Genomic DNA, 72,089 nt, shown 5'->3' on the forward strand with positions numbered 1-72,089 from the left:
CAATGTACATGTCATCCCACTCCCTGCTGAAGATTTGCAGTGGTCAGCAAGCAGTCGTTTTAAACAAGATCTACGAAATCTGGTATATCAGGTTTTCAGAATATCACCTTCTGCTTTGGCTCATTGACTTAATCTCTTTTTTCTTTTCTTTTTTTTTCTTTTTTTTAAAGATTTTATTTATTTATTCGACAGAGATAGAGATAGCCAGCGAGAGAGGGAACACAAGCAGGGGGAGTGGGAGAGGAAGAAACAGGCTCATATGAGGAAGAGCCTGATGTGGGGCTCGATCCCAGAACGCCGGGATCACACCCTGAGCCGAAGGCAGACGCTTAACCGCTGTGCCACACAGGCGCCCCTGATCTCTTTTTTCTTAAACCAAGCGACTCTCCAAGAGATGGCTACAGAGTCACACGACAACATGTGGCTTTTATGTCCTCTTTCCTGCCGAGTATCTGAAACGTCCCATGTTGGAAGTTAAAATAATCCAGGCAGTCGGAATCCTCAGCTGCTCAAGTCGTGGTGAAATGAGGGACGACGGGAAGTTTCTTGCACCTGCTGGTCCGCTACACGGGCTGAACTTGGTGAAGAACTGGAGAGGTTGGGGGCAAGATATGAACCTGGCAGCGTTTATAATAACCAGACACTGAAAACAGCCTGAATGCCCACAGCTAGGGGGGAGGTTATGCACAGGATGGTGTAGCCCTGTGGGGGAACAGAATGACGCTATTAGCCAAAGCTTGGGGAAATGCCTATGGCATAATGCTATGAAAATTGCTGAAGACCAGCTTATCTACATGGCATCGTCTCAACTATGTAAAAATGCATAGGAAAAAAAAAAACCTGAATATTTTCACTGGGAGGTAAGATCATGGACATTTCCCCCTTGACTTATTTTATATTTTTGTAGTTTCCGACTTTTCTATGAGGGAAATGCATTGCTTTAATACATAGAAAGGCATTTTCTATCTACCTATTTCTATCTATCTATCTTTGGTCTTCTTTAAGGCAAGAGAATTGATTTCCAGAAGACACCCTCCATTGATTTAGATCCTACAAGATTGAACATTAGCCCCAGGCTTAGCTTCCCCCTGCTCACCCCATCTCTCTGCAGACCTGGGTCCAAAAGACAGGTGTTCCGATCATTCTACCTCCTCTCCCGAAGGGGCCAAAGAATCGTCCTGAGAAAGCCAGCTTTTCTCCATCACCGGTGGCCACTATGCCTAGCGGGATCCAGGCCAGTTTAAACAGAACGAGAGAGATGATCAGACCTTCAGAAGAGCCAGAGAGCCATTTTGGAAGTGGACGTAAGAGGACAGAACACCGACACTTTCTCCCGGAGCATGTAGCCGGGGCCGCACGCCACCCCGCCTCGCGCCGCCTGGGAGCACATCCTCCAGCCAGCTCCGCGCTTCTTAACCGTGCTCCCGTTCACGCAACCAGATGGTTGCTCAGGGCCTTTCTGCTCCTGGTGCTGAAAGCCAGTGGGTAGATAATTATTCAAGGTCAGATTTTTAGAGCTGGATGCCAGGGGAAAAAAAAAATAAGGCAAACATTAAGGGTTAGCCAATACTTTGCCAACGCTTGTTTAAGGATTTCCTAATTACTCTAAGTGGTTCCTCCAGCTCTTACACTTAAAAGGCTGCTGTTTTGTGTGATGTCATCTTTTGCCCATTATCTCTCAGCAGTCAATTTGCAGTGTTCGGAAAGGCAGCAAGAAAATATTTGCAAACATCAACATTCTCAAGTCTTAAAAGATAATCCCCCTTTCAACTCCCTGTGAGCATATCAGCGGCACAGTTCGGTTTTCAGATTCCTCTAAATGGTAACACCACCAGCTGGATTGTACAGAAAACCTTTCTTCTGAAGAACTCAAAGAAATTTCTGAGTGGTATCACATCAATCACCGAGCAAGTCCTCAGAGGACTGGCCAGGCAGGTAGTTAGAGGGTAATTAGAAATGCAAATTGATAAGCCCCTTGAAAATAGCTCCCAGAGGCAGCTCCCACCTGAGGAAACCTGGTGTAAGATTTTGGTGTAAGGAGAGCTGGTGCCAAGGGGTTCCGACCTGCTGGACAGTGCACTGCTTCTTTAATTCTTCATAATTACAATGTTTTCGTGAGCATCTCCATGTTGCCCGGGGAAACTGAGGCAGACAGCCGTTCAGCGACTTATGCAAGGCCATGCAGCTTAAGGGACAGCCCCCAACCGAGCCAGGTGTGTCTGGCTTTTAAAGTTCCACCTCTGACCTAACACGTGGCTGCACAATCTGCTTTCCCTCCGAGGAACGGAGATTAGGGGGTTTTCACAAGCGCTGTGCAAAGAACCCTTCCTCTGCAGGTGGAACTCTTGCTAGAGTAGAATGCTTGCCAGACTGGTTTTAAATCTCAGGCGTTCCATATATTAGCTGGGTGACCCTGGCCAAGTTACTTACCTTCCCTGAGCTTCTGTTTCTTTGTTTGTATAATGGAAACCACAGCGGTTCTTATCTTGGTTTGTTGCGGACATTAAGCGAGATAATGCATGTTAGATACCTACCAGGGTGTGTGGACACAGTAAGTGCTCAATAAATGCTTGCATATTATTATTATTAGGATGTACAATCTATATATTAGTTAACTCATATATTAATTATTATATCTTATTTATATACAAGTATAAAGAAATAGGGTTATTATTACTATTTCTAGTAGTATATATCCTATACGGTCATATAATACAAATATTTAGTATTATATCTTATATGAGTATAATAAACAAACAGGATTATTACTATTACCATTATTATTAGTGTATGTATTCTATATATGAGTATAATACATACATTTATTGTTATTATTTACATATGAATCTAATAAATGAACAGGATTATTACTATTACTATGATTAGTATATGTATCCTATATATTAGTATAATGCACATATTGATTATTATCTTATTTATGCATGAATATCATGAACAGGATTATTAGCATTACTATTATGATGAGTATACCTATTCTATTTATTAGTATAATACATATATTTTTATTATATATTATTTACGTGAGTATAATAAATGAACAGGATTGTTATTATCACTATTCGTAGTAGTATATATGTCCCATATATTAGTTGACACATATATTTATTATATATTATTTACATACAAGTATAACAAACAAAATTATTATTACTATTCTTCTTTTTAGGATGATATTGTCCCTGAACTCCCATCATGCTCTCAGAGGGCTCCGCCTGATTCATCCCCAAACTGACAATTTGTGCAAAGTTTTGGGGGGGAAACTCCATCCTTGGGATCTGCTCACCTGAGCCTTCAGCTCCTCGAAGGTGGGAGAGAAACAGTCCCACACCGCTCTGCCTTGAGCCTGGCTCTCCCTCTACAGTCGCTGGGCAAGTATTTACGAAGCCGACCCTCGATCCCCTTCCAAAGCAAGGAACGGCAGTTAATTTCATACACCAGGAGAGAGCCCGCGGCTCAACATCAGTATCCTAATTTATGAAGAGTGAAATAAACTCTAGACGTGGCCAGCTGGTTCAGGTGGGGGGATAATAGAATAGCAAGCAACACCCCGCCAAAGAACTCAAATTGTATAAAATAAAATTCAGCCATATTTAAAAGTAATTTGGCTCATTTGAAGCTTCTAGACATTCCCAAACTCAGTAATAACTAAAGCACACAGCGTAATGAATAAAATGAAAATGTGACCTGGGATCTCACCATTTATTTAGAACCGAGAAACTGAAAATTGCTCTCTCTAACCGATAGGTCTAAAGTTATTACTTCATTCACTTAAGCATTTTACATAAGGCAATTCTCTGATGATAAATCACATTGAAATTGATTTCAGTTTAAAAATGAGAAAAAAAATCCGCATTAACATGTGGAAGCTTAAAGATCTGTAGATCTGAATTATTGGGGTGCTCATGCTAAGAATGGATGACAAATTGAAAAATAAGCATGTACTCACTTTTAGAAAATAAATCTGCTCCTCAGAACCACCCATTATGCAAGGAAAAATAAACTGCCTCTCATTTCATTAGGAAAACTCATTTGCATCAACATTTATACTTACATATGTAATAATGCATGGTCCCAGCCTGAATACAAGGTGGTAATTCAATCAAAAAGCTCCGTTGATATGCTATCATAAACAGCAAAAATGGAAACAGAGCCTTGGGAATAAATCACCCTCTTACTATTCAGCTGGGACCATACTGGGCTATTTTACACTACATGCATTGGTGCAGTATTTCACAAATATAAAAAACTGTATTCTCCTTTTATTTACTGACATGCGGCTGTTGAACTGGCAGCTTGTGAAACTCCAGCAGGTGCACGGAGGGATCCCAGTGGTGGAATCAGACGGCAAGCAATGACAATAAGGCAATTACGATTTTTTTAATTAAAATCATTTTCATCAAAATTTTGAAAAAAAATAAAAGACACTTGAAATTTTAATCCAGGGCATCAGGCGTGTACGCACGTCTCCACTTGGAGGGAAGGAACCCTAGTGAAAATTAGCAGCATTTTCAAAGCAGCAGTTATTTTCAGTTGCTAATTAGACATCTTCTCTTGGCTGATCATATAATTTAGAGAATGGCTAAGTGGCATTTTACAAGGCTTTACAAGGTTATTTCTTAGACAGTGTTGAGTAATCTCGGCGGCGCACTTCATGCTGTTGCTCTGCCTGGAATGTTCCTCGGCCTAATTCTCCTGCGGCTGGCGCCTTGTCATCCCGGTTTGACTGCATTTTCTCAGAGAGGCTTCCCTGATTTCCTCCCAGTCATTGACCGCGCTCGTCATTCTCTTACATCATCCTGGGAGTTTTCTACATTTGTTATAGAAATGTTTAAGCATAGTTAAAAGTAAAGAGAATAATAGAACGTGTCTCGGCGTCAGCATCACTGACACTTGGTCCACGCTTCCTTCTCCTCCTCTGCCCCCTGGCCACCCCCTCTTCCTGCCCCGTCACTTCAAAGCACACGCAGAGCATCATGTCCTTCCATTTGGAAGTATTTTGGTGTGTTTCCCCCCAATATAAGGACTTTTAAAAATATAATCATAACATCACTATCACATTGAAAAAATTAACACTCATTACTAGCAGTATCATCACATCACCAGGCAAGTGTTCACCTTTACCCGATTGGTTTGAATCGGGATCCAAATGGGGTCTGTTCCCCATCATTTTCTGCATCACGTCAGATTCTTTTAACCTTTAGGTTTTTCTTCCATCTCTCTCTTTTTCACTTGCAGTTTTTTGGGGGAGGATACGGTTGTGTCAAAGAAGCTAGGCCAGTGGCGTCTGGGCGGCTCAGTCCGTTAAGCACCTGCCTTCAGCTCAGGTCATGATCTCAGGGTCCTGGGACCGAGCCCCATGTCAGGCTCCACACTCATCAGGGAGTCCGCTTCTCCCTCTGCCCCTCCCTCTGCTAGTTCTCTGTCTCTAAAATAAATAAATGAAATCTGTTTTTTTTTTTTAAAGAAGCTAGGTCATTTGTTTTGTAGCGTCTTCCCTAATTTAGATTTGCTGATTGCATCCTATGGGTCACTTGATAAGTCCCACTGTCCCCTGTGTAGCCTGTAAATTGGTAGTTAGGTCTAGAAGCTTGATCAGATTCAAATTCAATGTGTTTTGGCAAGGTCATTTCATTGATAGTGTTGTGTTCTTTCGTTAGGAAGTACACAATATCCGTTGTTTCTCTTTCCATGACATTGCTAGTCATTGAGGTTCATTGCCTAGGTCCACTGATTCAGTAAGTCTTGCAAAATAGTGATGTTCCATTCCAACATTCCTTCTTCATTTATTAGCTAGACAATTTCTATAAGGAAAAACTTTTTTTCATCAACTATATGGATATAGGTCATATTGAAAAGGCAGGATAAATGTTTTTCAGGTTTTACAAAGATTTCAGTGGTTCCCTAGAATCCCCCAAAGGGACCAACGACTCAGTGATTAATCTATAACTATTAGCTAGCATCTATCTATTTAGGACCAAAGTGACCTTATTTATTAATAAATTTATTTAGGTGAACATAGGAGTTTAGTTAAAAAATGTATCAGTTAAATTATAGGGGAAGTGGTACAAAGATATGGCCCAAATTGGGACAGTTGAAAGTAAGTAATGGAAGTTTGGAAAATGTTGCCTTAGAATATTGCCCCCGTTCTCACCAGGGTTGGGTAGGGGATAGGAAGAGCTGGGTTTGACGCATATCAGTCCATCGTAAAAGCCTATCTAACAAAATAATGGGTCCATCAAAGGGGGGAGGTCAGCTTGGAACTTGGGAAGCATTGATATGAGGAGGCAGAATGGGTGAGTTTAGAGGAGGAGATGGCCTGGCCTATCAATTACAGAGTTCAGATGTCCTTACTGGTCCTGCCTGCAAAGGGGACAGAGGCACTGGACTGTTCTCACAGTTTCTTTATCCATTCATCTGGCAAAGGACACTTAGGTTGTTTTTACGTCTTGGCTGTAATGAATAATGCTGCAATGAGCATGGGGTGGAGATATTTCTGCAAGATAGTGATTTCATGTCCTTAGATAAATACCCAGAAGTGGAATTATTGGATCATACAATAATTCCATTTTTAATTTGGGGGGGGGGATGTCCATACTGTTTTCCATAGTGGTTGCATCAATTACAACATTTTCACTGAGAGCACACCAGGATCCCCTCTTCTCTACATTCTCCCCAACTCTTGTTATCTCTTGTCTTTTTGATAATGGCATTCTAACAAGTGTGAAGTGATGTCTCATTGTGATTTTGATTTGCATGTCCCTGACTATGAGTGGTATTGGACATCTTTTCGTGTACCTGTTGGCCATTTGTATGCCTTTTTGGGGAAAAAAAGTCCATTCAGTTCCTTTGTCCATTTTTTAATCAGATTTTTTTTTTTTTGCTATTGAGTTATATAGGTTCCTTTATTTTCTTAAAGATTTTATTTATTTATTTGAAAGAGAGCACTAGTGGGGGAGGGAGGGCAGAGGGAGAGGGAGAAGCTGACCCCCTCCCACCAACTGAGCAGGGAGCCCTGATGTGGGGCTCAATCCCAGGACCCTGAGATCATGACCCAAGCCCAAGGCAGACGCCCAACCTACTGAGCCACCCAGGCACCCCCGAGTTGTATGAATTTCTTACATAGTTTCGTTATTAACCTTTTATCAGAGATATGGTTGGCAAATATCTTCTAATATTCTGTGGGCTGCCTTTCCATTTTCTTGATGGTTTTCTTTGCTCTGCAGAAGCTTTTTAGTTGGATGTAGTCCCACTTGGTTATTTTTGCTTGTATTGCTTGTGCTTTTGAAATCATAGCCAAAAAATCATTGCCAAGACCAATGTCAAGGAGGTTTCTCCCTATGTTTTCTTCCCCTGCCCTCTTTGAGGTTAGGCATGGCCACGTGGTTTGCATTGGCCAATGAATGACCCCAGTGAGCCATTTGTCATGTGCTCTCCCCCTGCCATGCAATCTGCAACATTCCAAAGGTGCCTGTACCCTTAGCCCAGGTTCCAGAGTGAGGGTGCTATGGACTGGAGTCCCCTTCACCCTGCGGTGGACATGGAGCATTAGTAAGGAATGAACATGGTGGAGCTAAGCCATTAAGATATGGGAGTGTGTGTTATTGCACTATAACCGAGTCTCTCCTGACTGCTACATGTAGGCACAGGTGGGTGGAGGGCTGGAGGGAAGTATTCTCTGGAAAGATAGAATCTAGCGTAGAGTGTCTCGACCCTGGCACCATTGACATTGGCCGCCATGATTCTTTGCTTTGTAGGACGTTTAGCAGCACCTCTGGCCTCTACCCGTTAGGTGCCAGTGCCACTCCCTCCCCGAGCTGTGACAATCAAACATGTTTCTAGACATTTATTACATGTCCCCGGTTGGGGGGACCACACTCGCCCCCATTGGAGAAACACTGCTCCAGACAGAACATGGCGAATTAGGCAAATGAGGGTGGGTCAAGGTGGGGTTGGGAGAGCAGGGAATGAAGGAAAATGAGGCAGGAAAAGAAAAGGGAACAACTCATGACAAGCGATTAAGACTGGGGACAGACGTCATCAAATTTGTGCTTTGGAAAGATCATCCTGGCTGCCCTGGATCAGAAAGATTCCAGGCCTCTTGCCAGTGACCCCTAACCTTGTGATGTGACATGGGCGGATTGCTGCTTACTACACAATTCCTAGTTCGTGTGAGTTAGTGTCCTGGTTGCCAGGAGCCTGGCCCAAACATGGTCTGTCACCACTGGGGTCAAGATGAGCTTCCGGAAGATAAGCAGCACTGGGGTGAGTGCACCCATTTAATAGATGAGGAATCGTGAGGCTTGGGCAATAGAAGTAACTTCCCAAGGCAGCCTGTCTAGGAAATCCACCTCGATGATCATAGGCACAAGACTGAGGACTTTCCAGACACAGGGTCCTGCTTGACTCCAGTGAGCAGTGGATATCGACTTGAGATGAGTAGGAGAGAGAACTTTCTGACACCGAGTCGTCCTAAAAGTGGAATTTCTTCACGACCATCCTACATAGGGCTTCTATATGGCAGACACTCTTCAAGAAGCCTTATCAACATTCCCTCACTTAATCCGCATAAAACCCTGTATGAGAACACTATTGTTATCCCCCATTTTATGGATGGAGAAAACGAGGCAGAGAGAGAATTCACAGAATCCATCCAAGCTATAGAGCTGGGATTCAAACATGATTTGTCCCTATGCCGAGCCACGCCGAAGCACTACCTCTCAGTTGAGACCTTATGACACAGTGGGCCTCCAGCCACCAGAAATTTCAGCCAAGGCTGCTCATTTTACTAATTGAGATAGGACATGTGAAAACGCAAAGTATGGCGCTTACATGTACCGAGTGCCCGATCCCTGGAAACCAACCTTTCAAGGGGTGCCAGCATGGATGCTGGGAGCCCTGGAAGTCTCTTGAGGCCCCTTGCAACTAGTGTTGCTATCAGCATCCCCCCAAGAGGCATGAGCAGCCCCACGCCCTCTGGGGCTAGTCTCTCCAGGAGAAAGCCAACAGCTTGGACCAGCACCACCGCACAGAAACCCTAGCAGCTTCCTCGGTGGAGCACCTGCCAGGCGCCACGCCCTTCTGAGCCCCTGGCCGGGCATTAACTCATTGGCTCCTCCGACAACCTGGACTCAGGTACTGTTACCACTTGGGGTTTATAGACGAGGAGACAGAAGCTAAAGGAGATCAAGGGACTTGCCCACATGACTTTATTGGAGGAACTGAGATGAGACTCTGTCTTTTTTTTATACAATATGCTGAAGTTACAGACCCCAAGCCTGGTCCTGAAGCTACCACCTAGTTTAGAATTGAAATGACACGGGCCCAGACATTACAGGTTTGAAAAAGTGACTCCTGGGGGAGAAGGTCAGAGACAGTCAAGAAAGGGGTGCTCACCTGTCAAGGATAACCGCGAGGGGCCACCACGGGCCGGGCCCTGAGCCTGGGTTGTGAGGGCCTCGGCAACGAGGAGGCCCCGTGCTTGGTTTTTAAGGGGCTCAGAATCCAGGCGGGGAGAAAGAAGGCCCGACAAAGGCTCTTGGAAAGAAGAGAGGACGCGGTTGGTACCAACACGGAACGCTGCCCTTCCGCATTTCAGCGGCTTGCTGCACGCCCCATCTGCGTTCCTTTTAATTCTATCAGCAGCAAGGAACAAAGCCAACTTTACAAGTGGAGTTCCAAGTGGCCTCAATAATTCATAGAGGCCCTGATACCCTGGAGAACAAGGAACGCCCCATTTATTAACTCTCTCTCTTGTAAACGCAGGCCCACATGCCTGTGCTCCCATGTGCCTCGGGACAAGGCGTCAGTAAGCACTCTTGAATCCTGAGGGTCAGGCGGGAGGAGCACAGACCTGAGTCTGGACCCTTCCACTATGCCCCTGTTTGAGCACCTGCTGTGTGCCGTGCCCCGGGATTCGTTTTAAAGCCAGAAGTTTAAACTAAAGGTGTGTCCGAGGTGCCGTGGGAGCCCAGGGAGAAATGACAGAACGTGCCTCCAAGTGGCCTGGTCAGTGGAGGCAGGACTCTGTCCTCTTTACGTTTCGGATCCCGAAGGCCTAGCCGTGTCCTCTGCACAGCGTCGGCCAACAATGCTTGTCTCTTGCACAGATGAAGGAAGAGGTACGTGACCTTGGCCAAGGTCAGCTTCTTCCTTGCTAGCACGAGGATCCTGCCACCACGCAGAGGGATGCCTTGTGGAAGGATCTAGTGACTGAAATGCCCAGGAGAGGCTTCCAGGCATGCCAGGCAGGTGGCCCATTTCCTGGGGAAAGAATCTACTTTCTGAAAACATACATGTTCCCCAGCTCTCCTGCGGCCACGAGAGAGTGAGCTTCATGGTGCACTTCTGAGTTTTTATTTGTGCTTTCTGGCTTGCTCCCAGTGAGCGAGCTCCTGGAGCTTCGTCCTCCTCTGACGCCCAGCTAGTAGTCCCACAGAGCGTTTCAGGGTGTCCCCCTCTGCCCCCCCACGCAGCTCAGCCCGTGGGCAGCCCGCTTTCCCTTCCTCCCCTGGCCTCTCCAGCCTGTGCATTAAAAACCTTTCACAGGTCGACCACGAAAAGGCAGCCCTGCCTCAACTGCTGGGTGATTCAGGAAGCTTCTTTCTCATTTTAATTGGTTTCCTAATTGGGCTGTTTATGGGGTGTGCAATAGCCCGGGATGAAAAGGCTAGGCAAGCAATTATGGTCCCTGGCATTCCTATCTGGCAGGAGTTAATAGTTTAATAACAAGAAGGAGAAACCCCCGAAGTTCCCCAGCATGCCATGGTTTTGTTCTCAAGAAATACTTCGATTCGAAACAATCCCCCGAGTCAGAAATGATGTCAAGCTGTGCTGACCCAGTAGCAATTGGGCGCTTCGTGGGTCTTTGGGTTCCTTTTTGATTTAGTGGAACGCGCAGAACGGGGGGCTCTCTCTGGGGCCTGTCAGGTTTATAACAGCGCACTCCCTCCGTGGCTGCAGATAAGGGGGTAAGCAGGGCCCTTGATGGGCCTGATTGATTCTCTGGAACGAAGGTTTGTCTTCCTTGGCGGGATGGATGACTTCATTCTGGTAGATGAGGTCACCCGAGTCAAGGCAATAAAGCGTCTGATATTCACATGAAAGCCGGTTTTCAAAGCAGCCTCTGAAGGCAAGCCTCCCCGTGCCCCCATTTGCCTATATTCCATCAGCAAGCTGTGTCTGCACTAAGACCCTTCTTTCCTCGGTACAATTTATTCCAGAATGAAACTCCCCTCCCCACCACCAAACGGACTCTGAAGCCAAATTGGATGGTTCACATTTATAAAAATTCGGAGAGGGGCGCGTTGTGCAGAAAAATTATCCGGAGCAACTGGGACATTTGGCTGAAAGCAGCTGACTGACGTTTTCCCAAAGGAAAGCACAGTCTAATTGTTGCCACATCATTTCAACCGGGTCCTTCCTTGGTTGTTTTAAGCGAGCTCACTGGTCTTTTTTGGCTCTGCAAGGCCCTGGTATCAATTTTCTGGTCGAGAGACAGCAGACTGGGAACGTAGCTTTGGTCTAATCCTGTAGATTACAAGTAAATTTCATAATGCCGCCGCACTGACGTGGCGTTATCTGACATGGCAGCGCTGGGGGAAGGTTTGGATTTGGGGAAGGACAGAAAAGAATTTTTCAAGAAAGGAATAAGAAAAGGTGATCTCTGCCGATGCCTGCAAATTTGAAATTTTAGCCCAAAGAGCAAAGTCTGCTTATGAATTAGGTTTTGAACTGATCTTATTTGGCCCTGTGTTCTGCGCTTTCCACGCACTGGTTCAGCACTTGGTGCTTGGTGGTGGATCTGAGTCCTTAGCCAACAGCCCCAAGCATTGGTTTGTTAAATGTTAAATAGTACCCACCTGAATGCAAATAAAGAAATCCAGGATTTTGTAGAAATTGAGATGCTCTCAGTTCTGAGATGTAACATTGCTTTCCCTGACTCCGAGAAAGGAAGACGCCCTGGCATTTAAACCATATTCCAAAGCTTTCTTATCATTTGGAGTTTCTGTTGAAGAAGTTTTTGGAAGTTTTGTTTAGACATTGATTTTCATTATATATGGCCCACGGCATTCATAAAAAATGGAAGTGGGATGTATTGGTTAAGGCAGTGACAACCAGGTCATGACCACGGCTTGGCTGGAAGCAATTGTAAGAAGCCATCAGTTGAAAGATGCGTGATGACTTCAGAGTTGTTAAATGGGACAGGGTGTGAGTTACAGCAGGGGAAACATGGGAGCTTGGCACATAATAAATGCTCAATAAAATACAATCATTATAGTATCAATTATTATTCCCCGAGAGGACTTGTGATGTGTGTAATTGCAAATTTTCTCCTCCTCTTTTTATCACAAGGGAGGTTTCAGCAAGTTTAACGTCTGAGTTTCCCTGGACAAAGGCAGCGCTTCCCACCTGCCCCCCAGTGCTCTGGGGTCCGACCAACCAGGATCTCTTCCAGTAACCGCCCCCCACGGGGACCCTCATTGGCCCCGCGCAGGTCACATGTCCACGGGGAAGCCGGGGAACGGGATGTTCTGATTGGCCAGACTTGGGTCATGTGCCCACCACGTCCCCAGGAATTCAGGAAGCCCCTGACACCCTCATTTCCCCACAGGGACCTGGTGGGCTCACAAGTACCCGGGCAAGAAGTAAATAAGGCCCACAGTTTCTGGACACAGGAGCCCCGGCTCCCCATGCGAGACGGACATGGAGCTTGCATCTCTTCCCAAACACATATACAAGGGTGGCACGGGCCGGCGCGAGCATTCCTGAGAAGGGCATCCAACTGTACGGTCATAGCCACCCACTGTGCTTATGTGGCTTCTTTCATATTGCTGGCTATTGAAAAAAATGTAGTCAAACACATCTAGGTTAAAATTCCTAAAAAGACAGAAACCATCAGTTAAAGAGCTCGAATGAGAAAAATGTGTCAGCGGCTCATTCGTTGACCACGAATTCTACCTTCATCCCTTGAACAACCTTTCAAGAATTATGCTAGCTGTAAGTTTTTCTAGTTGTAAAGCGTCATATGACTTGCAGAGATGAATTTCCAAAATTATCAAATCTACTGCCGGACTTCCGAAAACGTGGGCGTAAATTAGTAAATGCAACATGAACAAAATAACTCCACTGTCAAGTAAGTTTGGGAAATACTGTGATCATTTGTTGCAGGACTTCTCAGAGCCTTTGATGATACTAATGTTACTCAATAGTTACCGTATTCCTATCGCATCTAAGTGCCTTTCATGAATGATTTTAATTTTCTCAACAACCATATCTTTACGAGGTAGAGAATAATAATATCATTCCCATTTTGTAGTCAAAGGAAACGAGGCATATGTGTTTAGTGACTCGCACAAGGATGTGGCCAGGATTCAAATCCGGACTGATCCGAGAACTCACATTTTGTAAGCTCTGAAACCACACTCAACACATTTGGGTGTTGATACGCTTTATGAGCTTCCAAGCGGAAAATGAGAAGAAGTTGATTTTTTCAAGTTCATTTGACACAAATCCCTTCTTTTATAGGATCACACCCCATATTGGAAAATGCTAGCCTCCATCGATTGCTCATTTTTCCTAAGCTCCTCTGAACCCACATTTATGAGCCATAAACACCTGGCGTGTTCCAGGTGCGATGTTTGTGGCTGGGAATGGGGCAAGATTCCCACCCTGGGGGAACCCACCGTCTAGGAGAAAAGAGGACAGACACTTTGGTGCCATGTTGGACATAAAAATAACCGATGTGGGCAAGCAGAGAGGCAAGGGAATCAACCCAACCGGGGGACACCGTGGACTACTTTAAAAAGGAGGTGGGCCTTAAAGGGTGAATAAAACCCGCCAAGCACAGAAAAGGGGGCAGGATCATTGAAGCAAGGAAGCAACCCAGCTCCCTCTACTTCTCCGTAGTCACGTTCCAGAAAGAATTAAATGACGTTTGGACAGCTAGAGGAAGCCTCAGACTTGCTCGTGAAGGGGTCTCTGGAAGCCCCTCTAAGCAAGAAGAGGGCACTGCGGGAGAGGCTGGGTCCCTGGCCATAGGGGAGGTGGTTGGCCAGACTCCAGCGCCCTTGGTTGCCTCCAAAAGGTGCCAGCTGAGATTTGTGTGGTCTTGGGGGCATCACCTAGAAGCAGATCTCACCCCCGATGGGGCAGGGCTGCTCCCCACAATGACCTTATGGGATGGTTTTAAAATAGGTCTGCACATTCTTTGACTTTCTCCCTTCAAAAGGTAGAGGCTTATTTCCCTCCCATTGAATGTGGGTCAGATTCAGTGACTTGATTTTAATGAATACAGTGGGACCAAAGGGCTTCTCTGTGGCTTCTGGGGCTAGGTCGTAAAAAGGATATAGCTTCTGCCTAGTTCTTGGTGTCGATCTCATCTCTGTGTCTCTGTCTTTCTCTGTCCCTCTTTGTCTCTCTCTCTCTCCATGTCTCCCTCTGTGTGTGTGTGTGTGTCTCTTTGTCTCTCTCTGTGTCTCTGTCTTTCTCTGTGTCTCTGTCTGTGTCCCTATTTCTGTCCCTCTCTCTCTGTCTCCCTATCTCTGTGTGTCTCTCTGTTTCTGTGTCTCTTTCTCTGTCCCTCTCTGTCACTGTCTCTCATTCTCTGTGTCTCCCTGTCTGTCTCTGTATGTGTGTCTCTCTGTCTCTTGCTATCTCTCTTCCCCCCTCGGGACACTCACATTTGGAATGCAGCCACCGTGTGGTGAAGAGGCACAGACCACCTGGAGAAGCCGCATGGAAGGATTCCCCGGCTGGTCCCAGCTCAGTTCCCAGCCAGTGCAGTCACATGCGGAATCACACAGTGAACGCACTTAAGCTAGCCAAATGTAGCTCTACAGCCCGGTAGTCGTGGTGGACAGAGATGGGGAGTGTCCAGAGAATTCCCTTATCTTTTTCTAAAAAGCCTACTTGTGTGTTTCTCTTATTCACTGGGCTCCCTGGGAAGGGAACTCTAGGAAAGATGCAGAGAAGGACAACACATTTACTGGGGGCTTTGGGACCTAAGAGGGCGCAGGTCCAGGAAGTTGTAAGATTTCGCCTTATACAGAGGCTTTAAAATCTTTCTAGCAGGTACCATGCAATACTTGCGGTACTTGAAACACAGTAGTGCTGATTTCAAAAGGAGTTGGAGACCTCCATAGGTCTCAGTCCTCGGCATATGCAGTCTGCCTTGCTGAATCTTGCCAACTTGCAGGAAGTTTCTCTTGCCTCAAGACCAACCACTCCCTTGGAGGGTCAATGACAAAGTAGCTCCAGTGTGAGCCGGGGAAACCCTGACCTTGGCCTCTGATAGTTCCCGAACCCTTCCACCTAAAGGCAGGTGCTGGATGAGGTCTGTATAGAGGAAGGAGGAAGCCATGCCGCCCTTCGTGAGCTCCCAACCCGCGCTGTCCTTCCACCACCGGTTGGGCAAATGCCACTGGAGGCCACTGTCCAGCAGAGACCCTGCATAGCTGTCAATGCTCAATTATGGGTGGGAAGAATCTTTCCCGATCTTCCTCCTTGGAGGAAGGTGATTCAGTGTACCTTTTCTTAAATGCTTTAACAGCCAGGATTGAAATTAAAAGAGATTTCTCTTCAACTGTTAAAGAGAGGGCTGAATGACCCAGAAAAGTTGGCGGTCTAAAGCATTCTGGGAAATGGGGGTTTTGTCTTCATTATCGGAGGACCTCCTGCTTGCCAGCCTCTGTGGAGGGACAGCCGTGAGCCAGGAGATGTGGACCATCGGGGGAGACGCCAGTGAATGGTTAATTACTATGGCAGGAAGTGGTACAGAGAAATACAGGGGACACTGAGGGTGGCCAACGGGGCTCAAAAGCACCCGGGGAGTCAGGATTCCGTGCTCCCTTCCACGGCGATTTCAACCTGGTCTGGGCTGGTGCAAAAAGTCCCTCCCTGAGCTTTGTGGCAGCCTTAGGAGACAGCTCGGAGGAAGGAAGGTTGCAGCCAGCTCCCCCTCTTCTTTATAACCAGCATCCATATCCTTCCCCATGGGGCACTTTCAGCAGGTGCATGAATCCATTCTCCCACCCCCGCTGCCGTCCACACAAATAAAATCCTAAGAATGGCCAATATATTCTGAGCCAAGTCACAATAGCCCGCGAGAAGAAATGCATAAACGCATAACTTCAAACCTAGGCTATTTAGCATCCCATTAAAAATATTCAAAATATAAATCAAAATTCATAGGAATAAGTAATATTCAATTTAGAATTTATGGCATTTTAAAATAGGATGATTTCCTCAAATGCGCAATAAATTTGGTTTTGTGGAATTGCGTTTGCCACCTTATCATGACAGTTGCTTTATCTACACAGCCCACCAAAGCCGAGTCACTTTATAGAATCTAAATTCACAAATCAACTGTCGTCTTCACTTCACTGATTCATTGCTGATGGGCCTTTCACAAGGTAAAAAAAAAAAAAAATCCCTTCCGAGTTGACAAGAGTAATAAATGGGGAGGGGAGCACTGCCCATCCATCCACCGGCCCGCTGACCCGCCGGTAGTGATACATAGCAGAATAAACTCATAACCCAGCCGCATCGTTTGACCTCTCCGAGTCATTGGAAACGGAAGAGCATTTAGGATGATCGCTCTGAGGATTGGGACTGACCGGAGGGTTAGACAAACTCAAGGAGCACCTTGAGGACGAGAACCCAGGCCAGCCCGTGGAAAGTCAAAAATGTTGAAATTTTGGAGAGGTTTTCCCTTCATCAGTTTTCCTTGTCCCCGCCATTGTGTTGTTTATTCGGGTGACAGGGCGCTGGTGCAGGACACACGACGGGGAAGGAGCACCATAGAGTCTGCAGAGAAAACATAGAGAAACACTAGGAAGAAGGAAGGAGGGAAACTGACCAAATCAGAGTGGCAGGTTTGTGCTGCAGGTGGTCCTGTAACCCCCCGTGTGCAGTTTCTCCATACAGGGAGTTCAAGACCCAAATAAGGTAAGGAAAACCCCTACTTTGTTAATGCAAGAAATTATTTTTTTTTAAGATTTTATTTATTTATTTGACAGAGAGAGAGCGCAAGCAGGGGGAGCAGCAGGCAGAGGGAGAAGGACAAGCCGACTCCCCACTGAGCAGGAAGCCCGATGTGGGGCTCCATCCCAGACCCCGGGATCGTGACCTGAGCCGAAGGCAGACCCTTAACTGACTGAGCCACCCAGGCTCCCCAATGAAAGAAATTATTATGATTAACAAATACACAGCCATTAGGTTCTTTACTAAAAAATATAAAATTGTCTTTTATTTAGCAAAAGTCAGAGCTTTAAAAAAATGTCCCCGGTTAATTTCAGTGTGGCCCAAGCTTTATAGCCTGGTTAAAAAAAAAAAAAAAAAAAAGCACAATTCGTAGAATGGAAAAGCATTTTTCAGTCCCCAATTGACAATATTCAAAGCCAAACTTTTAATTATGGTTGACAGAAAAGTAAGAAACAAGTCCAGTGACATCTTAGTCATGACACAAGCACATGGATTTCAATTTTCTGAACTCAACTCTGGGGCAGAAATAGCATGTATGAATTCAAATAACTAATAAGATTTTGAGTATCAGCTGGTATCCAGAAATGGATTTCTGCTTGTAAGAAGTACTCAACAGTATGGACGTCTATAAGCAAGTGCTAATTCTGACCTCATATTTAGAATCTGTACCCGGATGCTCTATTGGCAAGGTAAGTGTGTGTGTGTGTGTGTGTGTGTGTGTGTGTGTGTGTTTAAGGTTAATACGTCTTAAGGAACTATTTGTAGTAGTAAAAATAGCACAACATCATTATAGAACGGTTGGAAGTGGAAAAAGTTCACGGGCAATGAAATCACCCAACTCCAACAGCAGTATTGTTATTTTGTGTATTCACGTTCACTTTCACATATATTCATGGGATAGCATATATATATTTTATATTTTTTTATTGTAAGAAGTTTTTTTTACCGTTATCCTCCTGCTTTTTGTTATTGCAATTTTAATGGCTGCATAATTATCTATCTAATAGGTGTGCTATAACTCAGGTTATCATCACTTAGTTTATGATCGTTGGAAATTTAGGCTGCTTCTAGAATGTCAAACTACAAATAAGGCGCTGATTAATAACTTCATATTTGTGAAAACTATACTCATTCAATTTGACATTCACGTTTCAAAGGACCAGTTAAATAGCAAATGAAATATAGCAGAGGAGAGAATTAGGGAACCACAAGACAGATCTGGGCAACTTCCTTGGCATGTTGAATGGAGACATGAAAAGATGGATCAGTGAAAGAGAGATTAAGGGACATACAGGATGGAATCAGAAGATCCAAATACATCTTGAGATGAGTATAGGGGGAATGGGAGGGAATATCATGTCTAAACTGTGGACGAAGGCTGAAAGTTTCCCAGAATTGAATTATCATGAGACCTCGAAAGAAACATATTAAATATTGGGGAAAATAAATTAAAGAAATCCATACTCCTGTGTATGGCAATGCAAGGGCAGAATACCAAGGACAAGGGGAAAACCCTAAAAGCAAATCAAGGGAAAAGGACTGGAATAAGAATGACAGTAGCTTATTAAAACAATCAAGGCTAGTAAACCATAAATAATAGAAAAATCATGTTGTTGAAGGAGGATACTTTTCAAAGTACACATAGTTAATTATTTAAAAGTGAGAAACAGAGAAAAATTTTCAGGTAAAGGCTGATAGAGCTTACTACTTAAAGATCCTTGCTACTGTAGGATGATGTAGTGAAGGAAGGAACTGGATCTAGAAGGAGGAAGTAGAATTCAGGAAGCATAAGCAGTAAAATTGGTAAACTTTCTACAGACCATATTCTATGCCCATGAAACAATTAAGTTATAAAGAAGAGCCAATCTTAGCGCGTATCTGGGAATGAAACAACAAGAATGAAAGCAACCAAAACCTCCATAGGGATGGGTCATGAAAGGAACTATAATGAAAACAGTAAAATATTTAGGACTGAATGATAATAGATTGGTTATCAAAACTCATGCTACAAAGACAAAGCTATATTCAGTGAAATAATTATAGCCCCAAAGTCACAGATTATATAAGAATTAATGAGATAAATATCCCACTCAAGACTTAGAAAATATGCAAATCTAAAGATAGAAGGGAAAAAGAAATAACAAAGAACAAAAATTAATAAAATGGAAAGTAAAGTAGGTTGATTAGCAAAATTAAATGCTGCTTCTTTGAACAAACAGACAAAACTCTGTCAAGATTTATTAAGAAAATCAAGGGAGTATACCAACAAAACAATACCAACAAAAAAGGGGAACATAACCATAAATACACACGACTTTTCAAAATCATGAGAATGCTATAAGCAGTTTAATGTGAATAAATTTTAAAACTCAGAGGGAATAGAAAATTTCTAGAAAGAGATGGAAATAAAAATTGACTGAAGAAGAAATAGAAAACCCAAGTAGTACGTTAAATCCATATCATCAGGAGTCACAAAACCACTTTCCACAAACATCAGGCTCAGACGGCTTTTTAGGTGAGTTTTATCAAATCATGAAAGAATTGATAACCTCTGTTTTATACAATCCATACCACAATACAAAAAAAGGTAGAAAAATTTCCATTTATGAAACTAGTTATTCTTGACATCAAAACAAGGACACTACAGAAAAGTAAAACTACTGGCTTACTTATGAATATAGATGTGAAAATGCTTTTTAAAAAATCAAGCAAGGAAAGAAATTCATAAGCAAGTAGGATTAATCCCATCAAGGGCAGTTTAATCTTAGAAAAAGGCATTCATGAAACTCACTACGTTAATAGATTTCAAGATAAAACATGACCATAGCAATAAATGCAGAAAGAAAATTCCAGTTCAGCTCAACTCTTATTCATGATAAAAGTCATGGCAAACTGGAAATTGAAGAGAATGTCTTTACCTTGATAAACAGCATCTATCTGAAACTCATAGCAAATATTCTGTATGGTGGTAAAACTTGAGAAGCATTACATTTAAAGTCAGTAATAAGGCAAAAATGATCTCTATTACCATTTTTATTTGACATTATTCTGGAGGTCCTGTAAGGTATAATAACATAAGAAAAATAAAGTAGTAAGAGAATTTTAAAAGCAGAAATAAAAAAATTAGATTATTCCTATGCATTGTTAATATCATTGTCTCCGTAAAAAATCCAAAAGAATTTATAAACTATGAAATAGTGCAGTAAGGTTGCTGGGTACAAGACCAATATACCAAAAGCAGTCAAGTACCTATATGCTGGTCACGTACTATCAAAAATGTAGTTGAAAAAAATCTCATTTATAATAGCAGCAAGAGTTATGAAGTGTCTGGGATTAAACACATCCCAAAATGTGCAAGACTTTTACAATGAACATTATAAAACTTTGTGGAAGATCATAAAGTAGTGACAAAATAAATACAAAATATTCATGGAAGGAAGGCTCAACATTACAGACGTAACAATAACAATTGAGTAAATCTGAAAATTCAGGGCGCTGGGTGGCTCAGTTGGTTGAACGTCCAACTCTTGATTTTGGCTCAGGTCACGATCTTGGGGTCCTGGGATTGAGCCCCGCATTGGGCTCTGTGCTCAGCAGGGAGTCTGCTTGAGATTCTCTCCCTCTCCCTCACCCTGTACCTCTCCCCCAGCTCATGCATGTGCATGTTCTTTCTCTCTGTCTCTCTTTCTAAAATAAATAAATAAATCTTTAAAAAGAATCTGTAAATTCAATACAATTCTGATCAAAAGTCCAACAGGTCTTTCTTAGAAAGTAACAGGTTGACCCTGAAATTCAGATGGTATCATAGGGTTGTTCAATCAGCGCTCAGTGACTCTTAGCTATTTTCACCATCAGCATCATCAGCATTACCTTCAAGTACCCAATGGACACAAAGCAAGGACTCCAGGTCTCTCTAGTGATAATCAATTTCTGTTGTGTTTTTCTTCCAAGAAAATTCATCTTGTAAATAGCGATCACCATTTTATCAGCTACTGGAAAGACAAGTCCCATGACATTGCTTTTGCCAGCACAAAGACATTTGTTTACTGGAGCGATCAAGCAGGTGTTGACGTCCAGGCCCCCATGAGGCCATGACAAATGACAGTTTCCTACACACTCAGGATGCCTCACCTGACAGTGCAAGGCCAGGAGACAAAAGGACACCGTTTAGCATGAATAGAAAATCGAGGTCTCTTTAGAATGTGAAGTAACACTTATAGAACAAACATGACCTTGCTGTTTTCTTGGGAACCAAGAAAACTTCCCACCATTTCCCTGGTTATAGTATTTGGTACTTCGCATGTCTTTCTGGAAATGTCAGCCTTAGAAGGATGATGGATGGACTATCCCATTTGGTGCTTAGGCCTCTCGTTTTAGCTACATTCATTCACATAACAAATATTTATTGAGCATTTATTATGTGCCTGGAAGAGTTCTAAAGGTTGGGGATGCCGCTAGGAACAAAATTGTCAGAGATGCCTTGCCCGCAAGGTGCCTATGTTCTAGTTAGGGGAAGCAGATGCAAATGAAGTAATGAAGTTAAAATATACAATATGTGAGCTGGTGGTGAATGTTTAGAAGAAAAATAGAGCAGGAAATGGGACAGGTGGTGTATGTGAGTATATGGTAGTGGCTTAGGGCAGGGGGGTATCTGGAAGAGAGGGCTTAGAAGGCCTTGCTGAGAAGGGAGCACTTGAGTAAAGACCTGTAGGAGATGAGGGAGTAAGGAACAGTGTTATGAAAAGAAGGAACAGCAAGTACAAAGTGTTTGAGGAAAGAGTGTCCTGGCTCATTCAAGAGACATCAAGAAGGCCATTATGACTAGAATAGAGTGAGCACAGGGCAGAGTAACAGATGAAGTTGGAGACATGGTGGGGAGGAACCAGTTGATGTTGGGCCTTATACACCCTTGTGAGGAACTGACTTTTACTTAGAGAGGTATGGGGAGCTACAGAAGGGTTTTGAGCAGAGGAGTGACGAGACCTGACATATGTTGTTAAAGCATTCCTCTGGTGGCTGCACCATCTGCAGACCGTAGGGGGCTTGGTGGAAGCTCAAAGTCCAGGTAGGAGGTTGCTGACGTACATTAACTGATGGATGGTGGTACTTGGGCTGGTGAGGCGGTGAAGGAAAGCGACCCCAAGCTCCCACCGCATCATCTTCCCCCAAAGCCCAGAGATCGCAGGAATTAAAGCCTCTTCAATGCCCTTTGGCCCTTGAGAACACTCTGGTGAGAAATCACGTTATTTCGGGGTAAGCTTTATCCCAAGCATATGGGGATGGTATTCCCATGAGGTAGACACATCTTGGGGGCAAGGAGTGGAATGGATTCTGTTTTACCCGATGCTGGCTGAAGATACGATCTTCTAGAAGTTTCCCTCCCCCAGGCAAAGACCAGAAGGCCGGGCCATGAATCCTTTGCAGAACCCACTGGAAAGAAGAATTGTCCGGTGTGGTTGACAGCCCCTCCAGATGTTCCCAGTTGTCACCAACAGTGTGGAGCAATACCAGATTAGTGACCCTGATGTCCCCCACTTGATGATAAATATATGAGTGCAGATAGATAGAGACAAAAAGATATACAATGATAAATCCCTGTGTTTTTCATTACTATTTATTGGTCTTCTAGTACGTGCCAGGCAGCACATTAAGACTTCAACATAATTTATCTTATTTAATCCCCTAAAACATCTCAGCATGGGGGGGGTATACATAGCCCAGTGTCACAGGTGGAAAATCAGGACTCAGAGGAAAGACACAAGTCTATACATCGATTCACTGATGGAGTTAATATTAAAGCTGGCCTGGCCTCAAAGCCTCATGCTCTGTCCATCATCGCACGCTGCCTGGAATTGGTTGACAGACACTATTTCTTTTTTTTTTTTTTTTAATTGAAGTATAGTTGACAAACAATATTATATTAGTTTCAGGTGTCCTGCATCGTGATTAGATATTTATCTACATTATGAAATACCCACCACCGTAAGTGCAGTTACCATCTGTCACCGTAAAAAGTTATTACGATATTATTGACCGCACACCTTATGTTTTACGGCCTATGGTGTAGCCACCATCATCCCCGTGACTTATTTATTTTATTACTAGCAGGTTGTATCTCTTGACCCTTCTTCCCCTATTTTGCCCATTGCCACACCTTCCTTGCCTCGGTCAACCACTCGTTTGTCCTCTGTGCTTGTGAGTCTGTTTCTATTTTATTTGATCACTTGTTTTATTTTGTTTTGTTTTTTAGGTTCCACATATAAGCAAAATCATATGGTATTTGACTTTCTCTGTCTGACTTATTTCACTTAGCGTAACACCCTTCTAGGTCCATCCATGTTGTTGCAAATGGCGAGATCTCCTCCTTTACCATGGCTGAGGAATAGTCCATGGTATGTGTATACCACCTGTTCTTTACCCATTCAGCTATCTATAGACACTTGGGATGTTTCCGTATCTTGCCTATTGTAAATAATGTTGCAATGAGCATAGAGGCACGTGTGTCTTTTGGAAGTCGTGTTTTTATTTTCTTCAGCTATATACTCAGAAGTGGAATTGCTGGATTGTCTGATAGTTAGTTCTCTTTTTCACTTTTGAGGATCTTCCTACTGTTTTCCATAGTGGCTGCCCCACTTTACGTTCCCGTGAGGGTCCCCTTTTCTCTATATTCTCCGCAACACTTGTTAATTCTTGTCTTTTTGATGCTTGAGATGCTGACAGATTTGAGGTGATATCTTATTCTGATTTTGAGTTGCATTTCCCCAATGCTGAGTGATGTTGTGCACCTTTTCAAGTGTCTGTGGCCATCTGCAACCTTCTTTGGAAAAATGTCTGTTCAGATCCTCTGCCCATTTCTCAATTAGATTTTTTTTTTTTTTTTTTTTTTTTTTGGTGTTGAGTTGTAGGAGTTCTTTATATATTTTGGATATTAACTCCCTTATCGGATATGTTGTTTGTAAGTATCTTCTTTCATCTTTCGGTTGCCTTTCTGTTTTGTGGATGGGTTCCTTCACTGTTCCAAAGCTTTTTAGTTTGACGTTGTCCCAGTTCAGATCCTGTTTTTTCTGACAGTTTTTTCTGATGAGGTTTTGTGGACATGAACTTTTGTCACTTGGACCCTTCTTTACGCTTAAGCAGAGGGTGTAGAACAGAGGTTAGCCACCTTTTTCCTGAAGAGTCAGACAGAACTTTAGGCTTTGTGGCTATCTGGTCTCCGTTCCAACTGCTCACTTCTGCTATTGTGGCAGGTACACGGCCACAGACAACACGCAAATGAATGTGTGGGCCTGTGTTCCAATAAATCTGTCTTTATAAAAACACATGACCTCGGCCCCTGGGCCACATGGTGTGTGGGGCCCCCAATGTCGAGGCTGAGAGAATTGTTCCCGGATCTGGGCTGACTGGTTCAATCCTGGGTCACCATCTACTGGGTGTGCAACTTTCGAGAATTTATTTCCTCTCACTCCATGAAATTGAGACAAGGTTGTTGAGAGGATCAAATAACTAAATATGTATGCTACTTAGCATTTCTCAAAATGAAAAGTCTTCTTGTGTGCCTCCCTTCAAGATTTTTAAATTAAAACCAACATTGATGTCAGCATAATGAACTCAAGTCCAGGCAAGCCTGCAGACCTTCAGATCTCAAAGGAAAGAGCACAGTGTTTTGGATGAGATCTTACTGATTTTCTGAACACAGTCCGTATATTCACTGAGTTCCGATCACGTGCCAGACACGAGGCGAGGGAGGAAGGTGCTAATAGCCTGACGTGCTCTGTGATAATGTTTGAGTTTGAGGGAGTACCTACGTTGGTTATCAATGGGAAAAAAACAAAAACAAAACCAAAAACCTTTCAGACAAAACAATTATTTTAATTTAGTGTTATTGTGTTTCGAAACCAATCCACTAAGATGTGACTCTGAGGTCCTTAAGTACAATTCACATCTGAGTTTGACTCCAGTTGAGTTTGGTCATTACAGTGTAACCACGAGGGTATTAATTGAAGCCCTAGGAAATACCTCTGGTCAGTTTCATTATCTAATGGATCTTAATAAGAGCTGCTGCATATGCATAGACTGGTCTAGATTTTACAGGGAACAGTTTACACTGATTAAAAAAAAATAAAAACTGGCCACTTTCTCCTTAGGCTTCACGTACTTATTTTTCCTATTAATTTTTCCAAATACGATTGTACTTTAAAACAATGGCTGGATTTCATTTAGCACTATTAGAATTCGTTATTGTTGTAGTTTGTCTGTAACATTTGAAATCCTCTGTTGGTTCACCTTATGGATCTGAATTGAGTCCCCTAATATTTCCTGAGTGCAAAGATGCATTCCCTCAAGTGTTAATAATTTCCCCCAAAATGGTAGCTTTATGCTAGACATAACATTTTGTTTTCCTTGACTTCCTTTAAGAATTAAGTGTACCATTTGCTAATTAAATTACTCAGCATCAACTCTAAAACTTTCTGTTTAAAACCTGATTTGATAAAAAGCCACATTGTTCTTTCAGGGTGTGGAAGCACAGATACTCCGTGCTTGATACACGATCTGGGTCCCACAAGATTTTATTTTTGTTTTAAAACATATTGAAAGCACATTCTAAAATAAAAATACTTGAAGCTGTAATCGTATCTATTTATTAAGTACTGACTGAGTTCAATCCAGATTTATGAAGGAAAAAAAAGGAAATAACAAATCACAAATCCCTAACCTAATAGAAATTGTGAAAAGATCGCCCCTTCTTTTTTTTTTTTTTTCAAAATTGGCCCTTGTTCAAGCTACATATGGTCACATAATCTTTTAAAAAGCACAACTCAAGTCTCAATTTAATTATGTAATAGCGTAAATGGAATTACACTGTTGATGAAGTTCAATGCTTGGGCTTAAGCTTAGCACCAGGCTGGCTGAGTGACCCTGACTCAGTGCACTTGGCCATCGAAGCAGCCTAGGGCACCTCCGCTCCTCGCCTCCCCGAAACTAAATCACAGTCCCTGGGCTGGATGCATCCTTCATATTCATGGCATCCCAGTCACCTTGTAAACATGATCGTAACGCAAGGTTAATAACTGCTTTACAGGAATGCATTCTATACTCTCTTTCTCCTTTTTTATTTTTTGGGCACCAGGGATTAGCTAATGGAAAAGCTTTGGCTCTCATTGAAGAATTCTAGCTTGAACTCTGGGTGGAGACCGGGTATACATTTTACCATGCGTGTCTTCTTGAGCTCTATACCTTTCTCATTGTCTGCCCTGGAGGCCAGCCTCCATATGGCTAATAATCTGCAAGGAACATAAAGGACATGCAGATTAGCCTTTCTCCGTTTATAGACGAGGCAACTAAAATATGAGTGAGTACCTTTGGCTACGGGTCATATCCTCGGTTGCTTGAACTGGAGCTTGGCTCCTCTGACGTCAGTCCCAGCCATTGGGTCAACACCACCCTTTCGTGTACAAATCACCAAGCTAGACTCCCTCCTGTCTCGGCACTGCCAACATATGCTTCCTTCATGGCACACATCACAGTGTCTTGGTGTTTTCCAGTAGAATCAGAATTCTTCAAGGGATTGCATTTTATTCTCTGTATTCTCGGCATCCAAAACAGGGTCTGTCGCCTTCTTATAAATGGCACGGTGACCTGAGAACTAGCTCTGCACGTTGACAGATCCTGATACTTTACAATTATTAACTCATGGGGATATGTTTTCTCAGATAAGAAAAGAGACCCAGTAGAGTTAGGTCATCTCCCCAGGTTCTCAACACCCATCAAGTGGCAAATGGGATTTGGACCCAAATCTGTCTCCCAGTCCCAAGCTCTTTGTATCATACCCAGAAATAATGGAGTGTGAAGTAGAAAATGACAAGTTCCTGCAGGAACCATATTTGAAACACCATGAGACTTGGGGAAGGAATCGCCATTGGCCAGGAAAATTCCTTGGCATATCTACCCTCCAGGACTCTCAAATAACATCTGAGTGAGTCCAAGAGCTGTCCCCCCTGCTCATTTTCCAGTGGGAGTTCATCCATGGCAGTGCACTATACCTTTCTGCCATGAGACCTGAGAGCCATAGGAGATTAGTCTCAGGAATTTCAGTGGAGGAGAAGGAGAGCACTGTGGCCTGGTTCATCAGAAAGCTTGCCAAGGTCCTTCCAGTAAGCCCCAAATAGCAGTGCTAATGCAGGGCAGGCAGCAGCCCGTGAGCCACTTAGAAACTGAGCTTTAGCCTCTTAGTGGTGGGTAAATCCACCCATGGCTCACGCAGGGAGCCACCTGCCAGAAAGCCGCTTGGTCACAGCACCATCCCCTGCCTGCCACCATGTGTCATTCTGTCTCATCAAAATCACTCAGCTGCTCCTTAAAATTTGTGAAGCTAATCCTTGACCATTCAACCCGGTCCTGCCAAGCACATGCTTACTGGTCATTAGCCACAGCACCAACTTACGTCGTCTGTGAAAAACTAGATTTCTGGCAATGTTTCTGGCCTTGGAAACTAACATACGATGGAGGGGTGCCTTCTCAGCACTCACTAACCTGCTTCCATTAGATGGAAGCCTTCTGGTTCAAATGAACCAAGGTAACCTTAGGAATAACTATTTTTGTGTTTCCTATTCTATGACCTTGCCTTTTCTTTATTTTAAAATTTTTATTTATGTATTGGAGCAAGAGAGAGAGAGCAACGAGCTGGGTGAGGGGCAGAGGGAGAAGCAGGCTCTCTGCCGAGTGGGGAGCCAGATGTGGGGCTCGATCATGGGACTCTGGGATCATGACCTGAGCCGAAGGCAGACGCTCAGTCAGCCGGGCCACCCAGGCGCCCCATGACCTTGCCTTTTTTAAGAAACATCTACACTTGTCTTCACTTTCTTACTTCTGAACAAGAATATCCTCTTAGAAATCAAAAGTTGTCTCTTTTTCATTTTAAAGAAGATAGTAGGAGGTACCAACTCATCAGCCTTCCCTTTTTGCTTGGATTGCCAGGAAGCTCCACACCGAAACTGGTTTTTCATTGCACATGTTTTCCCTTAGCTTCGATGAAGTCACCCCTTTATTACTCAGCATTGTTCTTTCCTATCCTTTTACTGTTTCTGTCCTTTGGGGGGGGGGAAGCTACCTAATTCCTTTTTGAAAGGCAGAGGAGTATAAATAATGGACTCATTCTTTACCCCAATGCACACTGCAGATAAATGCAGCCTTTCAAAAATGATTCTTCCCTTCACCCAGCGGCACACCCTTCCTATGAGCAGGGCATCCCGGATTCTATACCTTGCGTTTGGCCTCCAGCCTAGACCTCAGACGGAGAAGCTGAGCTAGGGCCCCTCTTTGAGTACTCAGAACGATCAATGTTATTACCACTGGCAGCTCGGCGGCCCCTCCCACAGCCTCCTTCCAACAGGTGATGGGATAGAGATATTCTGATGCTTGTTATCACTTAATTACGGTTGACATACAACCATCCGAGAATAACATCTATTTTAATGCCTGAATTATTTTTTTCTAGAATTAATGGGCAAGATCCTAAAACTCTCCGTATTACAAAAGACAATTTGATGGATCACAAATAAAACCCCTCTGAGCATAAACGAATAAGGTTTGAGCCACTTCGAGTTATTTTTCCTGTCTGATAACACCATTATCACATTCACAGCTTTTACAATGCTGAACCCCATTCCTTTGATCATCTTATAAAATTAATTGATCTTGCTTATCTATTGTTCTATTTTAAATCATTTAATTGAGGGTATTAAGAGAAGTAATGGTAACAACTGAGGCATTTAGTAGGCACTGATGTTCAAACTTGCAATGTGATTTTCATAATCTGAATTTCTCTATCCCCAAATTCTATTCTTGTGGGAATTTACATATAGAACACCTCCAGCCACAAATAATTTGCTATTGCTTAACGTTCTGAAGGACAGACGTACGCTGTGGCAAATCACTGCAGCTATACTTAATTTTAATTATTCTTTTAAATCAGATAGATACCCTGCAGTGAAATTCTTATAATTAAATAGAAATTAAAAGTTTCTGAAAGCTTTAATTTCAACTTCAAATTTAAATGCAAATGAATGCAGGGAAGAGGCTCCCTCCCCCACCCTGGCTCTCCAAAATTATGAGGGAATTCTCTAAAAGCTTGGGCTGATCGCGAAACCTTATTTTGGCTCCAAAGAGACCCTTTGGCCCCAAAGCCATTCCGTTTTGTAAGGCCTGGCCAGTGTCACCTCCTAGATGGTCTGGAAGATCCAGTTTACCCAAATGGCAGGTGCCCAAGAGAATTCTTTTAGCTTGGGTTTCCCCGGAAGTAGACCCCGCAACAAGGACGCACGTGCAGGCAGCAGGCGAGCTGTCCCAGAAAACTGGGTGGAAGACTGGAAGAGTGAGACAGGAAAGGAAGGTGGGCAATAAAAGGCATGTTAACGAACCAATCGAACTGGGACTTGAGCCTGCTGGACAACACTGGGAGTCAGCATAGGACACAGTGGGTCTTGGAGTTAGCCCATCAGACCGGTGAGGGAGTTGGGGTATTTATCCACCACTCCCATCCGTTCTTGATGTGGCAATCTTCCAAAGCGGATTAACTCTCTGGCACTGAAGTCCTTGTGTGTGAACCCAGAGAGGGCTTCAGCCTGAGAAGGACCTCCAGGGAAAGGGCCCCAGGTGCTGAGACTCCCCAAAGGACCTGGAGAAATCAGGCCCCAGGGGGCACGGACAGCATCCACTGCAAGGAGCTAGCCTAGAAGTTCCAAACTAGCAGTGGCTCACCAGCTGGATGCAGCCTGCTGCTGTGTTTCTGTTGACCCATACAAAGTGTGTTTGTCTTTTTTTTTTTTTTTTAAACACTGAAAAGTTTTACCCAAGAATTGGGATGTCTGCATTCTTTGAAAAATTTTGATCTCGTCGATCTAGGACAGGATTGGAAACTTTGGAGTGAATCGACTAGCCCAAATTCGGTGCGTAAGTGTGTGTGCCAAGGCTGTACCCTGTGGCATACATTTACTCTAGTTACAAAAGACCCTAAAACTAGGTCCTTACCTTCCAGAAAGCCACAGACCCTCCCCTGTAGCAAAGCTATGCCAAGTGGTCTTATCTGAACCTAGAGGAAGATGCAGCATGAGAAGGACCAGCTCTCAGAGTCCCAGATGAGCACGTCAAATGTTGTTCTCCAGCTGTTCCCTGGGACAAAGTTGTCCTCCATGCCTACCCACGGTCCAGCCATGATGGATTTAGATAGCACTTAGGGTGCACTAGGCTCTCTTTTAAGTGCAGTGCATGCATTTAGACCCATTGGGTTCTCACATCCTATGGGGTGGGGACTATCTATGGAGTAGATAGATTCCCTATCTTTCCCATAGGGAAGTCGATACTCAGCAAAGTTAAGTAACTTTCCCAAGGTAGCACAGTAAGAAGCAATGCGGTCTGAATGCGCTCTGACTCCAGAGTTCAGGTCCTTCACCAGTAGACAGCGCTGCCTCCAAATGCCTGCCAGATATAGTACCAATACCTCCCTCCCTCCTCTCTCCCGTTCCTCTTACTCCTCCTGCATCATCCCAGCAATGCAAGATCCAGCTTCCTGGCTCCTCTGAAGCTCCTCCTAGATTCCAGACCACTCCAATCTCAAACCTTCACTGAATTCCTGCACCCCCTGGAGTCTGAGGCCCACAACCTGACACTGAACCCCACAGGGTCACCTCCTGTCACTGACAGGGGTTACAGTTAGGAAAAAGCATATGGCCAGCAAAACCACAACTGGCTGGATCAAATTCTCATCCCCAAATAAGAAAAGTGCATTAAACATATTTTTAAGAATACACTGAAGTCAAAGTTTCAGAAGGCATCCGTTTCTGAAAAAATCAGTTTCTTTGCCTTCAAAAACTGCTCTGGAAGGTGACATTGACTATGCCCTCAAGGTGCCCCAGGAAAGATGTGCCCTCAATGTTTATGCTGTAGATCCCTACTGAAGTTTTCAAACCAGCTCTTACAGATTTGAAATGGTCATGTCCCCTTTTTCCTAATCCTCAACAAAATCTTCACAAATGATCAAGGTCCTTAGGGATACATTTTTTTGGACTGTCTCCCATTCAAAATTCATGCAAAATTCTCTCTGCACGACACCCTGGGTCTCCCCAAAGTAAGTCCAAAGTCTTCAGGGGCAAGTAGGTTATGAAAGCAAATAAAGTGACCCAGGTCAGGACTAGCACAAATTGGAGGTCACAGGCAGGTGGGTAACTTCTATTATTGACGGAAACCCCAAAATTCGTATTGTAAGAATCTCCTAGATGCTAAATATTGCCAACCAATTTAATTATATTCTCACTGTAATGCAGGCCAAATTTCATACACTCGTGTGAGCTGCAGGGACCCAGCCCAGGGACCAACCACAGGAACACGGAGCGTGGCTAGCAGGCAGTCATTGTCATGTTGTTTAAGCATGTGAACTTGTCACATATCAGTGGTGACAGAGGTTAAGGTTTTGAAATCTACACATAAGAGCAATGCTGTGATTGCAAAGGGTTTCTTTGCTTCTTTTGAGGCATTCCATTTTTCCTTCCCAAAACAGTAAGCACCCCAAAGAGACTTGCCCCTATCAACTGAGTGAGTCTTTTGTGGGACAAACATTTATGGGCACCTGTCACATGCAAGGCACTGCTCTAGACTTAACAAGAAGACCAAACTTCTCTGCTTCATGGCACTTACTTCTTAATTGGAAGATGACATCCACCACACCTGGGAAAATAAGAGTCGGGGCAGGTGCTGGATGAGACACGTTGAAAGGACTGATGTCCCTTGGTGTGGAGCTCAGTGCTCAGCTCTGCCAGCTGCCCAGCCCACTAGCCACTTCCGCTTCAAAACTCGGAATCTCATGGTCATTTTGGAGCCTTTTTTTTTTTTTGTCTACAAGTACCTGAAATCCCCGACATAAGCCCCAGCACTTTCCCTGCTTCGTCTGTGCCCGTGCTTCGGAGCCGTACACAGCAGCTTTGATTGTTTCACTGAAAACCATTTAGCGGACGAAATATCTCCCCGCAAAGAGTGATCATCCCCTGACCTGTCCTTTCAGACTGAAGTCGGCAGGAGATGCTAAAAAGGCACTTGTGTTATTTGACAAGTGTGACATCTGCTACAACAGCAGAGACACAACCTTAAAGCTCATTGCGCGGTGCCACTTTGAACCCCGTGTGCTGGCGGGATGGCATTAGGAGGTAATAGGAAAGCTGATAGCTCAGAGCTGAAACACAAGGATGTAGAGACAGCAAAATAGCAGAGCGGTTACTTGCTGTGATTATGATCGTAACCCTAACACGGGACTCAGACACCCGTTTTGCCCCAGAGATGTGTACGTACGATGCAAGAGCTCTTGGGCTGCTGTGCGACTGAGAGAGCGGAGACATCTCAGTGACACTTAGCAAATCAAAGAGAGGCCCTCCCCCACCCCCATTCCCATCCTCGCAGAAATAACAGACTCACGGACAACGAGCAGTAGAAGCGGCCAAGGAGCAGTGTGCTTACCAGAAGGAATTAGATAAAGTGTTCGTAAAAACAGGTCTTCTTTCCTCATGGAAAATACTGGATGGGACCATAGTACTGGAGGAGCACCAGGCTCTCCGAGTTCAAGTTTAAGCTCCAGCTAACTACGCTGCAGAAGTAGAAAGTACTTTTATTTGTTTTGTGAGGTTGGCGTCTTCTCCGGTTGCCATAGGGCTGCCCGTGGGTCATTCCCACTGCCAAATACGGAGCCTTAGAAAACAGCTCTGCTGGAGGCCCATTTTACAGACCAGGAGGCTGAGGTCTAAGGAAGTTAAGGGCTTCTCCAAAATCACACATCAAGCATCTCCTCTGGGCCAAGCAGTGCTGTCCTGTATGCTGGATCCAGAGAGGACTAAGACAGGCCCAGTGAAGAAGCATGAAGTATCACTATGGAATGGAGTAGAGACCGAGCGTGAGGGTGAGAAAGAGTCCACAGGTGAGTGAGATGCACTTCGGGATGCGGAGAGCAGGTCCAGGGCCCTCTGTCTGCTCCAAAATCCCATTCTTCTCTGAAAATAATTACCCATTTTGATTTATAGAGCCATTTAGATTCACCGATCTGTCTATCATGGGCACTAGAAAGGATAGAATAAATATGTTCTTGGGATTTAGGACAAACAGTGAAAAGCTTTTCAGTTGTGAGTGATAGGAAATAGAACTCAAACTGTTTAACAAACAGATCATTTTTATTTTACTTTGTTTTTATTTTTTCACCAATAATTTTTAAATGGGTTCTTATAGTTAAAAAATTAAGATTTCCACCTTCAGGCATGGCTGGATCCAGTGGCTCAAACAATACCATCAAGACTCAATTTCTCACCACCTCTTAAGTGGTGTTTCCCTCCGTGTCAGCCTCACCGTCAGGCAGCTTTTCTCCCTGTGGCAGATCCCCAGCAGTTCCAGGGTCACTCTTCATGGCTCCAAGTCTGACAGAAACAGAAAGTTTCTTTTCCGCAAGCAGCTTCAACAAAATTCCCAGGCCGGACTCTCATTGACCCTAATTCTGTAGCATGCCCATCTCTGAACCAATCACTGTGGCCAGAGAAATGGGATTGTCTGATGGGCCAGATCAAAACACAGGGGGGTGGTTGACTCCACCAGAATACAGTGGCTGAGGATATGACAGGGACAGTTACCTGCAGGAAAATTGAACTGCTTGTCAGAGGGCTGATCCAAGAAAGAAACCAAGATGTCCATCAAAGTAGGCTGGCCTTTGAAGAGAAAGCTAAGACTATGAGGAACCCTAGCTCTGGTGGTGGGGCTGGGCAAAGGTGGGGTGGAGGTTTCCCTGGGTTGCTTGGATTTTATTCGGGGAAAACATGTGGGTAATTTTATTTCCAAAGAAATAACCAGATCGAGCAGTTTCCTGTATTGGTATTCTGAAAAACAATCAAAGAAACAAACATACACACACAAAAAAACCCAAAACCAAAAAAACTCAAAAAACAAAACAAAACAAAAATGACACCAGCCAAACACCAAGCACTTCTGCATTCGATTCCTATTGCTGGCGTGCTGACAAATGGCCAATCCACCTGCAGCAGGCCTTGTTAAGTACCTTACATATTTATGCTGACTTCACAGGAGCAGAGACACCCTTGCATATTTATTGGAAAGGGGCTCCGCACGGCATGCTGTGTGTTGGCTTGCCGACTCTCCCTCTCTATTTCCGGGCTTTGAAAGTATTGATTTGAATAAAATCATAATTGCCACATAGTTGCCTTTGTAACTCGACTGGAAGTGATCCACTCTGTGGTGTAAGACGTAGCGTTTGATGTCATTCTAGGCTGTTCTTAGCGTGTCTCCGATTGAGTGAGAGTTTTCTGGATAGCTTGACTTTCTCCCCCTTGCAGATGCCAGATGGAATCATGCAGATTAAGAGGTCGAGAACAGTCGGTGTTTGGAGCTGAAGAGAGCGCGCTGCCCCATGCTGCGTGGGGCCTGCGTGTGCTTGCGCAATCCTAAGCCCCTTCAAATAGCTCCTGTCCTCTATTCAGTGAGAACTACTTTGGGATGGTTCTTGGCCTCAGTTTCTCTTGTGGGAGAGAAAAGGGTGGAGGAGCAGATAGATGGAGGAGAAAAACTAGAGGCCAGCTACGTGAAAACTTGTTTGAGTTTCACGGTTTCCCACCAAACTTGAAATAAACAGCATTTGGGCACGAGTCACCACGCCACCAGCCCCAGACGTGGGTCTTCTGATGGCCTCATCCTGCAAGACACAAAGACACACACTGTTCTACGGTTCTAAAGGCGATGGGCCGTCCTCAGGCACGAGTCTGAGCGTGCACCCCCAGGCTTGGAAACTCTCCTTCCCCTGACCGTTCCTCCCTCATGACCGGCCTCATGCGTCTGTGAGAAGCTTGGCCCAGGGCTGGCCGGCAGGGAAGTTGAACGTCGGGTAACTGGCTTCTGGAAGGACGGGGCTGGAGGGACTGGGAATCTGGGATCTTTCAGTGTTCCCCACGTGCGGGTATGGACAGATGGATGGCAGGGAGCTGGAGACAGAGGCCAGGAGTGACAAGCAGGAAAATAAAAAAAGAAAAGAAGCTTGTTTGCCACTTAGGCAGAAAGGGATGACTGGGTGCAGTGTTGCCTAGATTGTTCAAACCACACACACACACACACACACACACACAAGATGAGCTATCTAGATGGACTTACTGGCCACTACGTGTATTAACTTCCCAGTGGTTCAATAACAACAAAAAGGTTTGCCCCTGGGGGCGTCTACTTCTCCGAGCACTTCTGCTCCTCCATGGGCTGCAGATTCCCAAGTTTGCCAGCAAATCGGGGGTTCCTGAGTCCAGGTAGGAATGCTGCTTGAATTGCGCCTCCCTCCCACTCCCCCAGTTTCCAGTCCTGAAGCTTAAACTGGGAGTCAGTGTTAACACGCGCTCCAGGGATTAGGAGTGCCCCCTGGACTTGGTTTTCAACAAGAGGGGTTGGTAGATATTGATGGAGCCAGTTTGGGGGGAGGGCACCCTCCGTGCCAGGAGCTGGGCTAGGGCAGGAGCTATCCAGGTGCAGAGGGCCTCAGGGGGCTCTTGTTCAACTGCTGTGAGTACCTTACACAGGCAGTGACAGCGGGGGACAAAGGTGGGAGGTGCCAAGTTGCAGGGGAGGACGTAGCAGCAGAAAGGGCTTGAACGGGCATTGAACCTGGAAAAAATAAAGACACACGCTCACACAGCATTCACTCCGTGCCAGGAACTGGTCCAAGCGCTTGGCATCCATGAAATCTATGACAGAGGTCTCCTTTGGTCCTCTCATCTAACATTTCAACTTGCCTTCTAACTCCTGCCTCAGATAAGGAAACTGAGGCACGGGACAAGGCCAGGGTAAGGGGGAGGCCCTAGAGTGAGTGTTTCCCTACATTTTACACCACACCAATTTCCTTTACTCTACTCCTGCCTTGCCCTGCACTAAGAGGTCAAGTGACTGGCTGAAGGTCACATGGCTAGTAAGTGGCAGCGTCAGGATTTGGAGCAGGGCGGTCTGGCCGCAGGGTCTGAGCACACAGCAAGCCAACCTGCCCCTCCACAAACACTTATGGAGCACCTCCTAGGAGCCAGGCCCTGCTGTAAGCACCGGGTGGAAAGATGGGAGCACAGATGCTATCCCGGCCTACAATCTCGTATGTGCAGAGGATTATCAAGTAAGCAAACATAGAAAGACAGTTCTGATACACACTGCAAACGGGAGGTCCATAGTGCTATGAGGATAATAACAGGGATCTGAATCAGTCTAGACAAAAGCCAGCATTGGAGGGGAAAAGAGTGAGCTTCCCAGATTGAAAACAGAGCCAAGATCAGAAGCCTGAGTAGGAGTTCATTAAAGAAAGGAGTAAAGTGTGACAGGCAAAAGGAATAGCACATGCAAAGTCCCTGTGGCAGGAGGCAGCAAAGCCCCTCCTGCCTCTGGAGGGAAGACAGTGGCCAAAGGTATACTATCTACCTGGAGAGGCACAGGGGCAGAGCCTTGGAGACTATGATAAGGGGTTTGGTGTTTATCCTGCGGGTGCTGGGGATGGGCTGGGAGGAGCTCCAGGAAAAGCAGACAAACAAGTAAGGAGTAAGGAAGCTGCCGCAAGTGTGGAAGGAAGAATTGGGGAAAAGACGGTTCTAACACAGCAGCTAAGAGTGTGAAGCCAAGGAAAGAGTCACAGGAGACATAAAGGGGGACAACAGCCAGGACGTGGCCACCAGCTGGAGGTGGAGGACGAGGATGACCATGGTGCCTCGCCAACACTTCTTACGCTGAGCCACTCTGCTGAGTGTTAGTAATATCCCATTATGGTTTTAATTTGTATTGCCCTGATGAATCATAATATTGAGCACCTTTTCACACTCTTCTTGGTTGTTTGTGTATTTTCCCTTCTTGAAGTTCCAGCTCAAGTCTTTTGGCCATTTTTGGGGGTCTTTTTGTTTTATTTTGCCTATTTTCAAATTGGTTTGTCTTCTTGTTATTGATTCATAGGAGTTCTTTATATATTGTGGATATGAATATATACTTTGTGAATATCTTCTCCCAGTCTGTGTTTAAATTCTAATTCAAGTTCAATTTATCAATATCTTCCCTTTCATGGTTAGTTCTTTTTGCGTCCTACCACCTCTGGCCTTCCTCAACGTTATAAAGATATTCTCTACATTTTCTTTAAGAAAAGCCTTATGGTTTCAACGTTCACAATGAGGGTATGCCCCACTGGTATCCTGGGGGTGCTGGCAGGGTAAGTGACATGAAAGGTTTGGGGTGTTTTCTTCTTGCAGAATGCCAGCTCATGTCCTGCTTCCACGCACTGGGTAGCGAAGGACTTGGTTACCACTTGCCTTCTAACTCCTGCCTCAGTAACCCACCGTGGCCCTCCAGTGCTGACTTCCAGAAGGAAGAAGCAGACATCCTGCTCCCCAGGGAGAAAACGTGCATGCATTTTTGGTTTGTGTTTAATCACTGCTGGCACGGAGTGTGGTGCTGGTGAAATCTTACTTGCTCCGTCTTTATAAAATATTTCGTCTTTTAATTATATGAACTGCCGAGATCCGGGTGCCTGCTTTAGTCATTTCCCCACTGAGCTCTCAGCACCATCTCTCCGTGGCCTCTTCCAAGCATCTATCACGTGTTTGTAATCGCTCCAAACCCATGAATCACATTTAAATGCTTTCCATATCCCATAATTCTGCTTTTACTGCTCTATTCAGTTAATTACACTCGCTCCCTATTCATTGGAGACATACAGTTTGGGGCTGGGATTTGGAGAGAGAGAGAGAAAAAAAATGAAAACAAACTTCGTAATGAAAGTCCCTTCATGTGTGAGGTTTAATCCAGGTTTGTGTTTCAGCTTGCACTTTGAATTCTTTCTCTAACTGCTCCTAAGTAACTCCATCTGCCTCTGGGTCCGTTCCCATCCTTAGACTCATTGGTGGAAATCCCTTTGTACAAGGATTGCCTTCATACTTAATATATTTCTAACATATCATCAGCATCTCACCCACTCATGTCAACCACATCGCTCCATTTCTCCAAAGAACTGAGGACTTCAAAATGCGCACAGCACAGCCAGCTGGTGGGTAACAATGCTACTTTTTAAAACAGGAAAAATGAAAATGTTTGTTAATGTGTATGTATGTGTGCGTGCACGTGTGTATGCGTGCATGTGTGCGTGTGTGTGCGTGGGTGCACATATAATTGGGGAGAAAAGGTGATCGAGTCTAATGCAGAGGTGTTAGAAACAGGGATATTTACCCGATGCTGGCAATCAGCCCACAAACCTGGTATTTCATTCAAAAGAGTGGAATCAAATAATGCTAAAGCTTTATCAGTTTGTAGAAATTCCGACTGCGGAGGGTGCCTGGGTGGCTCAGTTAAGCAGCCGACTGATTCTGTCCCCCTCTCCCTCTCTAACCCCCTCTGCTACTGCTCCCCTCACACCCCACCCCCCATGCTCGTTTCAACACATGCGCGCACACACTCTCTCTAATAAATAAATAAATACATAAAATCTTTAAAAGAAATTCCAACTGGAGACACAAGGTGAAAAACGAGAGCTGACATCCTGCTTATGGACCCCAAGGTCTGCACGATCGCTCCTTGCTCTTGCTCTGACCCATGTCCCTCTCTTCTCCCCTGTACCCTGCTTCAAGCATGCTGCCCTCCTTTCTGTTCTTCAGACACACCAAGACACTCCCACCACAGGGCCTTTGCACTTGTAGTCCCCTCTCCCTGCAATGCTCTTCCTGGAGCTAGCTTCCTCGCTCTCTTATGTTTGTATTCCAAAAAGCACCTTCTCGGTGAGGTCTCCTTTGGTCCTCTCATCTAACGTTTCAACAAGCACCACTCCAGCACTTCCTTCACGTTCCACGGCCCTGCTTTCTCGACTTTGCCTTAGTACTTGTGACCACTGGGCACACTATTTCTTTTAGTTATTTTTTTCCTTCTCTCTCGTCTTTTCCCCTACTGAAATGAAGCTCCGGGAAAGCAGGGTTTTTGTTTCCTTCCGTTCAGTGCTGTATCTCCAGGTGCTCCAGAGAAGATACTCAATAAGAACGTTAGTTAGATGACCAGGCAAAGTCACAAGAATGGATAATTCTCAGTGCCGGGAACAGAGTAGCATGTCGCTGTGGGAGAGTCATTCATGTAAGTGTGAAAACCGAGGAACATCAAAGAAAGTGAAGTTGGTAAGACGATCTGATCTGTTGGTAACCAACTCATTATCCTAGCTTGCTTGCTTTCTAGAGGATATTTGGAGTCATACGATAGGCCAGCTTTTGTGTCTGGCTTGTTTTACTCAGCACCATGTTTCGGAGGCTCATCCGTGTTGTAGCACGTAGCAATACTTCATTCGTTTTCACTGTCAAACAAGATTCCATCATAAGTACGTACCTCATTTCGTTGATCCATTCATCTGCTGGTGGACATCTGGGCTGCGTCCATCTTCGGCCACTGTGAATACTGCCGCTATGATCATGTGGGTACAGCTACTTGCTTAAATATCTATTTTCAGTTCTTTTGAGTAGACACCTGAGAGTGGAATTGTGGGTTTATGTGGTAATTCTATGTTCAACTTTTCGAGGGACTGCCAAATTGTTTTCCATGAGGACAGAGCCATTTTACATTCTTACTGCAACATACGAGAGTTCCAGTATCTCCACATTGTCACCCACACTTGTAAGCTTCTGTGTTTTGACTGTAACCATTACAGTAGGTATAAAGTGGTAGGTACCACTGTGGCTTTGATTTGCATTTCCCTAATGACTAATTTGTCATTTTCTCTAATCTCCCAACTGACTAGTGATGTTGAGCACCTTTCCATGTGCTTATTGGCCATGTGTACATTTCCTCTGGAGAAATGTATATCAAGTCTTTTGCCCATTTTTTAAGTTGGATTGCTTTACTTTTTGTTGTAAGATTTTGTTGTTATTGTTGTTAAGAGTTTTTTATGTATTGCAGATACTAAGCCTTTATCGGTGAATAGTTTCTCACATTCCATAGGTTTCTTTGCTCGTTTTTTACAGTGTCTTTTGATTCACAAGTTTTTTACTTTGATGAAGTCCAATTTATCCATTTTTTCTTTTGTTGTTTGTGCTCTCAGTGACCTAAGGATCTCTTGCCAAATTAAAGCTCATGAAAATTATCCCTATGCTTTCTTCTAAGACTTCTATGATTTTGGCATTTTTATTTATGTTGTTGATCTATTCAGAATTAATTTTTCCTATATGGTACGAAGTAAGGATTCAACTTCATTCTTTTGTAGCTACGTATCCAATTGTCCCAGTGTCACTTATTGGAGACTTTATTTTCTCCATTGAATGGTCTTGACACCCTTGTCAAAAATCAGTTGGCCATAGACATAACTGAGATACTTTCATGCCTCAGCTTTGGTGACTTAATCCTCACTGTGTCCTTTCTCTATCTCCTTTGCAGGCTCCATGCCTTCTTCCCAACCATTAAAGCTCAGTTCTGTGCATATTATTTTTTATCACTCCATGCTTGCTCTTTAGGCAATATCTAGCTTTAATTACCACTCATTTGCAAATAAAGCATAAATGTGGATTTCTTGCTAACTCCTTTCATCAGAGCTTCAAACATACACATCCCACTGCTAACTTGCATGGGTATACTTGGATGTCAGAAAGTCATCCTAAAATTCACATGTCTGAAACCAAACTATGGATTTCCCCCCGTTACCTGGTTCTCTTCTGATGTTCTCTATCTTAGCGAACGGCATCATCAGTTCTTCTGTTACCCAAGCCCAGAATCTAGGAGTCACTCCTCCCTAACCTCCCACAATTGATCTCCCAGGAAAGCCTGTGAATTATATATCTTAGCAATCTCTCAAATCCACCCATTTCTCTACAAGTACCACACAATATTTGAGGCCTGTGTAAAAAAAAATCCATAAACATTATCAAGGAACATAGCATTTTTAAAAACAAATGAAGAGAGACATACCATGTCCATGGACGGGAAAGTTAATATTGCACAGATGTCAACACTTCCCAATTATAGATTTAATTCAATTATAATCAAAATAATTATTCATTTGCACAATAAAAAATCATATTGGTTAAGTACTAAATGTTGATCAGTAAGTACTAAATGACAAAGAAATTTAAAAACTCTTCTGCAAATTAAATGGGCAAGACTATTGAAGACGGTGTGAAAAGGAATAATGAATAATAAACTGACAACAAAAACATAGTATAAAACTACAATTATGAAGCCAGCATGTTATTGACACAAGAATAGACAAAGACCTCAATGGAACAGGACATAGATTTCTGGAATTTCACATTCTTGAGAAAACGATTGCAATCAACAGTTTTAGAAAAACCAGTTAGCTATTTAGAAAAAAAAGAAAATTTGCTTCTTCTCTTATACTCGATAAAAATAACTTCTAAATCAATACAAAACTGTCAAAAGTGAAAGGCTCAGTATCTGAGTAGACTATTAAGTAGATGTATCTCTTCAGGGGGAAAAGACGTTTCTACTCCTAAATGCAAATGTAAATACCATAATGGGCATGAGTGGTAGGTTTGAATGCATAAAAATGGAAGAAACATAATGATACCTTACACATAATTAAAATCAAAAGGCAGATACCAAACGAAGTAGAATGCAAAATATATACAAAGTTAATATCTTTAAACTCTAAAGAGTGTTTACAAATCAGTAAGCAAAAATGAACACCCTGGTAAGCAAATAGTTAAAGAATCCAAAGAGCTGTATATGTGTACACACTCCTCTATGTACACACATATATATACATATATAATACATATATGCTTATATATGTGTATACACACGTATATATGTGTGTGTACATACATATATGTTAATTAAAATGTTTCATTTACTACAGTCACAAATTACCGACAATAAGAAGGCTTGAAAATGTCTGAATGCATTAGGTATACATAATATGATGGAATACTGTACAGGTATTGAATGCACTATTTTAAAAGCATATTTAATAAAATGAAGAAACGCTCACAATATAATGCAGTGGAAGGAAGAGAGGGTAAAGAAATATATAGGATTAAAGTGTGGGAAGAAATACCAGAAAGTATCATTAATAATTTTTCCTGAAAGGTAAGCATATAGATGACTTTAATTTGTCTGCCATTCTTTCCATCATGTTCTTAATTCTCTATCAAAAGAAAGGTATTTTTGTAACTTAAAAAAATTTTTTAACATAAACGCATTATCACTGTAAAGCTTTCAAGTCGTGGGTTAAAATACGGAGTCCCTCTTTGCCTCTTGTCCCCTACTTGCCTCTCCAAGAGTAATTTCTATTAAATTTAATATATGTCCTTCCAGACATTTCTCTACATTTTGCAACATATGAATATACACGGTAACTATTTTCACAATAACTAAGTTTATTTCATACAAAACAAAAATAATTGGTGGGGGAGCATAAAAAGGGTTGACGAGGTATTTCAGCCAATTATCCAAACCCTAAAACTCAAAGAATGACGACTTTGCCTTTGTTTCAGGATGAAATCACTCACTTCGATTTCTGAATAATCAGAAAAGAAAATGTATGGAGAAATTTTACGGCCGTGGTGGTGGGCAGGGTACATGAGTAGATGGCTCCAATAAATTATAAGCAAAGGATCTTCCGTCCTTTATTTATATTAGAAAATGTTAAACACACCCCAATTGGTGTTCTTTCTTTGACATTTTTAAATAAGCGTGTGTGGGAAAGCGAAAGTAATGTTTGAAATATACATAAATACAAGGGAAAAGATCGCCCGCCCGCACAATGGGAGGGCGGAGCAATCCTCGTGGGGCGTCCCTTGTCCCTGAGCCCTGCTCCTGTCGCCTCCCCGGGGTGCGGGGTGCTGGGCAGCAAGGTGAAGCCGAGGATATTCCGCGGCTCTAATCCCATTCTACTTTATGACGAGCTGGAGAAATGACCTCTAGCGAGATCTGGTCCTTGTTCTATCCAGCAACTAGATTTTTCTTACAGAAAATAAATTAAAAAGGTGTGACCTTGCTGAAGGCTTGCCGAGAAAATGAGGTCCATCTTGTCACAGGCAAGAGGAGCCTATTTGTTCAATTTGAAAGGCTGCCGCTTGGCTCCGATTAGAAGTTAAGATAAAGGCTGGGGATGAAAAGAGGGGAAACATTTCTAAGCAAGGAAATTAAAGGGCTACATTGGAGACCCTTTCAGCACTACACTGGGCTTTTTGTGTGGGGTTTATCAGGCCCCATCAGCCACACCTTGTCCCTGGGCTCGGGGCTCCCTCTCCTCCTTGCACACAAAAGCCTGCCGTGTAGGGAGCTAGCAGAAGCCCCCTGCTGATAGCCATGGGGGCACCCACTCCCCCCTCCCCCCATTGCAGGTCGCGGCTGGGAAAGTGACCCACCCAAATTTGATTCACTGGGCAAAAGACTCAAAGTCATTTCATCCCTGTCATGGAAGGGACTCAGTCAAGAAGCTTTTCTATCTTCCCGACCCAGAAACGTATTGCATCTTGGAGAATTCCTCCCAAATTCACTCAAATAAAGGGACATCGAAATGCCTTTGTGTCCATAAAAGCTGCAAGCCAACCGAAATTTCCACCCAAAGCCACTGAAGCAGAGAAACCTTCTTTCAACTTCTTTCTTCATTTTATAGACGTCTTTCATGTCCCAGAATGTCTTTCAACTTCTGAAGTAATAGCTCGTTGGGGAAAAGAAGAGGCGAGGAAAAATGCTGGGCTTTCCCATGTGCTTTAAATTTATAGCCAACATTCTGTTCCCTGGTCCCCTTTTCCGACTGAGGTTCCAAAAGCTAGCTGGATCGGCCAGACTCCTCGACCTAGAATTCAGTGTCCTTGATCATAGGAGACAAACTCACCTGTCCAGGTTTCTCCCTCTTTATTCCCTCCCACATTCCACTCTGGAATGTATTTTTCACATTTCCACCTCCATGCCCTTTGCCTCAGCTGCTCAAGCTGCTAGAATTCCTTTCCTTGCATATCCACGCTGTTGTGTGTCTTCCTCGGCTGAGACTTTCTGAGGGAGTGTGTTGGTTTGGGAGGGCTGCCGTAACGCCATAGTTGCATAGACCGAAATTTATTTTCTCGAAGTGTATTTCCTGTTGCCCCATGAGGGTAGGGGCCATACCCACCTGGTCTCCATCATCTTCCTTGAGCCTGCAGGAGCTCCACGCTTAGCCCTTCTTCCCGCATGGTCTCCCTTCCACAGAGCCCAGTGTGGCTTCCCATTCTTAGCAGGCCCTCCAAGAAGGTTCATTGCCATTGGAAGGTTGCAGTAACGTTCTGGGAGCAGAGCAAGATGCTGAAGTGTCTTTGATATAGTAAGAATAACTTAGCTTCGTTCACTCGGGTTTTAGTGCTGAGTGCGTCAACACTGGACTATTTGAGAACTGGGGGGATCCACTGCTTCAGGATCCATCTTGGAAGTACACGTGGCAATAATGGGGCTCAGAAAGAAGGTCCTGTATCATCAACATGGTTGTATATCGGGGTCTTGGCTCCGGCATTTACCTGCACAAAGGACTTCACTTCCCTAGGACCTATTGACCTGTTTTTGAAATACACCTTGAAGGATGAAATGCCCCACTCCATGCCGAAGATTGGGAGTAGAAATAGGGCCTCATCTGTGCCTACATAGTAATTTCATAGTGGTCTAGTCCAATTTCCTTTTCCTCTGCATGGAAACACTGAGGGAATTGAAGGGGGGTGGGTTCCTGAGCAAGGACAGGAAGAGTCACCAAGCTCTGTGGCAAAAAACCATTGAGCAGGGGAACACACCTACAGTTCCACTTGAAGGTGACTTTCTTCTGTGATGTAAATGCCATCGCACTCTTTCTCAAACCTTAGCCAAGTCTGTGGGGGACACGAAGGGCTTATGTGGGTGGGTTTTAATGCAGAAACCATGATGACTCAGTCTCAGAGCAGAGCTGAAGGATTTGGGGTGACAGGTAGCATGGAAGTATGGTGAAGGAGTCTGCAGAATGACACAAAGTGACAAAAAACAGTCACGTGGGATGGAAAAATGCCCTCCCCCCAAACCAAGTCAAGGAGTTAGCCACTCCCTCCCCTCCGAAATCCTTGAGAGGTTAGGAAGGTCATGGGGCTCTCCTCATGCTTGGAATGGGATCAGGCCAATTACTTTTGGTTCTCAGGAGACAGGATACCTCAGCCAACAACAGAATGAGGCTAAGATATTACAGTTGGAGGAGTCAATCGTTATGGCCTTCTCCAATATTAACACGCCAATCAAACTGCTTTCCAGAAACACTTAAATAACAATTGGCTGCCATTTTTTAGTTTTGAGACAATCATTTTAAGAAAAGAACTGAGCTTCTTAGCATATCCCCCCCCTCCGAAATACTCTCCTTAGATGAATGTACTGCAGAGCATTGGCTCTAGCAAAACAATTTGTTTATTGAATGAAACCCAAAAGTCTTACCCTCAGCAAGTTGATCCCTGGCCTTAACCTTACTATGCTGGTATTATTTAGCATTCGGAGAGTGTTGGATGCTTGGTCACGTGCTAGAACAAGGAGGAAATGCCACCAACTACCAGGAAACCCAACCATCAGAAGTGCCCGCTCCTTACAAGGGCTGGTGACAAGGAGAATTATGGCACCCTCACAATATTATTAAACATTGTCAAGAGCAAATTACAGTGTCCGACCTTGATGATTGCTGGCTGAGACTGCAGGCTGAGGCTGCCTTGTGAATAGTTGCACGGACATAGGTTTTGAGAGTCCTTCAAGGTCTCACCTTCTATGAAACAGGGGTCCAAGGAGTATTTTAGAAGACTTTCTGTATGCTCTGCCCACTTAGTAACAATGTCCATGGTGTCACTGTGTCCCAATTTGTTCCCTACACCTGCATCTATATTTTAGGTGTGAAGGAGCTCCATGACCTTTTGCTTCTCCCTACTGACAATACTAATCATAATAATAACCACCAGTTTTGAGTGCTCATGAAGTGTTCAACCGTATTCTAAGCACTTTAAACACTTTGTCTTTTAAGCCTTATCTGTAATGATCCCATGAAGTTAGCACTGTTATTTCTCCAGCTTTACACATGAAGACGGTGAAGCTTAGGGAGATTTAATTGTCTCCCCACAGTCCAGGTCCCAGAGCGAGCAAAAGAGACAGACAGGAGTCAGATCCACAGCACGGGCTTCTCTCCATAGACCCCACTTTTATCTATAATCCAACATACTCCCAACACTGCTGATGTAGGTCAAGGACCGTGTGGCTAAACTAGTCTGTGGTTAACGCCTCTGAACTTCCACTCAAACATGTTTCCACCTGTCATGGACGACAGAAGCAAAAAGCAGAGCGGGGAAGGCGGTAGTTTTCCTGACTTGCCTTTATTCTCCCGGCCCCACGCTTCATCCCCTCCCTCACGCCACAGTAAGATCAATGGCAAAGAGACAAGTTAAACTACAAGTAAGTTAAAACTGCAGGTATTACGTCAAAGAATGTCTCGGTACGTACGTGTAGCAAGGATATTACAAATGACTATTAAAATGGGTCATACCTAATGAATTGAAAATTCAATTGGAGGGAATGTAAAGTCATTGATTACAGACCCAGGATAGCTGATCCAGAGCAACAACTGAGAATGATGCTGGCAGTGGGCACCACGGCCTGACTGCAGCATCAGACCACACAGACACCAGACTGTTACCTTGACCAAAACAAGTGCCAAGGATGATGTAAAAATCCAAGAATATGGGACAATAAAGGAGCCTAGAGCCTGAGAGGCCAGAACACACGAAAAGGTATTGAGAGCGTGTCCTGCAAGTCAAGAAGACGCTAGACGTTCATTCCCTAGTAAAATGGGGCACAGCAGCTCTCTCCTGCTCAATCCTTACAATAACTATGTGTCAGCCATGGTCTGTTGGGCGCTTGGCCCACATGTCAAGTTGGCCTTGACCTCCAGTATCATGGCCCGAGGCACACACACCATGAAGCCTGTGAGTTCCCCTGGCTCACGTGGTTTCTCTACCTCCCTGTTCCTGGGGCTGCAGGTGCTGCTTCCTCACATTAGCATGAACAGGACGCTCGGCCAGAGCCCTCGCCAAGCACTGTGGGAACTTAGGGGCTTTAGGAGTTCAGGGGCAGGGACACGCGGGGATGGGGGCAGGCACATTATCACCTACAGCCTGTCACTGGCGCCACAGCCCTACTTCCCCCACTCCTCCTCACGCTAAACATGCCCCCATGTCTTACTCAGAGCCTCTCGACCTCCTCCAAGGGCCCTCCAGAGTCTCCATTTCTATCCCGAGCACTTCAGACGTTTTCACTGCAAGGAAAGGTGAGATCTGGTGAGTAACAGAAATTTCTCCACTTCATTTTCTGGGGACTCTATGGCAAATGACTGGCTGTAGAGAACAAAGTGGGGGTGAAGTGGGTGTGCCGTTATAAGGCCTCGTGAGTCTCTGACTCAATTCCCGTACTTGGATTTGGCCTTCATTCTGTCCCCTTAGATCCCGCCTCACAGAAGTGAGATTCTGCTTTTTGATTTGAGTTGGACCTCTCCGTGCTTAGGTTTTCGGGATACTGCCACCCTAAAATGAGAGGTTCGAAAAGTGCTTCCAACACTCTTTTGTCCCCCCTCCAAACACCTCCCCTATGACCCACTTCTCCCTTCGGGGCCCCATCTCTAAGGTGATGGTGGAGCCCACGGAGACCCACCCAGAACTGATGTTCACCTAACACATGGCTGGGACTTGAACAGAATACAGAAATGTATTTAGTGTTGACCACATTCGTTCCTCCAGATCATGGAGTCAACACTCACACAGGGAACCTCCCTGAGCAAAGGAGGGAGATTGCTTTGCGCTAATCTAAACACTGATTCAAAGGAGCTGAGTTCTGGTTTCTACCTTCAGTATTACTTGCTGAAATCACGTTGTAAATGAACCGAGAAGCTTGTAGAAGGAAATACGATGAAGTGAAAGAGGGGAAGAGCAAGGGAGAGAAAAGCAGGATGTTCCCTCTTTTGGAGGGCTTGCTATGTACCGGACAGGAAGAAAACTAATCCCTAGAATGACAGGAGCTTCCGGAAGTGTGTCGATTGACTTTTTCCACTTAAGTTTTTGATTAAGTGGTTTTCCAGTTTTGTAACTTTGATTTGCTCTAACGGGGCTTTTGCAACACTTTCTGTCATGCTTCTTCTTTCTTAAGCTTTTCAGACCCAATTTTGTGTATTCTAATTGCAAACTCTAGTTCAGGTTCCTAAAACACTCTCTTATAATTATCACCAAACAAATGCAGTGATTGCACAAAGCTCGAACATGTGTCGCATTAATGCTCACAACCAAAATACTTTCATTTTTCTTGGACTCTAAGCAGAATGGACCATAAGCACAGCGTTTGATAAAATGACAGGTGGAATTCCATCCAATTAAGACATAAATATTTTTCCAGAGGCTACGCTCACTGCAAAATAATAATCTTCACTCAACACATCTTTACATGTCTTCGGCAAAACACCTGTCTAAAACTGTTAACACTAAATATTTTGGGAGCTCTGTACTTCAAAGACATCCCTGAAAACGTCAAGCATTGTTAAAATGTTGAAGTAATTTTGGTTAAATGCTTCTGTGACAACTGTCGGACTTGATTTGTTTTAGCCGAATACATTCTGAATATTGCTTGGAATCTGTGAATTGGTCACTTGCCAAAAGGTGAGAATTGGGCTGGAGTCAAAAGAATTATATGCATCAAAGAAATGAAAAAAATGGGGGGCATCTTTGAGTATTTTAAAAATGCAATTTTCCTTCTAGGTTGGAAGCTCCAAAAGAATATTCTTACCAAGTGATAGCACTTGCAGCAAAACCATAAAGTATATAGTGGAAGTCATTTCGACTCCTGGCCGTACTCATACCTAGAGGTTCACACCCACAGCTCTTCATGCAGAGAGAAAAGTACATTTTAAAGTACCCCTGACAAAATTAGTGATTAAGCAATACAGACTCGCCATGTTTTCCTAGGACCTTCCAGTTGGTTGATTACTAAGTGCTTAGAGTTCTTGGAACCCACGGAAGAAATATTAGAAGTAGAGAAAGCATTCATAACACCTAGATCAACAATGCTGTTTCTCCTTCCTCTCCCCCCATTTTCAGATAGGTAAATTGAGGCCCTAAGACCTAGAGCCAACCATAGTGAGTGAACAGAAGTGTCTACTGCAAAGAGCTTAAAAGTTTGGGCTGAAGGGGGAGTGGCAGAGGAGACATTTATGAAACATATCAACATATGGCAGAAGCAACACATAAATGTCCCAGAGGTATATGTGAGGCCCATAATAAGAGGACCTGAGGTTAACTGTTAATCACTATGGGCCAGACATTGCACTAAACACTTTATATGCATTATCTCATTTAATCCTTGCAGTTAACTCTACGCAAGAGTGCCATTATTACCCGCTTTTGCAGATAAAATCTCTAAACAACTTGTCCAGATCAGGCAGATAGCAGCTGATAGAGTCAAGACTTGGAGTCAGTTCTGTCTGACATCAAAATCCTTGTTTTTAACCATCTATTGAACTTCTTTCCTATGTTCATGGTTTCCAGAGCTAGTTTCTTCCCACAAATTCAAGTAGGTGTCATTATGACTTGAGCAATCTAGGGTGATGATAATTTTGAAGGACTGGAGTAGCCACAGAGGTCACCCTTAAGCTATGGATTCTGCAGAGAGTATGTTATCAGGGCTAAAATAGAGTGACCACGGTCTGGCATTTTCCACAAGACCCCAATGCAAACACTCTGTCTCATTGTCCCCTTAAGGATTCATTCTTGACAAAGCGCATATTCAGAAAAATGTCATAGAATGTCCCAGGCCTCGACTTCATCTGAGAAATCTTGGAGTCAACCCAAGAGTGATCTATACCTTCTGGGGCTTCCAGACCCCCAATTTAACCTATTTTTATTGATTACCACTAGGTCTGAGAACTGACCCACACCAAACACCCAGTGTTTAGTCCAAACCAGACCAATGTTGGTGGTGGAAGAAATCAGTTGTTTTCATTTTCTCTCCGTCATTGGCCTCTTTCTGGGGAACATGTCAGACACCTGAGTCAGACTCGAAGGAACAGAAAAGGGGATATACCAGCTGAGGTAGGTCTACCTGCAAATATGTCTGAACCCAGGGACTCAAGTAGAGTCAGCCCCACTTCGGTTCTCCCATTGCATTGCTAAGCTCTCTGATACTATCATTGGCGACACTCTTTGGCAAAACCTGTCCCCATGGAGGCAAGGGAGCCTGCCTCCTCCCCAGCAGTTCCAGGCTTACATCATTCTTGTCACCAGCAGTCCCAGGAAAGAGAGCTTCTCTTTCTCAATTTTTCCAGCAGAAGCCCCTGCCAGTCTCCTAAATTAGCTTAGTCACGTGTCCACCAGTCAACCAATCCCTGGGGTCCGAAGGATGGAGTGTGCTGATTGGTTAGGCCTGGGTCACATGACCACTCTTGGAGGTGTGCAGATGTTGGCTTTTTGTCTGTTCCCGTGAATTAAGGGCAGGGGAAGGGTGGTTTCTCCAGAGGAAAATAAGAACTATTACCGGAAGTGGGTGGGAAATCAATGCCAAATAGGCAAAATCAACAGATGCTTAGAGCCCCCTCCCCTCCGCGAGACACTGCCATCCGGGAGATGAAGCGGGGACCAGAGAGTTACCTAGATGGGGTAGCCAGGAGCTGAAACAGTCCGGGATGGGTCGGGAAGCTAGACGTGTGGTTCTCAAACTTCAGTGACAGCAGAACCACCAGGGGGGCTTAGAAATGCACATTCCTCGGGGCGCCTGGGAGGCACAGCGGTTAGGCGCCTGCCTTCGGCTCAGGGTGTGATCTCAGCCTTGTGGGATCGAGCCCCACATCGGGCTCTTCTGCTATGAGCCTGCTTCTTCCTCTCCCACTCCCCCTGCTTGTGTTCCCTCTCTCGATGGCTGTCTCTCTGTCAAATAAATAAATAAAATCTTAAAAAAAAAAAAAAAAAAGAAAAGAAAGAAATGCACATTCCTCTTCTCCACTCCTAGAGATTCTAATTCAGCAGGTCTGGGGCATGAGAATTCACATTTTTAACAGCTCCCCTAAATGACGGTGATGTGGTTGGAGGCCTGTGAACTGTATTCAGGAGACATTGGTTTAGAGTCTGGCGAGGGAGACCGGCTATTATTAAATAAATGACTTTCACTAAATCCCAAATAATAGCCAGAGGGAGGTGTTTTGTTTTGTTTTGTTTTTTAAACAAACAAATCTTGACAGTTACTTTGTGTGAACGTCTCTCAGTATCAGCACCTCTCACTACCTCTTGGGCAGTGCTAGGTGCTTAATAAATGCTCTGCGAAATGAGGATCTTTATCAAGGCGGCTTGCTGAGGGCTGGTTTGTTGATCAGGAACGTGGAGACATATGGGATTTACAGACAGCTTTGAAAGCCAGATCAGAAACCCCGCAGTTTATTATTAAATGCATAAGCCTGATAATGGGAATACAGTATTTTAATAAAATAGGTGGACTTCTAAAATCTTTTTTAAAAAGAGAGAAAACGGAAAAGAAAGAAAAGAAAGAAAAAACTGCCTCCATAATTAGAAAAGTATATATATGCAGAGAGTAGAAAAGTAGAAACAATGTATTGTAACTTGAATTCTTCTGTCTCTTCTCTTCCTGCCAGCCACACCCCCTCCTTTTCTTTTCTGTGCTTTTCCTTAATGCACCATTGGTCGATATCCAAGCACAGAGCAATAGTGGGAGCCCACACATCTTTTTAAAGTGCTCCCCACAAAGCTGATAGGACAGGAATCTCAGAGAAGCTCCCTCCAGCCAGGTCCTAGGAGAGCCTGCTCCTTGAAACTTGAAACTTCCCAAGTACTATCACTTCAAGGCACACAGACCTAAGAGGATTAAGGTAAGTATCCCTTCTAAAAGCCTGAAAAAACAAAGATTAGTTTTTAGCATCACAAAGAAACATATATTTATATAAGTTCTGAAGGCGAAGAAATATGTGAAGACTTTTGGAGAGGGGGCGGGGGCAGAAAAGGCAAATCGTCCCTAAGCAAGGGAAAGAACATTCCTACAGGATTATCCACTGTTTACAAGGAAACAGATTGGAATTAAAATTTACGCAAAAGTCACAAAGAAGACCCATGTGCCAAAACCTTATTGAGCTTATTTTATTAAGTGAGAGCATTTGTGATGGGACCAATTAGCAGACTTCTTCATTTTTTCCATTGTATACAAAGGGTGCTAAGGATTATTAGGATAATAAAGTTAAATCAACAATGCCAGAGGAAAAAATACACTTAAAAAAATAACCTCAAAACCAGCTTTCTATATATTCATAATGGAATAAATCACTTAAACTTCTTTTTTTTTTAAATATTTTATTTATTTATTTGACAGAGAAAGAAAGACAGCCAGAGAGAGAGGGAACACAAGAGGGGGAAGTGGGAGAGGAAGAAGCAGGCTCATAGTGGAGGAGCCTGATGTGGGGCTCGATCCCAGAACGCCGGGATCACGCCCTGAGCCGAAGGCAGACGCTTAACCGCTGTGCCACCCAGGCGCCCCAAATCACTTAAACTTCTACAAGGCTTAGTTTCCAAAGGAAATCAGTAATGAAAAATCAAAAAAAGAGAAAGTTTTGGAGGCTGCGATCCGATTCAAAAGTCGAAAGGAATCTACAAACTTCTGGAAAATGCACATCCAAGCTACAGTGTGCATATAACTCACTTACTGCCCTGGAAATACGCTCCTTTGAAATAGTCATCAATCAAATCGATCTTCATACAATTTTATCTCTCAGTCTCTCTTTTTTTTTCCAGACAAAAATGAACGGCTACTTCCTCCTCCCTCAAAAGGAAATAGATACAGATTTCACAAAGCAAGCAGAAAGTAAACATTCATTCTGCTGAAAAGTAAATTTCCACCAGAAGGTCCTTTTGTTTGGATTGACTGAGAAGGTAAACCCGTGAATCCAACACGGTCATCGGTGACATGCGACCTATTTCATTTCTTCTTCACTCTGAGAGCAGTAAGAGCTGATAAGGCTGATGTACAAACACGAACAGTGATAAACGGTGTCAGAATCCCCGTGGCTCCTGTGGTCGGGTGGACCCGAGGCTAGGAATTCGCCAAGACTTCAGGTCAAGACTTCCTTTGTCAAGTAGGTCAGAGGTCATCTGTATCCGCATCTGTGTTATGCATTTCAGAGTTAAGGACCCCTGAACGTAAAAAAACTTCAAAAACCCACTGGTACCTCTCCGGGTGTCCATCCACTTCTACCTGCCCCCAGACTAACAAGGACTTGCCACCACCAAGTGTATCTGTGAAGTCATTCCACGGACACTGATCAGACTCCACCCCCTAATTCCTTCATTCTCAGATGCACATGTTAGAATTTCTGCACGAGGTTTTGCCCTCTTAGAGCCAATGAGCCTGTGTGATGTAGGCAGTGTCTCCTCCTTCGCTCAAACTGTTATTAAAGTAATGACACATCTTACAGTGGCTTGCAGCTTAACATCAAGGAAATATGTACGCTCTCCCTCACCAGTCCCCTCATATAGAAGACAAGTCTGAAGTGTAAAGGCTCAGAGCTTATTTGCAACAGCTTCCATATCAAGGATGGGAGAACACTGAATGAAAAGATGTAACCTGTTTATTTGATTAAAAAAAAAAAAAAGTCTGCCAAAGATGCTAAAACATAAAGAAATTCTTCTTAATCGTTTTGAGAATGGGTACTTCTCTTCCGTCCGAAAGTCAATCAAGCACGTTAAGACCTGTCCTTGGGCACCAGGCAACTTCAGGATACCGGAGCAAGCCTTCACAGTCTGTCCCCACTTTCTGACAAGCCCCCTGGAAGGGTGGCGAATCAGGACCTGGCTCTGATCTCATGGAGACGCTTCCCTGCGGTTGACCAGATGCCTGTCAGCATTGTTGGCAGTGTTTTGACACTAGCAGAATCTTCCTGAAAAAAAGCAGTGAGCTAGGATAATGAATAGGGCTTTTTTATTCACCAAGTAGCAAAACCAGATGAAACGTCAAGCTTTGCAGGGGTACAGTGTCTTAGGTTGGGTTTCCCCCCAACAGCCCCTGACATGGGGATTTGAGTGCAAATAGTTTATTTTGGAGGTGATCCCAGGAAGCACCTGTAGGGGAGTGGGGAAGTGAGTCAGGGAATGGAAAGAAGACAATAAAGAGTGCATTATGGAGCAGGTTATTGCTGTGGGCCACTCGGGCTCAGTCCTGCTGGCAAATCCTGGGAAAGAGTGGAAGATGTGATTCAGAAATGTCCCAACCAAGGGGGCAGGAAGCTCGGGTGCTTAAACATCAATGCCCATCCATCGCTGATTGAGGCTGCTCCCCTGGAGATACTCACTTTTCCAGCATTTGGGGCCTGCCTGGGGCATGGGCCAAGCCTACTCCAGCAGCCAGAAAATATTCTCAGGCAGAGAGTGGCAGGTGTTCACAGCAGAAGTCATCAGAATGCAGGGACGGTGAGCGCTGAGGAGATGCCGGCAGGGCGCGGACAGTGTCTGCTGCACACAGATACTGTGGATTTTCTTCCAGGCAACATGTAGCATTTCCAGGGACGTGGCAATTTCCAAAAACAAGTTCACAAGCAGTGAGTTTTCCTTATTGCCATCACGTAATGGTCAAAACAGAGCTGTGCAAAAAACCATCTCTCATCTCCTCCAGTTATCTGATGAAGGAACACAGAGTGGCTTGGAATTCCTCCATGATCTGATTCAAAATCACAGATCAGCGTCTCAGAAATGGGTGATGTCACTTGATCAAGGAAGTTCTACAGTTTTATTCCTCCTTCCCAACCATACCCTAGCTCAACTATTTCCAAGATGCATGGCTTCAACAAGGCCGCCGCAGCTATGTGGATTATTAATTTCACCAGTGCTGGGATAAACAGTCTCATAGGATGTTTGAAAGAAGAGGAGAATAATGCAAGTTTAGGCAAAGTTCTAGCATTTTCAAAGCAAGCCTACTTTCATGTCACACATTTGGCCTAGAGGATTTTCAAGATGGACAGAAGGAAAATATTCCTTTAACTGTTTCCATTGGCCCAGACCTCACTGCACGAGAGGTATTTTTTTTTTTTTTTACTATGTCTTGTTACATCCAGTGCTTCAAGTAAAATGGGCTCATCATATTTCCTTTTCTTGAACATTTTCAATTAAGCTTAATGTAATCAAAGATGTGTGTGTGTGTGTGTGTGTGTGTGTGTATAAATAAATGTGGGAGGATCTTAATTCCCGCCAATGGGGGAAAAATATCATCCATGATGATCAACATGTGGTACTATGATAATCGGACTGATCACATATTTTCACCCTGCGTCTTGCGCTGTGGGCAAAACACACTCCGCTACCCCACTGATCTTGGGCGGGGCCATGTGACTTGCTTTTGCAAATGGAAGTTTGCCGCTAACCTAGCAGAAACTTGTGTTCTTGTGTATTTTGGGTTGGCTTTTGTGCTTCTGCTGTTCTCTGTGAGAAGAACATGTTATGGACAGCCATCGGTCCAAAGAGGATAGATGAAGAAGACCTGATGGGGCGCCTGGGTGGCACAGTGGTTGGGCGTCTGCCTTCGGCTCAGGGCGTGATCCTGGCGTTCTGGGATCGAGCCCCACATCAGGCTCTTCCACTATGAGCCTGTTTCTTCCTCTCCCACTCCCCCTGCTTGTGTTCCCTCTCTCACTGGCTGTCTCTATCTCTGTCGAATAAATAAATAAAATCTTTAAAAAAAAAAAAAAGAAAAGATGAAGAAGACCTGAGCCCGATGACCTACAGCCTGGATCCTGGAGTCCAGCCTGGTCCAGTCAAGCTGTGGCCAATTCGCAGACCTGTGGGTGACAGATAAATGCTTGTGATCTTAAGGCACTGAGTTCTGGGGTGTTTTATTACACAGCATTATTACAGCAAGAGCTGACTGATACAGGAGCACCTTTAAGCACCTCGCACGAGCTCGGAGTGAAAACATCTTGGTATGGTTGGATTTACAACCTCTTCTTTTTTCTCAAAAAGCCAAATTTTCAAACAGAAAAGGAAGGGCATTGAAAAAATAATATTCTTTGTTTGTGTGTTTTACTCTCACTTTTCCCCCAAACTATGTGATCTGTGAGAACTGGCCTGTCATTCTACTCGTCTTCATTTTTGCGGTTGACACTAATTAGCAGCCCATTACAACGCCTACCTCCCAGCTGATGCCTTTGGATGTGAACTTTTTCAAGTTCCACCTCGTTGTAGTTATGACCTTACAACTTCTCACTCAGCCACAGTTTAATTTGTAATCAAAATTATGAACTAATGAAATAACACAAGGCTTGTTTTAATAGGGTGGTTTGCTTGTTTGTTTTCAAAATTATATCAATTTGCCACTTTGTGATATTCACACCTTTTTTTAATGAAAGCTACATCTTTCCTATCCCCATTTGAAATGAGATGCCTCCTAGACTTGTTGCATACAATTAAACCACAACAAAAGGAAGCCGAAGTCATTTCACTTTTCATAAGGCTGTAATTATTCTTTAACTATTGGAATACGACATCCCTTAGGAGCTAATTATTGAAAAGCTCTCATCACACGTAGGAAACACACAAACAAATCCTTCAAGCACAAAGTAAATGTTCAACATTAAAGAGCCACATCCAGGAAGTCATACCAATCAGTTGGTCCGGCTAATGACTAATCTGATTTTTGGAGTAGTTGCATTAGATAATTATGATGCCTGTTCATAACATGAAAAGCACAGCCTTCCATTGACTTTAATAAAGATCTGGCTGTAAGAAAAAATGTGCAAAGAACCATAATACAAAATTTGCATTGCAGCAGAACCTGGGAGAAGTGTGGTAGACGTTTTTTTAATAGAAAACATTTCCTCTATCACATGGTAGATATATTTAATATATCTTTTTATGTATGTCATCGTGGAAAGCAACGTGAGCTAGTATTTCAGTATGATTTCATATAAGTCATGCAGTCCTGTGTAAGGCCCAATTCAAATTTTTGAATGTCTTATAAAATGTTTCTTTGAGTCAACTAAGACTCACATTAGATATATACAATGTATTAAAGATTACACTGTGGCTCATATGCTAAAGGACTCAAAGTCAAAGTCATATACACAATATGATGACTGCTCTACTCATTTTAAAATCTATTTCTATGTGAGCATATTCAAATCCTTCTTAATTTTTAAGTGGTTTTAAAACGAATAAACTCTCGGACACTGTTGATGGGAATGCGTATGAGCACAGCTTTTTCAGAGGGCAAATAGTCAATAACTATCAAAATTAAAAATGTATATACCCTTTGATCTAGCCATTTACCTTTCACTGTCTTTATCTTGCAGCTGGACTTGTATTAGTGCTCCAAAAAAAAAAAAATGTGTAAGTTTGTTCATGACAGCATGTGAGGTGGGGGGGAGATAAGTAAATTAATTAATTAACTAATAATCAAATTGCCAATTAATGGAGGACTGTTTTATGGTAAGTCCATAAAACAGGTTCCTCAGCAGTGACTAAAGACAGAGAAAGGGAGAAGATACTTAAACACACTGTTATGCAAAAATGTTCAAGTTCTATTAAATACAAAAAAAACTAAGTTATAAAATAACGTGTAGAGCGTAACTGTTCTAGGTAATCTAAAAAGGTATACATACATGTCCCAGATAAATGTATACACAAATAATTTTCATCCCTATGTGTGTTGATGCATGTATTTGTATGGTAGTGGGTAGATAGATATATGGATGACGGATGACAGATAGATAGACATAGATAAACCTTCTAGAAGGACACACAAGAAACAATTCCCAGCTCTTTCTTCCGGGGAGTGGCGCCCTTGTAATGTGAAAACAGCCAACGACGATAGGAGAAACAATAAGCACAGGGGTGTTCCAACACAACTTTAATGGATCGAGATGGCCATCGTGTGACCTGTAGTTTGTGGCCCCTTGCCCTAAGGATCAAATCCTCCCTGGCTTTACATGTCATTTGTCATTTACATGCTAATGACTCCCGGAAGTGGATCTCTCCAACTCTAGTCTTGCCCCTCTGTGATACTTGCATGCTACCAAGCACTCAATGTTTTCACTCGGGTGTTACAGCAGAGATGAGTAACGGTCCGCTACTCATGTGTCTGCCTCCATAGCATAGTTACAGCCAGCAAGCAGCCACCTGGCCCAGGCCTACCTCTCCCATGCTACACGCTCCCTGCGTCTAGGTGCCGCCATGTTACTAGTTTTTTGTCTCATCTGTCAATGGAATGCACCCTAGGGGAGGGTAGAGGCAGAGTGAAGGAGCTGGATCCTTGAGTCGCCACACTGAAGGTCTCTCATCAAACGGGAATTTCTGCATTGGTCTAACGAGTGAGAAACCAATGTGTTTTAAGCCACAGAAATGTGGGAATTTAGCTTACGGTAGGCAGTATCAACCATCTAATATCAGCCATCTAAAATTTAACATGTCTGAGACAGAAACTTAATTTTTTTCTTCTATGCTCCTTTCCCAGTATCTAATCTCAAAATGGCACCTCCATTTATCTATTTTTCAAGCCAAACACTTGAGTGTCATCACTGACTCTTCTCTTCCTCACATACCTGACATCTAAACCATCAGTAAACACCTTAAAAATATATCTAAAATTCGGTCATTTTGTAATGGTTCCACATCTGACATCCTGAACCAGAGGCACCATCATAGGCCACCTGGGCTATTGTAGTGGCTTTCCTGATCAGGCTCCCCACTTCCAGCGGACCCTTCACCTCTCCTTGTCTAATTTTCCACATCAACTCCCGTGTGATCTTTTCAATTCATAAGTCAGGTCATATTACTCCCCTAGACAAAATCCACACAATGGTTTCCATTGAGTCTGAAATGAAATCCAGACTTTGAAATCCCTGTGTCAAGGCCCCACTTGATCTACCCCATGACTTTCTCCGCAAATTCATCTCCTACATCTCTTACCCTCCAACTCTGCTAAACTGTCATGGCTTCATTAATTCTTCGTCAAGCATGGTGAGCAAGCTTCCCTCTCTTGGTCTTTTATGTGCTGTTTCCATGACTTTGGTTTACACTGTTATTTACTCTCTAGTGTTCCCTTCTCAGAGAAGTCCTCTAATGGTCACGCTATCTAAAATATCAACCCTTGTTATTCTTTTATCACCTTGTTCCACTTTCTACCTGATAGTATACCGTGTATCTATTTATTTGCGTATTTCTATTGTTATTGTTAAAATGTAAGTGTCATGATGGCAGGAACTCCATCTGCCTTGAGTATCATTATAAACCCAGTGACTTGAAGTGTGCCAGGCACAGAAAAGATGTTCAATAAATATTAGTTAAATGAGTTAAATGTTCATTTCTTTCCCTTGAGTTGTGTTAGAGCTCTTCCATACGTATTGGGGTCTGTCCTCCTGAAAGCTTCATCTGTGAAAAACCACCTGGCTATGTGTGTGTGATATTATTTTCAAAGCTTTCCTTGCAAATTCGGACATTGTTCCATTGTCTTCTGGCATTCAGGTTTGTCCAGAAGAACTTAGAGGTGACCTGATTTTCATTCTATTTTAGATAATCTGATTTTTCTTTACGGATGTTTATAATGGTTTGAAATCAACACACAGGCTGATTGGAGTACTTTTTCTCTATGGTTTTGCTAAAAATGTGATAAACTATTCCAGATCTATAAACTCAGACCTTTCTCAGCTCACAGAATGTAACCCCAATTACTTGTTGATTATTGTTTTTATTCCAAGGTTGCTTATCTCCTCCTCGGACACATTTATAACCATTAAGCTGGACCCGCGTTGCCGCACTATCTCGTTGCTTGACTCTCTTGGTCTTGGTAGCGTGGCTCGAGTTTGTCCTTCACGACACTCACTCAGTTTTCTTTGGTCAGCTTTGCTTTTTCTTGCCTCTGATGAAGATTTGAGTTTTGTTTTGGCATTTTTAACTTGCTCACAATTCTTTACTCTCTCCCTGGATGAGGTTCTGTTGTCAGTTTGTATCGGCCTTACGTCTTTCATCTGCTTCTTTAAAAAATCATGGTCTCCTTGAGTATTCTATGGAGAATGCTAAAGAGCTTTCTAATTTCTTCTTCTGTTTCCAGCGGTAAATCATTTTCAGAGGCCTACCCATTCTCTGGGTCTTCAGGATGAATGCTCTACAGTAGTTTTTCATGTATTATGCTTGTCCCACTGGTAACTCATCCTGGAGTGAGGAGAGCTCTGTCCATGCCTAGCGTTTGTCATCAGACAACGCGGCCAAAGAGAGCAGCGCTCATGCAGGAGAGGGGCAGATGCACACGTTTCTGGGTGACAGGGAGCTTGAATTTGAGCACAGAGGATGGGTGGGGAGGGATGAATGAATACCTGATTGCATTATTATTTTGGGAGGGCGGTGACATAATGCAAATGGGGCATGGATTATGTTTCTCAATCCAATTCTGCCAACTAATAACCAATCCTCCTGGATTCCTCACTTCAATTTTTAAAGAACCGAACTTTTGTCTTCTACCACACCCTCCCTCAAATATTCCTTCTGCAGTTTCTCATAACCCCAAATTCATTTTTTAGGTGAACCTGGCCTTCATTTCAGTGATTGGTGGTTGGCATATATTTACTTTCTATAGTACTGTCGATGATGGGCCTTCCCAGAGTCTTATTAATGTTAATTACCAAACGGTAAGCTTTACTGTAAATTAGAAGCCTTGTGGAAATGGACATCATTTTCAATCAACAACCCTTTTCACCTGTTTCCAAAGACTTAAAATGTGTGCCGGCAAGTATGGGGAGTTAGGTAGGAATGGGCTACAAGGATGAGGCAGACACGGATTCTCCCCAAGGGAGCCTGTAGTCTGACAGGAGCCAAAAACAAGTGCCGGGGACTTTTGACAATACAAAGCCCAAGCAAAGAAAAATATCGGTGGCATTACAAAAATGACCAGGTAACACATGTCTAGGCCTACCAAGACAAGGCTTCAGAGAGGAGGTGATATTTGGGTATGGTTCAGGCACAGAGATGAGAAAAGGCTCCCAGTATGAGAAAAGTCTCTGATCAAAGTTTTCCCAGAGATAGGAAAACTTGCCCGGGTATGGGTAATAATAAGGATTTGCATGTGGCTTGAGGATAGGGAAGTGTTAGTTTCCTACTGCTATACAAAAAATTACCATGAACTTAGCAGCTTGAAATAACAAACATGTATCATCTCACAGCTTCTGTGGGTCAAAAGTCTGGGCTCAGCCTAGCTGGATTCTCCACGCAGGGCTGAAATCAAAGTCATCCTCTCTGGAGCTCCTCTTCCAAGCTCATGTGGTTGTTGGCAGGACTCCGTTCCTTGCTGTTGTATGAATCAGGTTCCCATTTTCTTGTCAGCTACCAATCAGGGGCCACTCTTGGTTCCTAGAGGCCACTCTCAGGTTCTTGCCCCTATCATGTCCTCCTTTGTAGACCTTCTCACAACATGGCAGCTTACTTCTTCAAGGCTAGTGGTACAATCTCTCTGACTTCTGGAAGGTTCCAGTCTCACTGTTTAAAAACTCACCTAATTAGGTCAGGTCCACTCAGGCAGGATAACTCTTCTGATTGAACTCCAAGTCAACTGCTTAGTAACCTAAATCTATTCACAGATTCCTCCCATACTCAAGGGGAGGGGATGACAAGGGGCATATATTCCACGGGGCCAGGAATCTTGGGAGCCTGATTAGAATTTTGCCTATCACAAGGGCATTAGAAGGACATTAGTCCTAGTGAGTGAAAATGTCAAATACAGGAGGACCTTGATGGGAAGCTAAGGAGTTTGGGGACGGATGATTTTTGAGTTGAGTTGTAGCATAATAAGAATTAGAACAGAAGATGGCAGCATCTTTATCAGAATTCTGCAAAGATTTGGATTATTTTACTGGCATGTTAAAAATGAAAAAGGTTTAGAGCAAGGATGGCAATTAGGTTGCATTAACTCTGATCGAGTAGTGGCTGTCTGGAGGACTGTGTGGGGAAGAGCTGGGGCCATTTCTGGGCTTAGTGGGCAGCAGTGTTGGGATCTATTGGCAATGTCGGCTGGGGTGAGGGTGGTGACAAGTGGGAGCGCCAGAGCTGAGGACTGGCCACCCTGGCTCTTGAGGAAATAGTTTCAGACCTGGCACCTCTGAAAAGGAAAATAACAAGTCTATTTTCCAGGCTCCTGTGCTTTAGTTTAGCACCCTCCAAAGCAAATCAAAAATAGCAAACATTAGTAAGATCTTCAAGCCTTTTCCCAATGTCAGGACTTAGAGCAAAATACAAATAAATTAATCCACTGGGAGCTTCTTCTACTCGTTCCTCCCTGTAAAAACCCAGCTCCAAAATTTGGGAATTTCTAACAATCTCTTTAAACAGAAGAAAACAGGTCTGCTGCCAGGCAAAGAATTCAAATGCACTTGCTCTAGACTTTGAGGATGCTTTCCAAGGCTGCATGGAGAGGGATGAGGAAGTTCAACGTCTACTGATGGGTCTGAGTCCCAGAGGGAAGCACAAAGGTAGGGTCATGGTAGGGTCATGGTCATGTGCATGGGATGTGTGTGTGCTGGGCGGGAGGCTGTCAGCCAGGCAGAGCACACTCTCACCTGCACCGTCCACTGCTCAGGCTCTCCCACCTCATCTCGAGCGCCTCGGGAGCAACCTAATGTCTTCACACTCAAGGGCAATAATCCAACAGCCTGCTCGGGAATTGTCTCCTATGACCAAAAGATCTTCCCTGGCTACTTGTTACTACTTAAGACAGTGCTTACGAGGCTATGACTCCAGTGCCTGCAAGCCCTGGGGGATTTCTGGCTCTAGTGGGGTGGCAGATTAGGCTTACCACTTGACAGATGGTTTCTTGGCACCCCATCTCTCTCATGTCCTCGGAAGGAGTATACTTCCCTCCTCCATAGAGGTGGGCGTGGCCATGCTACCTGCCACTGCCGCACACCTGGTGAGCGGTACTTCTCACACCGCTCGCTGATATTGGGCTTAGCCACGGGACTTGCATTGGCCAATGGGAGGTTAGTGGTTCTGATAGGATCAGAGGTTTCCCTTCTTGTGTTTTAGCCATCGCTGGGAAAGACATGTGCCCAGACAAATGCTTGGTCCAGATGATGAGAGGCATTTGGAGCAGACCTAAACCCAACCACAGCTTGGACTCAAGCCTACCAGAGCCCAGACGAAGTCAAGAAAGCTGTCCTCCATTTGTTGTTACATTCAGGTGCAAATTGATGGGGGAAGGGGAGGAGAGCCAGGTGTGAGAGTGATTTCAAAACCAAGGCTATGTCTACACTAGCAAAGGAGCCTAGATCTGGCCCTCTTTCAGTTAAATATTCTTGCTCCCCCACATCACAAGGACCCTGCCACACACAGGGTCCCGGGATAATACTCGGAACATAGACTTACATGGTCTTAAATCTTAGAAAGGCGTAAGACAGTGGAGAGTCAAGGGTGAGGCTCTGGGGGCCAGAAGGAGGAGCCTGGGGTGGGGCTACAGATCTGGGGCTCACTCAACAGGCAGTTATAGGGCCAGGCTGCAAGAGGCAAGTTGCTCCCCCTAAGGCTGTGGTGTGGGGGAGTTGCAGATCACTAAAGTTTGCAAGAAACTTCTGGAAGTTGCACCCCAAACCCATCACCAAGGCAGTAGCCCAGGGCAAGACAGTGGCTTGGGAGCTCAGAGCTGTGAATTCATTTGGAAGGAGAGAGGGTCTCCCAACAAGACACTTGCGGACAAGCCAGAAGATTAGTCTGGGTTGAGTGCTTTGAACAACCCTAAGGCAGGCACTCAGAAGCACAATGAAACAAGGAAGAGCTGGGACTCTGCCAGACTGCTTGAGGTTCAGACCCTGGCTCTGCCATTTACTAGCTGTGTGACCTTGGGCAAGTTACATAGCATCTCTGAACCTTACTTTCCTAAGGGATATTAGTTACTAGAATTCTCTTGTTAGGTCCTTAAAAGGATTAAAATCATTATATATAAAAAGCACGCAAAATGAACTAGAGTAGTGTGTATTATTGCTGTTGTTATGGCTTACAAACCCATGTCAGCCTCTTGAGCCAGAGATACGTGTTTCATAATTTAGAACTGTTCAGATTTTAGTAAAGAAATACGGTGCTCATATAAACATTTTAGAAAAGAAACATGGAGCCCATATAAAATTGCAGCAGGGTCTGGGGCTGCATTCTGTAACCAAATGACATGAATATTTATGCAGTGAAATGTATGAATATTTAGATCAAATAAAAACTATAAATATCTTCAAGTCAGTTCGGGGCAGGTTTTGCTACTATGTAAGATTTTTTAAAAAGCAAAGTAAACAAATAAAATCAAAAACAAAATCCCTTGAGCTTCTGGAGCTTTGGGGGTTTGGGAAATGCATAGAGGGATTGTGGCTTTTCTGGCTGGAAGTGATTGGAGCCTGCATAAGTGTGTCAGGGCAGGAGTAAGGTGCAGAGAAACGCCGGGAAAGACTGTAGGAGGTGGGCTTGGAGCTGAGACCCTCAACGATTGGAAGGGCCACGAAGGCAGTATTCAGGCAGCAATACAGCTGTCCACGTGGGCAGGAATAGGAGCCCAGAATGGACTGCTAAGAGCTTGTCAAGAGGTAAACTAAGGCTGGATTATGAAGAGCCTTGAATGCCAGGAAAGAATATATAGAGATAAATATATATATATAATGAGTTTTGCTAGTATGAAACTGGTACAGAGCCTGGCAGTTTCTTTAGAAAGGATGGTCTGGAGCTATGCACTCATAGAGGTCTGTGCCTTGCTCTAGAATGTTCTTTCCTTCACCTTCCAAGTCTTGCTCAGCCACGCCACCCTCTCTGGGACACCGCCTTTCACCACAGTGGCAGGCACTGTCAGCTTCCCACTCACATCACCCTGGCACCCACTGGTCTACATGGAAGGACTCACGTTGCTGCAGAACGCCCACATGTTTCTGCCAAGAGCTTTATCTGATGGACCCTGGGCTCGTGCACAGAGTAAATGGGAAATGCAAAGAGTCGATGCCCTCAGAAACAGCCCTGGACAAGTGATAGTCAGGACGCTAGGGATAACCCTCATTCCTTCACCCTTCAGGAGGGGGTCAGGATAACCCTAAGGCATGTTCTCTACTGTCTTCTACAGTTCCCCAGGGGCAATGGCTCCCCAGATGCCCCTGGCAGTAACCTTCAATGCTTCTTTTGTTGGCCTCCTGCGTTTTCTGTTTTGGTCTCATTCCTTAGCTAGTTTCCAGGTTTGGGGATCACCTTCAAAATAAACTGGTTGCACATAAATCTTTGTCTTAGGATCTGCTTATGGGAGAACCCAAACTGAATCACCAGTCACGGGATTGCCCTTGACCATGCACTGACCTTTTCATGCCTTGGCTCATGGTTTCTGCCAAGAGAGGCTAAGTTGCTTGAAGACAGGAATTTTTCATTTACTTTTGAATCCCCATGGTGCCTAGCAGAGGGTAAACACGAAATAATGTGGATTGACTTGGAAAACTGGGTAAGTTGCAATTGCTTGCAAGTAGCTAGAGGTCACCAATGACTCCAGGGATCAAAACTTAGATTCTGGGTTTTAATCATTTGCTGTCACACTGACCGTCTTAATGATCTTGAGCAAGGCAGTTCATCTCCCTGAGACAGTCGCTATCTATGAAATGGGGATAATAAAGTTTGCCCGACGGAGCTGCTGTGAGATTTAAATGAGATCATGTGTGTGAGGCACCAAAAGCATATTTCCTGCCTCTCCGTGTTAGTCATAACTTTATACCCACCCTGTTCCCAAATACCCCCCTTCTTCACCCCTGCCCTGTCCGTAGCAACTGTTTGAGTCGTGGTCTTGAGCTTCTCTTACCTACTTATTGAAATGGGTTCAAAGCCACAGGCATATAATTTACTGCATTCCATCTCCCAAACAGAAAACCTGAATCTTTAAATGAAGGCTTTGTGGCAATGTTTCCATGTTTCATCACTAGCCCCTAACACAGACACAAGCACACACGCGTCCGAACACATAGACGTATTCTTTACGTGGCCTAGGTTTTAGAATACCTGGGATAATACAAGGAAAGGTCACACCCAGGAAGCTTGCCAAGGTCAAGCAACATGTAGCATCCAAGGTCAAGCAACATGTAGCATCCACGTGTGTGTGTGTGTGTGTGTGTGTGTGTGTGTGTGTGTGTATGAGTGTGTGTGCACATGGAGATGCATAGATCCTACCCGTCTTGCTCTTCTAATTCTCCTGCAGGCAAATGTGAAGACAGAAGGCATTTTGATAGTATAGTAAGAGTCAGAGCTCCGGTTTCTAAGTAAGCCCTAAACAGAAGAGAGAGTTGGATAACTCTGAACGTCTCAGTTGCTTCTCTGGGCCTCAGTTTCTCTACCTGTAGGAAGAAGAAAGAGTAAATGTTTTCTAAGGATCCACTTATAATCATCTTGGGCTTAGGAAGTTAAATTAGAGAAAAATCTGAATGCAGAAAGAATGCACCATGTGGTTTCACATTGTTCCTTTTTAAAACACCAACTGAAAACTGATGCGTTAGAAAAAAAAAAAAAAGTCTGTGCTATTACACCCACCATGCTTCTTTATGAACTGGGGGAAAGAGGAGAGATTTATTTGAAAGTCAATAGACTACAGTATTTATGGGTCTACTGTATGTGCTTAGTTTAAATTCAGCGTTTTGAATGGGGTAGAAACAAACACATCGGAATTTGACCAAGGATACATTCGTATGTCAGTTTAATGCTCCAGCTGTTTAATCAAAATATGAATAAAAGGTCTGAAGCCCAACAAGCAAAAATATCATAGTTGTGGGATTCAGTGATTGCTTCCCCATTGTCATCCAATTACTGTGTAATTTTTCCCTGTGACTGAATAACTAACTGTTAGCAAATAATGAAAAGGCAATTACAGCCACGCTTTGTTCCTATTACTCCCTTCGTTTTATTCCGGCTGTAATTATTGTCAGAGCTGGAGGTTTGCTGTACCATGGCAGCGGCACCAGGAAGGAAAATGGAAAGGGCCTGGTGCATGGAAAATTGGAAATGTCACAGCTACCTTCATCGGCACTGTTGGACTTCTGAGATTAAAAACTCAGAGGAGAGAGCTCTCCCTGTGGGTTTTACAAATTCTCTACCTCAAGCTGTTGTGGCAACTGGGGGAGTGGGGACAGGGGTGAGGGTGGGGGGCCAGTGGGGAATCAACTACCATGTCTGTCCTGTGCGCCTGTGTGTGTCATTCCCAAAGGACCGTGCCTTTCGCCGCAGTCCGCCTGAAAGCAACTCTTGAAACTCTTCGTTTAGCCTTTGCTTCTCATTAATGGTCTCCATGCTGCTTCATAATGGGGAGTGGCATATAAATGATGCATTTTATGGGGTTTGATCTTTCTTCAGAGAGGAAATATGCCGCATATGGACAGATGTCGGAAAAGAAAATGATGATCGTGCCCCCTTTGTGTAGTTACTGGGACCTATTGTTAGAAGCTTTCACTGACCGTATGTGATGTGCCTTCCTTTTTGATTTTATTTTGATTAAAAAGAATCTGTTAAAAAATTTTAAGAATTTTAAAAAGCCAAACAAAAGAATAGAGGTACATTTCCGATATTTTTATCTCTTATTTGCTTAATAACCACATCCTGAGTACCTATGATGTACAAGGTACTGGACTAGGTGCTAAGGAATCAAAGATGGGTGTGACATGATTCCTGACCCAAAAGGCTCCATCTTCACACTCAAATAAATGTCTCTCTGCATGAAAAGCAACTGAGCATAGTCGAAGGCCAAAAGAACTATATGTTTGAAGACCTGGATTCTAATTCCAGCTTTATGACTTACTCGCTGGTTTATCTAATGTATCAGTTAGCTACTGCTGTGTAACAAACTACCCCCCAAACTCCGTGGCTTAAACCAACAATCACATATAACTAAAGCTTATCAGTCTGCAGGTCAATGGGAGGCTCTACTCCAGGTTAGGGTTGGCTGGTGCGTCTTAGCTGGGGAAGCTTTGCTCCACATGTCTCTTTTCTTCCTTCTTGGAATAGCGGGCCAGCCTGGATTGTTCTTCTCATGGTGCTCTCTGAAGAGCAAGAAAGCAAGCAGAGAAATGCAAACACACATCCCCAGCACTTTCTAGTCTCTGCTTAAGTTATGTCCGCTAACATCCTATTGACCAAAGCAAATTACATGGTCAAACACAGAATCAAGGGTCAGAGAAATGAACTCTACCTCTCAATGGGAAGGACTTTAAAGATAGATAACAAAGGGAATCAATACAGTTAAAAATGAAGAGCTGCAGGAATTAATGCAATCAGCCCTCCTTGGGTACAATTCCATGCCTCAGTTTTCTTGTCTGTAAAAATGGAGGTTTGCTTTACCTGCTTTAAAATATCATTGGAAATACCAAAAGCGAGGAAGAGCATTAATACGCTTTGACACAGCTAAAGAACTTAGCTGTGTAAACAATTATTGCTTCTCTTGCTTTCTCCTTACTTGTAATACCATAAAAATGTTCCGATTTCTTTTTTCTAGAACAAAACGGGAGATTCTCTATAAACTTCAAATTTCTTTCAGTTCAACCATCAGGTAATCTTTCATTCATCAGAGGGATTAAAATGGAAAATGGAAATTTCTTACTTATAGATCTATTCTTTCTTGTTGTATTTGTAAAATAGGTCACTTCTCCAAGACCCTGATCTGATTTGAGGGCAGACAGAATCTCAAAAGCTATTGTTCTTGGTTCCTGTGGCAGCCAGCCCTGAGCGTCCCCTGGGTTTAAGGTGGAAGAAGAAAACATTTATAGGCTAACACGAGCCGCTTTGCCAACTACTGCCCTTGGGTTATTTCCATAGCAAAAGGAAAGAAGGTTATAAGGGGTTGATTGGTCATAAATAAATAAGCAAGGATATACATTGACAAGGACAGGAGAAAGGCAGATTAGTAATACCAGAGATAAAAGTATAATTTTTAAAAATTCAAAAGAATCAGACAGATTTGGATTTGAATCCTTGCTGTACTACTTAATAACTGGCTTACTTAGCTCCTTGGAGCTTCTGTTTCCTTATTTGTAAATTGGGGATATAATACCCCACTCGTTGTGCTCTTGTGAGGACTAAATGAGATAGAATATACAAAGTTCCTAGTATCGCACCTGGTACATAGGATATACGTAAGAAATTAGTTCCCTTTTCCCATGCAGATATTTTGAAGTTTATTTTCCCGAGAATACATCAGGTCACAGTTATTCAGTTCTATAACCAAGACCGTGAAATACTTTATTTTCTCCATTTGCCATATCTCAGGCTAGCATGGATCACAACCATAGCAGAGCCTCCAAGAAAAACTCTGACAAAACAAGCAGACCGACTACAATGTGTTTTGCCTGAGAACCTCGCAATCACTGCAGAAGTCAGAGAACCCAAAGAACTTGTCCTCTTTCTTTTTGTTCTTCCTCCAGGCCAGGATATCTGTGTCTCTGTCTCTGTCTGTCTGTCTCTCTCACATTCCTTTCATGCACAACTTGTGTTCAATATGGTCAGTGTCTCTGCTGAGGCCAGGATTGTAGCGATTTGAAAGCCAGACTCTTTCATCAGGCGCAGAGAAAACCACGTAAGAACAGTATAGAAGAGAAAGAAGAGAGAAGTTGTGTACATGAGAATATAGATGTGAAATCCTAAGAAACACAGTTTGCTAAATTCAACATATGTATTTTTTAAAAAACACAAATGAACAGATAAGATGTATTGCAGGAATATAATATTTAATATCAGAATAAATTCAATAGTATTAACGCCATGAAGGAAGTTAAAGACGATAGTTACATGACAATCTTAGTAGAAAGTAGAAACGATGTTCTAAAGCTGTGACATATCTAAAATTTCTTTTTATTTTTTCATTTTTTAAATGTAAGACTGGTAGAGAACTGCCATCACCTGCTAAAGAGACTGTAGGAAAGGACATACTCAGTGGAGAAGTATTGAATGTGCTCCTTTTAAGACAGTCAGTAAGTTAGCGCCTTTACACTAACAATAACCAATTAAAAAGTGGTAATAAAAGATAGGATACTACCTAGAACAAGTAAAATTAGAAAGCACCACGTGTGCAAAAGTCCTTTAAGAAGAAAAATAAATAAAAGAAAACATTTTTCAAGGGCATAAAAGAAGACTGAAATTAGTAAACAGACATAAGGGGCTCCTGGGTGGCTCAGTCGGTTAAGCATCTGACTCTTGATTTCGACCCAGGTCATCATCTCAGGGTCGTGGGATCAGGCCCGGCATTGAGCTCTGCGCTCAGTGTGGAGTCTGCTTGTCCTTCTCCTTCTGCTTCTCCCCCTGCTCTCTCTCTCTCTCTCAAATAAATAAATAAAATCTTAAAAAAAATAAATAAACAGACATAACATGCTCCTGGATGGAATGGCTTGGCAATATAAAGATGTTAAATCTCCTCAAATAAAAATACATATAATTCCAATCAATGTCCTAACAGGATTTTATCCTTCATTGGTACCTGAGAGAGATATCCTCACCCATGAATGGGCAAGGACAGATTATTTATTTAGTAAAAGGAGAACTGGACTCACAGCACGGAGAATTTGGATCACAACCTCACACCGTATACAAAACCGTAAGCGCCAGATGCATGAGATGAATTAAAGCCTGAAATTTGAATAGAAAAAATTAAGAAATATAGTAAAAAAATATGATAAATATAGTTGTGATCTCAGAGTAGAAGCTGATTTTTTTTTTTTTTTTTGGTCAAAACCCAAAAGAACAAATGATATAGTAGGGGGGAAAAATGGAGGGGATACCAAAAAGGTATAAATATGTGTTTCCCAGGAAGGGAAACAGAAATATCTAGCATGTAAGCAACGTTCATGCTCACTGATAGTCAGAAAAATGCAAATGAGAACAAACCGTGATGGCATTTTATACCCATCGAACTGGGGAAAAAATCAGACCATCAGATAATATTCAGTGATGGTGAGGATGTTAAGAAATGGGACCTCTCTCCTGCATGGATTGCTGGTGGGAGTAATCCATGAGGTATTTTAGAGAGGAATCTGGCAGTAGCTAGTGAAATTAAATACACATAAATCCTGGGATCCTAGGGCCCCTACTTCAGGGTGTCTACCCTGGAGACATTCTCCCAAAAGTTCACAGCAACACATGGACGGGGTCTGCTTTCGAAGCATTGTTTGAACTGGCAGTTGGAGACACAGAGGTGTTTCAGAGGCAGAACAGAGGAGTAAAACGTGCTTCTGGTATACAGTCCCTTACCTGCAATTCTTTTAAAAAGATTTTATTTATCTGTCTATTTGTTTGCGAGAGAAAGCGAGAATGAGCGAGCAGGGAGAGGAACAGAGGAAGAGGGACAAGCAGACTCCGCGCTGTCACAGAGCCTCGTGCGGGGCTCGATCTCACGACCTTGAGCTATTGAAATATTCAGATACTTTCTCTCGTATTTTGCAGTTTGTATTTAATTTGGATGATTCTCATCAGAAATATTTCAAAGTATATAATATATTTCCCTGCCTATTTACACAAGGGGTATGGATCATCCTTTAACGAAGCTGCAGATTGACGAATGACTACAGTGGTAATGTAGCTTTTAAAATGGTGATGCTCTCAGGACTGCTGGAAGTGAATGGGGAAGTTGTCCCTGTACTGACCAATCCTAGGTTGCTCTCCCCTCCATGTGTTTTGTGCTTCCTATTATTTTTTATTTCTTTTTCAACACAAAGCTGGAAGCATCCCCTTGTTGCTTCTGTAATTGTGTCTGCTTCTAATAAGCCCTTCCTGCCCATCTCTGAATGGTTTGCTCAGGAAGTCCCATCTCTAAGACTGTTAGTAATGTTTGTAAAGTAAGAGTAAATAAGATCACCCTCTGTGAGGCCCCTCTATGGACAAAAGAGGCCTTGTGCTCGCTATATTGACTTAGGTTTATGTCCTTCCAGTTGTCCGTGTGCTGGTTAGAAAGTTTACCCGATATTTCATTGTACTGGTGTGTCCCACTCCAGCTCTGTCTTTGCCCTTCTTCACCTTGTCTGTATCTCCGAAGGCTGACACTTAAGATCACCCAGCTTCCCCTGTCAGCTGGATTTCAGT

This window comes from Ursus americanus, chromosome 21, assembly GCF_024610735.1.
Source record: "Ursus americanus isolate L20-20 chromosome 21, mUrsAme1.1.p, whole genome shotgun sequence".
NCBI classification, from domain to species: domain Eukaryota; kingdom Metazoa; phylum Chordata; class Mammalia; order Carnivora; family Ursidae; genus Ursus; species Ursus americanus.